The sequence below is a fragment of the Mercenaria mercenaria genome, unplaced genomic scaffold, assembly GCF_021730395.1.
Source record: "Mercenaria mercenaria strain notata unplaced genomic scaffold, MADL_Memer_1 contig_4262, whole genome shotgun sequence".
Taxonomy (NCBI): Eukaryota; Metazoa; Mollusca; class Bivalvia; order Venerida; family Veneridae; genus Mercenaria; species Mercenaria mercenaria.
The window spans coordinates 6,944-69,201 of NW_026462478.1; the positions used below are offsets into that span (position 1 = coordinate 6,944).

The following is a 62,258-nucleotide window of genomic DNA, read 5'->3' on the forward strand; positions in this document are numbered from 1 at the left end:
TTTGTGGAAGAAGATAGCGGAAAATGAATTACATATAAAATGTATAAAATTCTCATGTAATTAGTTAAAATCACTTTACGGTCATGTATACAAACACGTATTTTTAGCTCAGTCAGTAGAGTGCAGATCTAAGGGTCGCGGGGTCGTGAGTTCGATCCCCGGGGGAGGTGAATGCTCTCCATGACGATTTGATAATAGACATTGTCAGCAGTGATTTCGTCCTCCACTTTCTGAATCATTTGGAGATGTTGGCAGTTACTTGCAGGAAAAGGGCTACTACTTGTAGAGACTCCAGAAACACTGACTAAGTTAATTGACCGCCGTTACATGACTGAAATAATGTTGAAAGTAGCATTTATAATATTATATGGAATCCTTCTCCAGCCCCTAAAGAAATGATTTCAAATCTGGTGATGATTCATTATATGATATATATATATTTATGTAAATTTGTCCACGTGACGATTGGTCACAGCATAGGTTTACACAGTACATGTACGGTAATAAACTAATCAGAACAGATCTGTAGGATTTCAACTAGTTAATCAATACACTATTCCCTTGATTTACTGTAATATAGTGCCTTTTTACTATAAGTCAGGCATTTACCATCATATTTTAGGTATTTCCAATTAAGTAGCACATTTCAAGAACTAGATTTTCTATCACCGAAGCTCTTAATGCGATATTTGCATCATTTTATTCTAAAAATTCACCACGCTATTTCTGTTTCGATCTTTTTTATCTTCGGCTTTGCTTCTACACTCTCACTTCCTATTCAAAACAAAGTTGAAAAACAAATCAGATCGTAACAATTTACAGATCTGACACATGAGTTCAGACAGGATGTCTTTGATAACATTGTGAAAACAAAGCTTGTGTCTTGACACTGAAACATTAGTCATTCAGATGTTTTACAAATAAAAATGTAAAATTAAAGATATAAAAACATCAGAAGGTTGCTTTAGAATTTTTTATAATTATATTATAGTAGCATTCAGGCTCGTTCAGTGATACATTGAAGTTATACCTTCCGATATTTTCATGATTACTGACATGTGATGGTTCAGCTAATCAAAATGATGAAATATGGTGGTTCGATAGTTACCAAGAGATATTAAATGCGTAAAAATAACTTCCTGCAGGATGAGAAGAGCATGAAGAAGAGATCTGAAATTCAAAATGATGGATTTATAATAAACAAATAATGCCGATTGATAAATTATGTCAGGCTAACCCGTCTATAGCTTGTGAAGTGTTATGGAGTTTATTCATTTTGTTTATATAAGGGTAAGAAGTTATTTCTATATAAGGGTAGTTCATTCTAACATTCCGCACTGAATTTAATTGACAATATATTTATTTTTACACGTTTAAGGCTACAATAGCATTAGCTCACAATTGTTTATTTTATAACATCAGTTCCTTCGTGATACATTTGTAAGTTTGCTCCACACGGTTCTATCACTAACCAATCACTCGGAAATCTAAAGGTGTTGTAACAGGAAAACAAACATGTTTTGCCCCTATATTCACAGTCATAAAGATCATACTAATAACATTCGATATACTATCGAATTCACTGACAATTATTAAGCGTTTTTGAAGTTATAACATCTAAAGAACCAACATAAACAAATATTTACAAAATTGTAGGTATTAAAACACTTGAAGAGCGGTTACAAGTTCTGATAATAGCTTAATGTCAATGTGCAAAGAAATAATTTTTTAGCTGATTCAAAAATATGCAAAGTACCATTTTTCATGCTGATGGAATGAAAAAAAAAAAACACACACACACAAACATAACATTTGCGTTACTTATATAGGTAGTATTTCTAAACGCCCACACATTCATGAAATTGCTACAGCACATGCGTAAACCAATGGAATAGAGTTTTGATTGACAGCATGGACAGTTTTAGATAATGCTTGAGAGAATTTTCACACTTCATTTTATCTCACAAACAGACTTAATCAAACCGAGTTTGCTATTTTTACGTCCTAGAGTTCTATGCCTCCGAAGGAATCTTTAGATCTGTCAACAGTTAGTACAGTCAAACTATTTTCGCTAGAGTTTGACAGGACAAGCAACATGTGTTCGAGGTATCAGTAGTACAAGCCAACGTGAAGTATACATTATATAGACCTGACACCGAGTTCGAGCGAGCCAAAAGTAGTAATTGGATAATCCGAATTCGAGCAAACGAAGTTTGATTGTACTAGTCTTTATAAAATACGCGCCATAGATTTTTTCTACCTGTACTGTTCATACAGACAATCATACAAGTAACCAACCAGCTATTATGGAAATTGTTAGCCAGAAAACGGAAATTTTAGAAGCATGAGAAAGTTAACTTTCATAAATGAACAAAATATTAGAGCGTACGAAAATTTAAGCTCATTCTATAGAAATAACTTTAGTCGTTTTAAATTTTGCCAGTCTCAAATGCAATAAATCTGTTTGAAGTAATTTATTTTACTTCTGAGATTCATAATTATCACCGAAAAATTACAAGTTTGTATTAGAATGTAGCAAAAATTGCAAATATCTGAAGTTTATAACAAAAAATGCACTTACTGACATTTGACCTTGTGCTGTGACCTTACTATGACCCTTAGGAGGCGACAGCCCCCCCACCCCCCTGAAAAGTTTCCAATTTTTATAAAGTTAACAATGAACATGGCTGTCGGGCATTAACAAAAAATGCCATCAAAGCCAATTTCTAGGCCTCTTTTTTGGATATATAGGCAGACTACATGGAAACCTGGAGAAAGCGTCTTTTCACTTGCGCGTCTACGCGACTTTTACACCTACTTGTTCCGAATTTAACAGAAAAAAACATTTCGGCAGGCATTGAAATGATTTCGCAGAAAGTCAATACCACGCATAATGGTTTCCGATAATGCAGCGACGTTCCAATCTGCATCAAGATATTTACGCCAGATGTTTGAATGCCAGAGTATACGAAAGACTATTAGTCAGAAAGGTACACCATGGTATTTCATCATGGCTTCGCACCATCACCATCGTACTATCGTACTGTAATGTCATCATCGTGTCATCATATTCTCGTAGCATCGCGCGTATCTGAGGCGACAGCGATAGCACGATGGCGCTAACGGGACACCGTATATATCATATTCTCATTAATCCATAATATATTCATTGATCGTAACATGTGACACCAAATAACATTGTCTTTTCTTTTCAAACAACTAATTATTTGACGACGGGCCTCCGTTTCGTCCTACTTCTATCGGCACTTGAAATACAATTTCTACGGTTCTGCGGTTAGCGCCAAGAAGACTTGTTCTGTGTCTCTTGATAAATAATTTTATCAAGCTTTGTTTCGTGCCATTACAGGTATTATTGTTTGTTGTTCATTGTTAATGTGTTTGTTATTTACGTGCTACATGTGTCATTTTGACAATTTGCACTTGAAATACACATTATATGGATAGCGCCAAGAATGCTTGTTAGGTGTCTCTTGATAAATACTTTTATCAGGGTTTGTTTTCATTCGTGCCATTATAGGCAGAAACCTACAATCTCCGTTGGAAGAAAGAGAACCCGTTGACAACACATATACCAAATCTATATTATACTACATTTATGTAATTATGTTAATATACCAGATCTATTACAATCATTGCACTTATATAACCGTTAGTGCAAACAGAAGTTATAAATAAACTACTAAATTATGTCCAACCGCTCATACGTAAGTATGACACAGGGACATTGCCAACAATCACCAGAAGTGCACATTAAAATGAAAAGAGTATAAATGCCGTAAACATTTTAATATTTGCAAACTAAAGTGATAAAATTCGGACACAAATTGTGATAAGGTGTCCTGGATTAATGCACAAAAACAAATACAGATAACATATTGAAGATAAAATTCATACACGAGACTTGATTTTGGTCTGGCGGCGAAGCGTTCATTATATACACTAAGATAGTATTCAAAATGGAGGGCGAGAGGAAGAAAAGTGATACAGAAAAGTCATCTGATGCAGAAATGGAAGAGCTGTCAGATGAAGCAAAACAATGTAAGTTAATTTTGATCATATTTATTTCATAAATCGAAGGTGCAATGGAAAATTGCCGTAACTAACTTTTTTCAGAAAGTTGGTCTTTTTATCAATTGTGAGAACAAAAACTTGAGTTTGAATTCCTCTACGCTGTCCAGCGTCCCTAAAATTCCTTCGTTTTTCCTACTCGTTTTAATTTGGCTAAAATTCCTAGGAAAAATGAAAAAATCAAATGGATTTCCTAAATACCGTATAAGTATTTATTTCTGCGGGCTTAGTATTCTGCGATTTTTTCAAAAATGAGGTGGTATTAAATTTCTGCGTACTTTATTTCTGCGGTGTTTTCCTTCCCACGTTGATTGGATTTATTTCTGCGGTTCTGTATTCACCGGTTGTTTCTTTAATTTCAAATAGACTGGTACGTATTTTGTTGTTATTTTGACAGTTATGTTGGCTTCCGGATTGAAAATAAAAGTTGACGAATACTAATGTGACATCGTCATCATCACATAATGTTGAGTGTTAGTTAAAAACGCAAGAAAAACAGTCATTTTATAAATGCAGTTGTGCCATACAGACACGAAAAATGCTTGAAGCTATATTTTGCAAACATTCTCATCTGTGCATTGTAACGGTATGATAATTTTTGTTAATCACGCCTTTTTCAAGTCCCATACAAATAACGGTAAATATGACCATCACCAGACGGATCGGTTAACAATAGACACAGGATAGGATACAATGGATTGTGTTTGTCACATAATTTAAGAAAATTGAAACTGGCAGCTGACTGCTCAAACGTGAACGAAAATCAAAACAAATTTGATGTTTTTATTATGTTTATTCAACAGCAAAACAATAATAAAACAGTTCTATTATATTACCGTTACTACTAAATTTTATAAACTTGCTTCGTCGGCCTTCGGCTACATGTGGAACAAAAGCCGATAACGCTATAGGACATTGTCTTATACTTAACCGAAATATACTACTCAAAATTTGATAAGGGCCACTGTGATAGCGTCATCAATAAGACGTGCATGGACATAAAGTTAAGCCAAAATAAACTTTATATAGTTGGCCTTATTGCCATATAAGGGAATTATTGGTTTGTACGTTTGGCGACACATGAAGCACGGAAACTTCGTAAACCTCGAAAATCAATTGACGGCATGTATACTGAGTGTGTATGTCTGAATTTCTGTGTGCCTGTTAAAACTTTGCAATTCAGCGTTTGTGTGAGCATTCAATATAATGAATCAAAACAGCAGAAGGCGGCTTACGCCTGACGAGTTAAATAGGGGGTCGGTATGTTGCAGGCAGACGTGTCCCAAAGGCAGGTTGCCAGCACATTAAATGTGTCCCGCAGCGTTGTTCAACGCATGTGGAATCGTTTCCAAATCGAAGAAAATGTAGCGCGTTTAAATGGTGACAGCCGTTCGAGGTGTACAACATATGCACAAGACCAATATATATTGTTGTTCAGGCCCAGCGCAATCGTTTTCAGAACGCTACTTCCTTACAATACAAAACAGCTTGCAGAATGCAACAAATGTACGGGTATCTACCCAAACAATAAGGAATTTATTGCAAGATGCTAGTATGAATGCCAGACGTCCTGCCATTCGTGTTCATTTGACGAATAACCACGTCAGAGAACGCTTACGTTGGGCCAGTGGCCATGTGCAATGGAGACCCGCAATTGGACCCCAGTTTTGTTTACTGATGAGTCTAGATTTGTCTAGACTTTACAGATACACGTGCCAGAGTATGGAGAACACTAAATAAACGTTTTGCACCTGCTTGCATCTCTGAACACGACCGATATGGTGGAGGGCCTGTCATGGTATGGGGAGGAATAAGTGTCAATAGCAAAACTGACTTCCATATTGTTGATAACGGTACCTTAACAGCAGAAAGGTATTGTCGCGAGATTCTTGACGTACATGTTCGCCCATAATTATGCAGGTGCAGTGGGTCCAGATTTTATTCTAATATGCAGGATAATGCTTGTCCACACACTGTCCGCCTTACTAACCAATACATTGCACGTGAAACAATCGAGCTCTTGCCTCGGCCTGCCAGATCCCTGTACCTCAAATCCAGTTGAACATGTCTGGGACAAGCTTCAGGGTGGCATATTTTGTCGCCCTGTGCAGTCGGTTACCCTCGCATAACTTCGTGCTGCCTTACAAGAGGAATGGAAAAGAATTCCACAATTAAAGATCAACTGGCTAATTCACAGCATGCCCAGGCGCTGTCAGGCTGTAATTAATGCTCGTGGATACTTATGGACACCATACAAGATATTAAAACTTATTCCATGCAGCATTTGGAAAAAAAACAATTATACAAATTTCCGCCTACTTACGAATTTTCAAGTTTTCCCGCTTATGTTCTAGTTCAATAATTCAACTGAGATGATTAATTAATCGATTTTATCAAACAAACAATACAAACAAAACTTAATATATCATAAACAGTTCAGTGTGTTAACCCCAACAATACTAGTTACAGATTGCAAAAGTGGCCCTTATCAAAGTTTGAGTAGTATATAATGGCAGCTTGTATCATCGTATCGCGGCATGTCAGAACAAAATCTTCCCTATGTTTGCCCTAGTTTTTCCCCCTAAATTTCTGCTTTTTTTAAATTAAGAATGTGCGCTTTGGAAATACTTCATGCTAAATTTGTTTTAATGCAGTCTTGTAGGACTTTTAATTCAGTGAAAGCAGTTTTATCCAGTTTATGGACAACTAACCAGTGGTTGCATGGGTTCAGTGTGTTATTGGCTGTGACAAGATGAAGGAGCCGTGAATTCTGAAGATTCAAACTTTAGTAAAATTCTTAACTTTAGCCAAAAAATGTCTAAAATATAGTACCACATTCTTAATTTATGCCATAAGTTTTATTACACTCGCGCTAAAATCTGCCCTATTTTTTGTAAGAAGATATGGACAGCCTGCAGTTGCAAATTATTGTAAAAATAATGTATCGTACTGTTATTGTTTTGATGTAAAAAACTGTTGTGTCTCATGTTACATAGTTTTCCTGATAAAATGATACTCCATACTATCTTACTGTTATGATGTTATAAAAGTGATTCCATTATCAATAAAGTTATAATTGATCTATTGATTGTTGACTTTTTAATTAATATCATAATAAGTGCGAATGAATTTTGATGAAGAACTGTTTTGATCAACATGTAAAGCTGAATTAAAATTACCGTTGCTGACTTTCTTGACTCGTGAAACTTTCCATATCAACATGTTGTTTCTTTTCTTTCGTTTTTTATCTCTTCTGCTTTATCCGTTTCAGTATTTTTGTTATGTTTATTACTGACTCGTAATACGTTTATCAAATTTAAAGACAAAAGAGGTTTTTCCCATATTGCAACATCTCTTTTGTATTCTATAAGATAAAATGGCACAGTCGCACCTTTTAGGGGAACATTTGTTCTCTCTCAAAACAACAATGAAATTATGGAAGTTCAAAGTAAATACACAAAAATATTCCCAGTTAAAATCAATGTCATGATAGGAAATTAGGACTAACAGACACAAGGTTTTGAACTCTGGAAAAGAAAGGCATAATATGAGAAGGAAATATCAAATAAATAGAGGAAACTTTAGATATGTCTGAATAGCTTAGCCTAGATGTAGTGTTCGCTTTAAATAGAAATTTCACGAAAAATTCACTGAAACTCTAAACATAAATTGTTCCATAGGTTTTAGAAAGTTACTGGAGATATTAAATTAACACATTGCATTGTTTGAATCAAACTTGCTGCTGGTAACAGTTTGTTGTCGGGTACAAGTTCTACCTTTCATCTCAGCCCTACAACATTGTGCCAGTATAATACCAATCATTATTGATTAAGCATAATTAAATACTTTCAAAATACTGTACCAGTTATCATTATGTTTCAAGCGAAAATAGCAAAGGTGTTTTCAGTTTATTGATAGTAACGACGAAGAAATGAATGTATAAAAAAATATTTATTTCAAAACATGGAGCGTGCTGACAATCATTGTAGTATGCATTTTGCATTCATTTGATTGAAATAATTTGTATCATATTATTTCACTTCTTTTATTCTTTTTTGTTTTGTTACCTTGTTATCATACGCACGGGTAGTGGTGAGGGGGTTGTACTGGTTTAATGGTTTGATGCCGATTCAATAACGGGCTTTATGCATGTATCGACATGTCTCGGTTTTGTACTTTATGTAATGTCTGGAATAAAGTTCCTGTTTTTGTGGCTTTTCTTAGTACTTAAAATTATTTATTTTGGTTAACTTCATTTGATTTTATCCGTTCTTGGGCAGAATAACTTTTACCAAAATAAAGGCTGTAAAATTCTTATTTATTTGTTCAGAAACAGTTTTTTTTTGTAAAATTAAACTGCCAACGTTCAAATAACTGTACCAGAATTCAATCAAAGTAAAGTTGCGGTCCTTTATCAAGTACGACAGATAAAACTGTTATATTTATTCATATGTTATGTTGTAACTCCTTATTCAAAGAAAAATCAGTCATACAAAACTCTTAACTCAAGTTACAACAGTTTTCCATTCAACCGACGTACATCAAATTTTAGTAGAAAAACTGTCATAATTCATATTTATATTAATTTTTATTACTTATAACTTTAGTAACTACATTTAAACTTTATACCATTATATAGTGTGCCATTAATTTACATTGAAACAATTTCAAAATATGCAAAGATTCAGTAGATGTCTGGTATTTAATTAGGTAAAGCTCTTAAACATTTTACATTTCTTTATCAAGTAAGTTAGTAAGTAGGTCAAGGATTGTAAATATGTCTTGATTGGCCTTTGTCAGACGAGCGCCAGACCGCTGCGGTCTTTAATATATCAGGAAATAAACAAAAACTACCTGTCTCGATGATTTCAAAATACTGAGGTTAAACTTCAGTGCGCTAAACCAAAGAAATCGTGACCTTTTATGTGTAGTTAAATACAATTCGTGTCATAAAATCAGGTGTAACGAACCGTTATATGTCAATAATAGCAATAATAGAATCTGGGAGAAAATCCGCAGGAAGCATAGAACGCAACCAAGTTAAATGTAGCAGACTGTGTCTCTTCATGAGAGATAATCCAATGGACCATACCCATCACGACCACCCCTCCCCCCCCCCCCCCCCACACACACACAAAAAGAAAAGAAAACTAGCATCGGCTTTAGTGGAATTTTATTTTTATATAATTTTCAAAGTTCTGAACAAAATAACGTAAATTGAGTTTGGGTGAAAAGTTATTCATCTGCGTCATTCAAAAGACATTTTTATTAGTAATTGCAAATATAAACAACAATGTGATTAAATGAATTTGATCTTAATATGAACATAAATTATTTACTGCATCAATGATGCGATAGACAACAAGTGAAACATTATGTATGCTTTATAATTTATTCATAAAGTATCAATGGTAATATTAATTATCGAGGTTTTTTTTATATTTTATAGACGCTTCTTTATAATTTAAGATTTATTGCCTAGTTGTGGCATATAGTAACTGAAGAGTCCGTCTCTCTTAGGCCCGGCAGTCTGTCCGAGATAGTCGGCCGGTTAGCATTAGTCGGTTCCAATTTGCAACCATTCATACATACTAGTATACTGTAATCTTCAATATGTTTCTTACATAAGTGTCACATGCAGCCATAATTATTGACGTTATTGCTCGTTTTACTAAAACAGTGCAATAGTCTGTATAACCAAATGCTTGTTGTAAGTGATTGCAGTTTTAACTAAAATAAATAAGATAGCAGTTCTTAAGTTTAATGCATAACATTTCATTTTATTCGAATTGGCGCATTTATTTTGAAGTGTAATATTTTCAAATTGACTCCCTTTAATGTAAGCAAGTTAGATATATCAGTTGATGTACAGCAAAACCTGCTCGTAAAGTGAGTTTATTCACAATTTACTGTTTATTTGCTAAAAGTAATCTTTTAATTTGGAACTGGTTAATTATTTACTTTGCAATTAGAATCGTTATTGCTTTTGCACGAGTACGATTGACATCTAAAAACTACTTCTAAATGCACTTGAAGCATTTGTCCTTTCGGTACATACATGAACCTTTTTTGTTGACAAAGGAAATGTGGTGTGTGATAGGTCATGTATTATCTCGAAAAAATTATATATATGAACAATTTGTTCTCTTGAGTCATTTAAAGATGTGATGTCTTTGCACGAGTAAAACTGAGTGCAAAATACCAGCCCAACAAGTTTGAAACCTATATGATAATATTCTACAAGCAGATGAACCATTGAACAATAGCTGAGCAAAATGTATACATGCAATGACAACGATAACCATTAAAAGTGGTCAATCATATTTAAGCAACATGTTATGATATTTTGCAGTTTTCATGTTTTCTGTTAGAGATTTATTTAGGGAATGAAAAGACCTATTACATTGAGTTAGATCTCTATTGGAAATATATATTGTATAACAATATATGACATTTTTGTAATTAATAAAAAGCGAACTATTTCTTTTGATTTCAATATACTTTCCAGTTTTACATTTGCAATCGATAAATATTGTAATATATTAACTACCTGAAACAAAAGGCAAGTTTTTTTAAACAGTGTGTAGTTTCGGAGGTCATCTATTTTTAATCTATCTAGGTTGTGCAACCAAGATAGACAAAGAGAGGTAATATTGATGTAATAAACTTGGTTTTTCATGAATTTTGGCAAAATATGTACTTATCAATGCAAATTTTAGACAACTTTTATACAATATTGCTTATAACATGTTATGTCTTAGGCAAATTTTGATTATCTGTTTTTTACTTATGCTAAATGGACGCTATGATAATCTTTGTTGAGCAACCAGGATAAGAAAATCAAATTTCATTTCAAAAACAATTCCAGAGGAAGTCTTACGTGTATCAAAACCTCTGTGAATACAAATAAGTGTAAATGATCAGTTGACCAAAATCTAATTAATCACATTTAACAACTGCAATAACAGAAAGCAGCAACGTTCAATAAACTATCATACAAATAAATCCCGGTGCATATGCATAAAAATATGAATTGTAAATGAAATTAATTAATTAAACTAATCATTAAATATCGTTCATCGGTCAGTGAACTTTAAATTTCTCTGACTGCATATGTTTGTAAACAATATCAATTTATATTAATTCAAATGTAATACTTTTTATCTTGTCACTTTCAGTATTGGTGACAACAAGTCAAAACCTGACACAGGTTGAGGACGAAATTGTACAAGAAAACGAATCCATTGAACATGCTATAAATGAAGCATTTAAGAAGAGCGGCGGCTTGGTAGGCGTGGCTAATATGATACGAGCAAAACTGAATAACTGGGAAGAGGAAGAAATAAATATTGCCGTCACTGGTCGGACGGGCGTTGGAAAATCTTGCTTTATCAACGCTATCAGAGGTGACATAGATGAATCACAGCCAACGTATGCAGAAGTAGGTCATATCGAAGGCAGGCCCGAGAGGAAATCGTTTCCACATCCGGCAAACAAGCGTCTAATATTTTGGGACCTACCAGGGGTGGGAACAGAGACATTTCCTAGGAAGACGTATCTTAAGAGAAAAGATATAAACTTTCACTCCTATGATGTGTTTATAATAATGGCATGCGACAGGTTTACCGAGGACGAAAAATGGCTGGCCACAGAAGTGAAAAAAATGGGAAAGATATTCCTTTTCGTGCGATCAAAGATTGATAACCAGATCGAGAGCGACAAACTAATGAAGAAAAAGGCAAAAAAAGTATCAAATCCACTAGAGGTTATTGACAAAATTCGTAAGGATTGCAAAAAGAATTTGGGAGATGAGTTCAAGGACATTTATTTAATTAATAGTCTGAACTTAATGCAAGAAAATCTCGACTTCAGTAAATTAATAGATCGTTTGGTAGAAGGATTTGAAGGGCTAAAAGCAGAAGCATTGATATGTTCGTTAGGCTTTCTTACTCCTGCAATACTTCAAAAAAAGTTCAAATGGCTTAAAAGAAGAATATATGGAATGGGTGCACTGTCTAGTCTTTCTGGTGCAATTCCTGTTCCAGGAACAACCCTGCTTGCCGACGCTTTGCTGATAGTAAACGAAACGCGTTTATATCGTAAACAGCTCGGGCTGTCGGATAGCGACCTGGAAGCTCTTGCTGAACTCATGAACATGCCTGTTGATGAGTTAGCGGAGAAGTACTCACTGAAAACCTTAAGTTTACCACTGACCGTTAAAGGGACAATAGCATCGTCAGTCCTGCTTGCTTCTGATGTAGTCACTTCAGCTTTTGGTTTAGCAATTCCTTTTGTAGGAATGTCAGTTGGAGCAGTTTTATCTTTTGCAACTACTATAAAATTGCTCCGATCAATTCTTGATGTTATGGAAAAGGATGCTTACATAGTATTGAGCCTTATAATAGAACAAACCGGCGGTAGAGTCTTACAACTTACGGAAAAGTCTGAATAGTTGTAATATTTCATTACTCCGATACGCAAGTAATAACTGAGTCAGGACCCTGAGCTGCGGGACCATGGTCTACAAAACGTCGGTAATGTAAAAATATAAGGACACTTATAAATATCTAATACGGTACCCTAGACTTTAAGGAACTTTATATATACATTGTATATATATATATAGTTCCTTAAAGTCTAGGGTATATATTGATAGCACATAAAATCTGTGAAAAGATTCTTTGGAAACATAGAACGCAACAACATACTAATCTACTAGAGGCTGAATGCAAGTAAATGTTGTAATGCTTTGGTTTAAATAACAAAAATCACCAGACAACAATAGAGTATCAAACTCCTCTCACAGCTTCTGACCAATTCAATAAACTTGTTTAATATGAAGTGGATTTGTACTTTTGTCAGGAGATTAACGCCGATATTTTTGCCATGTCCTTTTTCATGTTGAAATACTCCTTTTTAAAGCATTTACTGTGGACTTGTGTCGCACGTTGACATTCACGTTTCGAGACAAAAAATAAAAAACTCTATGATCGTTTATTTGTCCAAAAAAGCGTCGAATACGGCTATTTATTTCTCCAGTAAGTTGGGACTGCTGGATTTAAGAGCATGATTTTCGAAATTGTTTCCACAAATGCATTGTCAAAGACTCAACAGTTTCAAAGAAAACAATATCGATGTGTATAAATGTAAAAATGTCTTATATAATTGTTAAACAAACGGTAAAATGCAATTTTAAAATGTTGGCATAATGGTTTCAATGATGTGTGATTGTTATAAACAGGTATCATAAAAAGCTTATACATGTATGTGATTTGTAACGTCTACCTAACAACAGGATTTGACTGAAATTAATTTGGAAACCCCTGACAGCTAAATTACCTATCTGCAACAACGTATTTGACTTCGCGTGCTTACGATCATGATGAATATGAGACATTTTTTCGATATGAATAAAATGTGTTAAAAAAAACTAGTTCCTGATTTTTTTTTCATTTTTGTAAAAGATATCATCAAACTGTAAATTAGTTGACTATTTTTCGGATACTTCTGTCCAAAATGGTAATTCAAGCATTATCGCACAAAAAGACACATATTAAGCAGTTCTTAAATTATTTGTGTTGATCAATAACTACATTTTAACCGACATCCAAAACAAAGTTTTGAATTCAGGTGTAGGATTTTTTTGAAGTCATGTATGTAAAAATGTGTTGTGTTTTCATTCTATGAATGTGTCAGCGTTCTGTATAATATTTATGCAAAGTTTGATGACATTCTGCAATTTTTGATAATTCATAATTCTTGAAAATTTACCTTTGTTTATATTTTTGTATTTAGTTTCATATACGGCTACCCCTGGGTAATGAAAGTGTAACTTTTTCAGAACCGCAATTTTACTGTCATGTCATAGAAGTTACATTTGAGTTATATATAATATTAATGATTTTCAAAAAACTCTGTTTTCTTGTAATCCTAAAAAATATCCTTTACATATAAAGATCTAAATTTGGAGATCATACTGATTATTTTTTTCGGAGAAATTTCGCCTTCTATGTGTGATTTATTTGACACTTGAATTAAGAATTTTAAAATACATTATTTGTAAATAAAATATACTGATAAGATAGCTTTTGCTCTGCTATATTGTCTTGTTATTGGTTTTTGTTGACTTATTCTATTTCTTTCATTTGAGAAGGTTTGCATATTTGGGACAGTGCCATTGACCAATCAGGTTGCAGCATTTTTTGTGGTAGTCTATAAATATGGTTTTATCAGTTATTTCTTTGCTAATCTAGTTATCACTTTTGATTCAACACATCTTTGTATTGAAAATTACAAGACAATTAAGAGCCTGTTTTAGAATTAGTTTTTTTTTAATTGAAGAATTAATTAAAACTTATTTATCTTAACTTTAATTTGCCTAAGATATATTGGAATATTTTAGGATCATAATGAAGATTGTGGAATTGTCCGACAATATTGACTAATTTAGGGAAATAGAAGAATGTGTGTATCTAATGGAAGATACATTTTCATACTGTATATATTTATTGACAGACATAATTGAATTTTATTGTTTATATGAATGTTTGTTCTGTGCGAATGAATAAATGTATAAAACTAAACCTATTCTTTCCTTTGTGTTCATTGAACATGCGTTCTCTTTTCGTGCTGTAATAATTTGATTTATTATTGCAGCATTAGCATTATAAAGACTTTTGTCTTCTTACAGATTTGCTTACTAATCAAAACCGTGGTTTTAAATGGAATCCTGACTTTTCCATGAAATAATGAAGTCAGTGGTGTCGGTCATCCTGATCATTTAATCACATTGGAAAGGAACAGAAATTACTAGTAAACTATTACAATGGAATTGCTTCATACGTCGGCAGTTCAACTGCTGCACTCATCAATTAAAAGAAACATAAATATGTCTTTTCATCCAATTAGATACATCAGTAAGTTTTGTGACTATATGTAAGTCACGAAAAAACGTAAAAAACCTTTCAGTCTATAAAATGAGCACGAAATTGAATTCGTTTTACTTTATTTGTAGTGAAAATAAGTTAAGGTGAAAAGAACAGTGGAGTATGTCAAACCTATCCTGGGGTAAGAACTTCGGGATGGGAAAATCTAGCATGCAAGACATTAAGGTGAAATGCCTTTGTCAGTATACTTTGAGAAATATCGTTAGTTTATAATATTCAGTAAGGTATTGCAGCACACCTGAGAACAAAGTGCTCGGGGTTAGTTATTTTGATCACATTTCGCCCGCGAGAGTGAGCGTTAAAAAAATAAAATAGCTTCAAACGACTTCTTTTCATGAATCGCTTCATTGGAATTCATTAAACTTAGTCTGTACCACAACTCTGAGGTCATTACCAGCTTTGTTTAAATCGGGGCGCTTGGTTCCTTGAAGGGGTCGTTAAAACTTATAAAATAAATAAATTTCAACTTTTTTCTCCTAAGCCATTAGTTGGATCTTCACTAAACTTTGTAACAGCAGTATAAGGTCATCCCAAAAGTTATTTAAATGGTAACATTTTAGGGGCCGCTAACGATAAAAATAGAAATATCATTAAAGGACTTCTTCGTCAGACTTGGTCTGTAGCATCATTGTCAGGTCTTCTCCCAAATGTCTTCAAATGGGGGCCCCTGGATAAATAGAGCTAAAATGTGTTACCTTTAAACAACTATTTAAACACCGTCCAATTGATCTACATTGAACTTTGGCTTTGACATCATTTCATTTATTTTGGAGTTCGTTGTCCGATATTGTATAATGAAAGATACCTTGGGAGCGGCAAGTCAATTGATCAAAACAAATTGTACCTGATTACCTGGAGAAAAACATATAAAACAAGATGCCCATAAATTTATGATTCCTTCAAACAACAAGAGTGGGTCATCAAAAATGAAACATGGACCGTGCTCTTTAACAAATGTCACACACGCACGATAAAATGCGTGTAAGAAACAAATACATTCGCATCGCTGACAGCACAAAAGTTGGGATGGAAGACAGTCAGTATGTAACTTATTCACTCGCACGTGACGCCGAGACACAAGCTGAGACACACGATGACAGAAGAACACCAACAAGTCTAGTTTGATCGGCTCTCAGGTTACAACTACAAGTTTTTTTTCAACAACCATTACAACAGTTTGGAGGAAAGAAAATGTCCCTTCGAAGCTACACAAACATTTCTGCAGACTAACGAGGACCCTTCACTATGCGGATAACTTAATTACCTAAAGTGATCATATCCCTACACCAGAAGCCAACACCCTGAACTACCCATTAAGAAATGAGATGCCCCAAAAAGTAGAAAACTCAGATATGGACTTTAAATATGATGTTTCAAATATAATCAGAATGTTTTACTGATAATTTCTTTGTTTATAAGGTCAAAAGGAAATCATTGTTAAAGATAGACTTAAAAATCATACAGATCTCTGAAAAAATGTTGGTGTTAATCTCTTTATTTTAGATAAATCATATGTGGATGTGTTCTGTACCTATAAAATTAATAAAGGCAAATATCTTATCCGTTTTAAAAAAAAGTTGTTTTGTTATAGCTGTACAAATTGCTAGATAGAGGCTTAATTAAAACTTTTACATATACCTGTTGTTGTCAATCTTCTGCCTTTGATTAGAAATGATTATTTTTACCGTTCGAAAACGAAAGAACACCTATTTGTACACACATTCAATCATCATGACGAGGTGAAGGAAAAAAGGAGAATGGTTGGTTCATATGTAAACACTAAATATGCAGCAACTCCGGCTGTCTTCTGGAGAGAAGTCAATGCCAGATATTGTTCACTCACTCTTGAATTATAAACCATTCCTTTTTCGTATCAAAGCGGGCTGTGCTTTCGTTCAAAGTATATTCTTTTGAAATACATTTAAACATTCAAATACGTACAGCATAATATTTAAAGAAATAAATGTATCTAACTGAATTAAAAGGAACCACATTAGTCAAGTTATATTATCTGTTGCGGTTATAAACTGCATCCGTGTAAGTCTAAGCCTATGTTTAAGCTCTTGCGCATTTTATTTGCACTCATAAACAATTTCAGTAAAATATACTCACTGTCAAGTTAGCTGCAGTTGAGATATAATCATTGCATAGCGAAGATATAAACCTTGTAAATAACCAGTTCACACGCATTAAAAAGACAATAGAATAAATAGAATGTTATGTTGATGCTTTGATTTAAATAAATTTAACAGCAGTTCATCCTAACAAGTCACTCGGATTGGGTTAATCGCTTTTAATCGATTTGATTCCTCATGTGATTTTGTCATAAATTTTATCTTGTATATGCCAGATTGTGTTGTAATATATAAATGATAATTTGATTTTATTTGAATGTTTAAGTTAAAATACGTACACAATGTATCATTAAATTGTCAATATTTTGTATGTCCGACACATAAAAGACGGACTGTCTTTCGATATCAAATATATATAGTGTGTTTTGTTATTATTTCTGTAACGCATTCGGAGGTGATTCCCCTTTAGGGAAAGTGTAAGATCATATTTCTTTTTCAACTGACAATTGTTCACACTTGTTAGGCAATCCTTAACAGACAGACAGACAGACCAGCTAAAACGCACCTATAACGGTCATAATGTCGGATTCACAATGTCCCAACTTTGCAGTTTGTGGATATAGATTTGCTTTGTCAGTCTAACCGCCATCCGTCCTTCAGAGAAAACTTGCCTAAAAGACTGTTATGGTCCTTAAAGCGACTAACCCACACATTGTAACTTGTGATTTTAGAAATGATTTATCACCGAAAGGCAAAATGCCGCCATTGTTTCATAAATACATGAAACTTAATGGTTGATCAGTTTCAAGTTTCCAGAATTACGGGAACATACGAGTTTTCGCAGTTTTTCTCATGCACTTTTATAAACTTTTGCAACAGTTTACTTTTGTAAACACTGACAAATATAGAACGAGACGCGACAGTATCATCAAGTGGACAGCAAACCAAAACAGCGCATGCGCATATTTTGTTCCCGTCACTAATAATCAATAAAGAGCACATAGGTATCGCACAGTAGTATGTCGTTTTGAAATGTAAAATAAACCCAACCTGTTAAGCTAGAACTAGATTAACTAACTCGTTTTGTCTCCGTTGAAGGGTATTGAAGAAAAAGAAATTAAATAGAGTTTTAAAAACAATTTTTAGTGGCTTGGAATCAAACTACCGTCTAAAAGTATAATACGAAAACCGTGATCGCTCGGCCAACGAGGAATCACAGACTGCATCGTAAACGTAGTGTACAGACTTCGTTTTATGTTATTGTTATGTTTGTCAACACTTCAAAACGCCTAAATACTGTGCGATTCCTATACCTATGCGCTCAATTGATTATCATCTTTCGTGATATTTTCTCTTACTGTCACGTGATGTTTGTAAGGTGCTAAGTAAACGGAATTCCGTTTTTTATAAACCGGGAAACCCTGATCAGAAATCGTAAATGAACGCTTTTATTAAAAACTTATCAATTTATCAAGAAAAAAGAAAAACAGAATCCGATGACAAACTCATTGTTAGGACATCAAATATGCGACACAAAGGTGAATTTAGGAAAAGTTTGATTTTTTAAAAATCTCACACCAGAATGTGTACGTTAGTCGCTTTGATTAACAATTTCACTCAGTCTGATTACTCTCAGGAGGTCACAATTAGCCCTGATAGTTATGAAACTTAGTTTGAGTGTTTGTGTTACAAAAACTCGAAAGAATCAGACAACTAGGTCACCTGGTCAAATCATAGAAGAAAACTTCTTGACTCTCTATCAGTCATTTGACATCTAATGTGTTGACAAAGATTTTCGTCATGTTATGACATAGAAAACTAGCGGTTCGAAAGTATATTAGGAAATGTAAAATAAACCCAACCTGTTAAGCTAGAACTAGAATAATTAACTCGTTTTGTCTCCGCTGAATTGTATTGAAGAAAAAGAAATTAAATAGAGTTTAAAAACAATTTTTAGTGACTTGGAATCAAACTCCCGTCTAAAAGTATAATACGAAAACCGTGATCGCTCGGCCAACGAGGAATCACAGACTGCATCGTAAACGTAGTGTACTGACTTCGTTTTATGTTATTGTTATGTTTGTCAACACTTCAAAACGCCTAAATACTGTGCGATTCCTATACCTATGCGCTCAATTGATTATCATCTTTCGTGATATTTTCTCTTACTGTCACGTGATGTTTGTAAGGTGCTAAGTAAACGGAATTCCGTTTTTTATAAACCGGGAAACCCTGATCAGAAATCGTAAATGAACGCTTTTATTAAAAACTTATCAATTTATCAAGAAAAAAAAAAACAGAATCCGATGACAAACTCATTGTTAGGACATCAAATATGCGACACAAAGGTGAATTTAGGAAAAGTTTGATTTTTTAAAAATCTCACACCAGAATGTGTACGTTAGTCGCTTTGATTAACAATTTCACTTAGTCTGATTACTCTCAGGAGGTCACAATTAGCCCTGATAGTTATGAAACTTAGTTGGAGTGTTTGTGTAATAAAAACTCGAAAGAATCAGACAACTAGGTCACCTGGTCAAATCATAGAAGAAAACTTCTTGACTCTCTACCAGTCATTTGACATCTAATGTGTTGACAAAGATTTTCTTCATGTCATGACATAGAAAACTAGCGGTTCGAAAGTATATTAGGACAAGCATTTTCACCATGTCATGCGACTGACACAGGATGACCACAAACGCTAAGTTGAGCTAAACCCAAAATGTCAGGTAGTGCACAACTTCTCTATCTCAACAATATTCATTAAAAGTTTCCAGATAGGTAGCATACTTTTACAGTTAGAAAAAGGTATCATGACATTTACACAAAAGTACTAATTTTAAAACAGGAACGCATTTATACCTGAAGGAAGTACAAATGAAATAAAGGAAATCAGACGAACTTGCAAGCCAATATTCAGTTGTCATAGCATATTATACATGAAATAATTTAACATCGGCATGCAAACACGAATTACTTGCAAATTCCCCTACAGAAAAAAAAACAGTCCAAAACTTAGTTATGTCGTGTGTAATTTATCCAGATCAAACGATGGATAAACATAATGCCTACATCAATACCAAATAAGTGCGAGTCTATGTACCTCTACGGAACATTTTAATTGTTAACAATGACTGTCTACCGATTTATATGATGTAAACGACAAACAGACATTTTTGCAGGTGCCCGACTGGGTGCACGAGCCAGTGCTCTAGTCAGAAATCAGAAACAACATCATCTGCACCAACGTCTACGTCAGTCCAAGTCAGCAACTTCTACTGAAAGAGGAACTCGAGTTCGAAATGGGAACTTTAAATACGCATAATAATAATTTCAAGTACCGTTACGTTCTAAATTTCTATCCAAATATCTATATATGGCCAATTATAAATATGGTCTAGATTTTTAAAATTCACTGCATTTTCACAAATTATTATTTTGTCACTCTATACCGTTAATTTTCCAAATACAATTTGTTTAGCAAGTAGTTTGCAACTATACTAGCAGTGTCCAATTTTAGAAAATACGGAAATAAAGGGTAGCCAACAAGATAAAATCGTTACAAAACTTGTTAGTGATAGGACTTGGGATATACAAATCTAGCTCGAGCTTCCCTACCGCCTGACAACATTTTCCGTATCCGGTAACCAACAAGTCATTTAACTTATGGAACATGTCTATCATTTAAACATTCTAGGTTTACGTTTCGGGGAGACTATCATAAATGGCTATTACTGTTTCGTCATTGTCCTTATATATTTAGACGTTATCCCGCAAAATGTCTTAAGAACAATTAAATCCCGTATCTGATTGCACTGATAAGCATTTGTACCTGATGACACACCAACTACTTACATCGCAGCCGTTGTTTATTACATGTATGTAAATGTAGTGTTGGAACTTTCCCGATAGTTAGACGAAATGATGCTTTTTAAGAAGTATTTGTTGTTACATTTGTATTTCTGTCTTTACTGACAACAAGGTACTTCAAGTTAATGCATGATTAAACTATCAAGGGCAATTATTGTGGGTGCGGCTTTCGCAAAGCAAAAATTTGGTACTTTATCTAGCTTACGTATATTTTGATAAGCGCTATGAGGGATAAAGCATTGAATAAAATATATTGGTACAGACAAGAACGAGTCATAACAAAACGTACAAGTTCAACCCAAAATTGTTCTGTCTATTGATAACTTAAATGTGTCATATGAAATTTAAGATAGTCATGTGTATCATAAATCATACTGATAAGATGGTTTACATGTTTTATAAACGGACGTTTTGTGAAACGAACACGTCTGTTCATTTGATTACGAAGGGGTCCACTGATTAATATATTATGACAGGAATACACGTTTAATTATTCACATTCTATGGAGTAAGGAAAAGACTTATTGTAGTTTATGGGCAACTTTAACATGGAGCTGACTAAAGGAATTTGGGTTTGGAATAAATGACCATTGAAATAAATACAATCTGGCAGTAAATAATAAGTCTTGAACCATTGTTCAAAGTATTACATTATAGTTTTATACATTAAATCTGTTGTATTGGCTAACTGACAATTGATAAACGTCTTGGTTGGAATATCTTTTGATCTAGGAGCACGAGAGATAGAAAATGATGTACGTATAACATGATTAACATAATATGGCGTGTCTGCTATTTTAATTCATTTACTCTGTGTTAAACATTTTTTTCTTGTAAAAAACACTACATTTGTGAACATTCTTCATGGCATTGTAATTCCTAGTCAAGTCTGGCACGAAGCTGAAAGAAGAAAATACGTAAAGGTTTAAGAAATCAGTTGCAGATTTGTAATTTTCACTTAATTTTGAAGCACGTACCACGTATTTGGACTGTAATGTACATGATTTTACCATTCTTAAGGATAAGAAAATATATTTAACAAATTAAATTAATTTTGGTGTTTGTCCAAAATATCTCACTCATCCGCTTTAACTATGGAAAACGATGCACGCAAAATAGAAACTGCTTTTCGTCATGGGGGTTTAATAGGCGTTTCCTACATTTTCAAAGAGATAGCTGCAGGATGGAAACAGAAGAAAATTAATATAGGTGTTATCGGCCGCTCCGGGGTCGGAAAATCATCTTTCGTCAATGCCATACGGGGTGATTTGAATGAAAATCATCGTTACTATGCACCAATTGGTCATACAGAATGCACTAAGAGGAGGCGATCATATCCACACCCCGAAAACAACAATTTAATATTTTGGGATCTACCTGGACTCGGAACAAGCACATTTCCACAAAAAGAATACTTGTATCATCATGAAATTAAATTTCGTTCATACGATATCTTTGTAATGATAGGATGTCACAGGTTTACCGAAGATGAGTTATGGCTAGCAGAGGAAATAAAAAAACTCGGAAAAATGTTCATTTTTGTCCGATCAAAGGTTGATACTCAAATTCAAAGTGACAAAATACTGAAACAAAAAGCATGCAAAGTCTCTGATAAACATGCAGTTATTGAAGAAATCCGTGAGGACTGCAAAGCTCATTTGGGACGAAACTTTAGAGATATCTATCTTGTTAATAACATGGACATAAGCAATATAAATCTTGACTTTAGCAAACTATTGTGTCGCTTTACGACTGGGTTTCAAAAGCTACGATTTGAGATATCCGTTCAGTCTTTGAGATCGCTTACAATTCCAACATTAGAACAAACTCTCAGCTCTCTGAGGAGACGCATGGCCAGAACTGTATTTGTAGCTTGCTTCATTCCGGACTCGGTGGTTGAAGCAATGTTACGCGACAGTATAAAAAACTATTGCGAACTTTTTGGAATAATAGACAACGATTTAGAGGTCCTTTCTACAATTGCGAATAACACAGTTGCAGAAATAGTTATGAAATACGAAATAACAGCAACTACATTGAATAGTTCTGTCATTAAACGTCATGATTCAAAATGGCAATGGGTCACGCACAACATTATTGATACTTTTAGTGAGGACACTTCCATTATTTTAAACTTTATTGCAGAACGCGCTTGCAGACACATTGACAGATGATTTAGAGTTCTTATATTATTTGTATTAAAGAAACCACGGAATAAGGACATCTAACACACACGTTGTATTCAGATTTCGACAGGGATTCAGCGCTTTGATACCAAACTGCATATGTAAATAGTTTAACGTTTGCAAGAAAACCATTGAAGCTTGTGTCTATATGTGACTGCATTCATTGAATGTGGCTTTTCCTGTTGGATTTTTGTTTTGTTTTCTTCTATTTCTGAGTGTTCTGTTTAAACACTACCGGATGAAAACTTTGTTCAAGTGTTTAATCTCTTAAAGGCGAGACACGCAGCTCTCTTCACTCTCATAAGATGCGGTGTTTCATCCTATTCATTTGTAGAATATTAGATGTTAAACAAACCACGTCGCATTTAAAGGATAGACTATTAAAACCTACGCAAACATGAACGAAAGAACGTTCCATCTTTTTCTTGACTAGTATATTTGTAGCATTGTACCGTATTTGAATAAAACATGGGTTCCTCCCTTTCAAAATAGTTATGAATAAAAATAACGTAGATAAAACAAATTTATTTTGATCTTTTCTGATAACTACTTGTCAGAGATTTTGTTTAGGCAGCATGAAAATTACACCTTTACGTAAGGTTCTTCATAACAGGCCCTTGATCGACAAGTATTGAATTATATTGGAAGGTACATCAAGTTCTTGTATAACTGCTAATGTATCTTAATTGTTGACTTTATCTTCTTCTTCTTCTTGTCGTTCGCAAATTCTCTTCTGTTGACTTTATGTTTACTGCTATAAAAATCTTTAAAAAGTAAATTGAAACTTTGGTAAACACCTGTTGTGGCCAGTAAAATGTTCTGGCGAAATGATTTCAAACTTCTAATAACATAATCTGTACACATGACGTTTCTTCTTATATTGATTCTTATCACTTTTTTCAATGGCAAACTATCTGCTTAAATAACAAAATTCTTTACTTCTAATTCTACGGTAATACTCACAAACACAATTTCTGATAAAGGTTGGGAGGAATAGGACAACATTAAAGAGGCTATGTTACAATACATTGTTGAGATGTTAAAAGTAAAAACATGCTTAGGCTAGGTTAGCAGTGAAGCCTCGTAGGCCTCACTGGTCTTGATGGTTTATAGCAGGTCGTTCCAGAGTCGGAGTGTACGTGTAAGAAGAGTTCATATAGTATTGAGTATCGAATAATGTATATTTCTAGATGGACATGTATGAAATGTCTGTGATCTACAATTACATGTACTAGTTGTTTGCGATTTTATACATTTTATACAGCATGACTACAGTCAGATGATTGGTTTCTGTGCTCTTCTATCGTAGGTTAGTTGAGTTGTTTAAGCGTTGGTGGTTCACAGCTGTAATGGAAGTAGTCACTAAGTTCATATCTTGCTGCAACCCTGCAACTCTTCACACTATTTCTAGTTCATTTGATGATTTCTTCTTTGCCATGGGTACCAGACCGTGTTACAGTGTTTAAGTTGTGGTTAAGAATAAGTTTGATAGCCTTTTTCTTTGATGTTTATATTGTTACCGTTTGGATATTTCTTTTAATAAATCTGACTGTGTTCCCGAGAGTTTTGCATTTTTTTGTGGATTTAAGTTACATTTCATGTAAATTATTTATTAAAAGGACAGTATGTTTCTTTTTGAAATTCTTTTAGATTTTCTACTAGGAAGATTATTTCTTCGCATGTAATTTAAAAGGAAAATGTTTGTACTAGATTATATTCTTTGTACTAAATGTAAGAAATTAGGGGAAACAGTTTGCTGACTTCCATGAGAACTAACTGTACCCCATACCGAATACAAATCAGAATCGTCTGCCTGTTGAAATATTATTTTGAATTATTATATCATCCATTGAATGTTTGAAACATCTTATACAATACATGTATATATTTGTCAATAAATCAGATTTGCTAAAACATTCACTTCTAAGAGCACATTTGAACTGCCACGGTCGCACTGGTCTGTTTTGTGAACCGTTAATGTTGTTTCTCTTGTTTAAAGACATTATACGCATTCTATGGTCAAACAGTATTTTCAGCAATGTATCACAATATCTAACGTTTTATGTGTATGATATAAATTACAGATAAACTTGTTTTAAATTTTCAAAAGCCTTAGCAACGCTGTGAATCCTACCGATTTTCGTGGCGAAGCGACGAAAATCGGAATCGATCCCTCTACGGTAACTTGCGATATACACCGAATGATATATACTATCGAACTAAAAAAGTGTCCTGTCAGTACGTGACTTCTAGGTTACATTCTACTAATTAAGTTATTCTCTTTTTTATATATACAATGAAATATTCAGACCTCATTTTCAGTACTATAGAGAATTTCAATGATATCAAAACCATTGATGGTCATTTAGTATGACATGTCTTATCAAAAATAGAAAAACTATTGACATGTTATGTTACATATAAGAAAAATAATCTGTTCTGTTCTGAGAAACATCAACCTCTAAAAATGCTCCCATGAAATTAGCCGTTTAGCAGTTAAGCGTATGTAGACATTTTCTCAAAGAATAAAACTTATACATGTACCTGGAAATTCACAATGAAAATGATCTAGATCTTTTCTCAATACAATAAGCAATAAAACTAAGCCAACATATAACTGTCACATCCTCATATGATTCATTATACCAGCATGGAACAACACTTTGGACTACTTCACATGTAACACTGAGTAGTCACTTCCTGTTTGATGAAATCAGTCCTAGAGCGTCAGACTTCGGATTTTTTGGAAGAAAGTGTCTAATACTTGTCCGAACCGCAGCGTTTTGCACATCAGTACAAATATGTTGTTTTTTCTTACATTGATACAAACGCATATTTCTGGGCAAGCTGATGGACTGTAACGATTCTCCGATAGAGGCAGTGCCTTATTTCATATTAGTTTGTTTACTTAAAGAGGCACCACAAAATAACTGTATTCTTTTGTGTTTCCATGATGGTAATTATACATGCTTTGCATGAAGAAAATGAGAAATAACAAGTATCTAGTTACATATATTAGGCCACGACAATGTGTGTAATGTCTGAACATTTTATTGAATGACTGTAGCAATATTATATAGAAATCAGTGTATTTAGTGAAATTTGAATCATATTTTGTTTCTACAGTGTAAGATAGTTATTCATCTATGGTTTTGAAACTATGCTGAAAAGAGAGTGACTGAATAAGTTTGCAGATGAAGTTGTCAAAACACATTTATTCAGGAATGGCCTAAATTGTCCACCTGAACACTTGTAGTATAACTGTATATTACCTGTATTTCAAGAATGATTTTCATGAAGTTTTTGCGAGTGAAAAAAGTAGGTCACTAGGTCGTGGTGGGTCTTTAAAGGTCCACTACTAACACCCGAAAAAGACGTTAAACCAGAACACACACACACACTAACACCCGAACGAGTATTATATGAAAACCTGAGTTTGTAGCTGAGACTTCCTATTTACTGAAAATAAACATCGGATCTGACCAAGTAGTCATGAATATGTTCAAGAATAACCAACAAATAAACAAAAAAAAAAATTGCTAATTTCAAACCAAAAGTATGTTTTCGACTGCTTACGAACCCGTCCCGCATCTTCGGATTTTTTCGGAAGAATCCTCCGAAACGAGACTATAATTTGTAAATAGATGCAACATATATTATATACCCAAACGATAACGTGATTTTTACAATCTTAGCATAGGAAATTCAACATTTTTGTAACTCATAAAACTTCATGAAAATCATTCTTATGATACAGGTAATATACAGGTATACTACAAGTTTTCGGGATGACAATGTAGGCCCTTCCCGAATAAAAGTATTTTCACAACTTCGTCTGCAAACTTTTTCAGTTAATCTATTTTCAGCATAGTTTTAAGAATATAAATGAATAACTATCTTACACTGTAGAAACGAAATGTATTGAAATTTACCCTTAATACACTGATTTATGTACATATGGCTACATTAATTCAATAAAATTTTAGACATCAAACACATTGTCTTGGCCTAATGTATGTCACTGTCAATTTGAAACTAAAACATTGTACATCTAATATTTTTCATGCAAATCGTGTATAACTTTCATCACGGAAATACAGTTATTTTGTCGCGCGTCTTTAAACGGATATTCGTTTGAATTAATTTTAAAATCACGTGATCCCGAAGAATTTCCGATCGATTACGGAAAAGCGATAAACACGAAAGTAGGACAAAATGACCACCCATGTCAGTCTAAGAAAATACAGAAACAATCATTTGTTTTCCTGTACATGTGTTGATTTCAAGGGAATATTGCACGACTATGGTAATGTTTAGTAGTATATTTCAAAATGTGTAGTCTTGTTTTAAGATTTATGTCTATTTGTCATTTTATTTTGCACCTATCAAACAAGTACGGGATGTTCCTGTTGAAAGCATGTATAACTGGAGAGGCACAACATCCATGTAAAAAATGCCGAAATAAGATACACAAGGCTTTTTTCCCATAGGCTTTCATGCATTCCTTGTTTTTATAAAAATGATATATCCAGGAAATGAACCTCGATAACATTCTGGCAGAGTGCGGGAGGTCGTGACCTTGACCAAAGCAAAGCACTGTATAACTCAATTCATGGTCGCAATACCCTATTCATTACTGAAATTACTGAACAGCAACACTTTTCTATTTTTAGTAACAGCGACCTTGACCTTGATATCAATAACTTGAATGCGTACCGTACATTAGTCTCCAAGAAAGCTACATATGTACCAAGCTTAATCAAAATATTCCATAGGAAAATAAATGGACCTAAGAATGCCATTTAATATACAAAGATATACCCTATATAGTAAACATTAAGTATTTAGTGCCATAACTCAAGTATTTTACTGATTTTGTCGTTTCAGATATCAGTAACTTAAATGAATGCAACGCTGGATCAATTAAGATAATGCGAAAGAAACAGAAATACAAGACTTTTAATTATCATTTTAAAATTTGATAAAAATAGCTTTACATGATCGAGGAGCACATTTAGGGTTCTTGTATGACAGAGTTCCGCTTATGTCGGTGTTAAGGGCACGAGGGGTGCTAAATATTTCATTATCTTTCGTGGTCGAACTAAATCAAACCGGGTCTGATATTATTTTACTTGGTCTCATTCTTTGCTTACAAATGATCAAAAATTTCAATTTTGGTATGAAATACATACTGCAAAATCATTAATTTTCGTGAAGGACTAATTTTCGTTGATTTCGTGGTTGACTCGGTGCACGAACTTTAATCCCGAAGAATTTATTTCCCAAAGAAATAGTCCTTTTGACTAAAACAAACAAAATCATTTCACAGTAAAAGTGTTCAAAGTACTCACGAAGGTCATCTGTCTGCATACTCAATCCCATGTAATTATTTTCTAAATGGAAACTTCCAAGCCCACACTGGCCATAGCTTTATCAGATCAAGTGGTTCCAACGTTGTTTGAGCGGTGAATTTTACGCCGATCAGATGGAGAAATATGGCCGATACTACAAATTTTCGGTATTGTAGGTATGATTTAAAGAAATTTCTACCCGTTAGATAAGCAATCAAATGAAAACGATGGTTGCACCTGGAGCGCAAATGTGTCTATGTTTTAGCACATGTGTCTATTTAGCTGAGATTTGTGCCGTTTATTCCAACACTTCTGTACAGTCCGGCGGGGGAAGGAGATTTTTGGCAGTTTTTGAAAATATCGCCTCAAATATAGTGTTTATTGGGAGCAAGTAACTGTTAAAACACTTTTTATGTAAAGGGCTATCTCTTAAAGCAAAGCGTGTGTATTTTCATAGAATTATTCAGGGTTGTTTCTGAACAATCGGCCGAAAACCTAATGCAACGCCGTTTCGAGTGGGTCGCTATGCAAAGCAATCAAGTGGATACCGTTCTGTGTCTTACTTGCGAAGTCTTACCCGTCTTAAAAACAGTCATTATTTTCAAAGCCTAACAATGAATAAATTAATTTGGAGAGTTTTATATCACCATAATGATCCCGCCATTTCTAATAAATTGTACTTTTACATTTTCATGCTCGCTTAAATTAACATTTAACAGATTTTTGCGGACATTGTCAAAAAACATCAACACAAAAACATAAAGCAAGGATGAACATCGAACAATATCATTAAGTAAATAATAGTATTAGTTCGTTAAAATAAGAACCAGTTCACGGATATTTATCTCCCCCACGAATGGTACTGAACAGCATGCCAAAAGCGGGTTGACTCTTTAAATCAGTATAGTTATAGTTGGTTACTTTTAGTCCCTTAAAACCAATACATTGCGATTTCATTACAGATTTGTTGTGCATTTAAGCTGTTCATACAAAATAAATAAAATTTGGTCCATGATAAAAGTATTGATCAGTTGTTTGTATATATTTTCATTCATATTCCTTGTGAAACGTTCATTTATTTTCAGAGAGATAAATCGCAGAGACCGTTAAAATTGGCCAGGGAAAAGCATGATTTTATTTGTCCTCCATAAAACAGAAACGATGTAATAAAACTCTATGGTCGCCGTTTAAAAATGAAAATACAAATGAAGTACAGACATCAATGAAAAAAAACGTTTTGTTGGAGACAGTTAAATAGTACAACTGTAACACGTCTCTCTAAGTTTAAACTATATTTATTTCCACAAATTGTATATACAAACATGAGTACTATATTTGAATTAACAAAATTTGATAAAAATGCATACATCAATCAAGATAGTAAAAACAAACAAAGGAATTTTTAATCGAATGGATTGGAAAACAAGCTACTTAAAACTTATATTGAATTCCGCTCCATGAAGCCACGTCTCTCTTAGTATTGCTAGTCCATTTATCTCCTTTCATTGGTGTCTGTATTTCATTTGTATTTTTGTTTTTGAAAGGCGACCATAGAGGTTTATTACGTTGTTTCTGTTTTATGGAGGACAAATAAAATCTTGTCTTTTTCCTGGCCAGTTTTAACGTTCTCTGTGATTTATCTCTCTGAAAATAAATGAACGCTACACCAGGAATATGAATGAAAATATGTACAAACAACTGATCAATACTTTTATCATGAACCAAACTTTATTTATTTTGTATGAACAGCTTAAATGCACAACAAATCGCAATGTATTGGTTTTAAGGGACTAAAAAGTAACCCGCTATAACTATACTGATTTAAAGAGTCAACCCGCTTTTGGCATGCTGTTCAGTACCATTCGTGGAGGAGATAAATATCCTTGAACTGGTTCTTGTTTTTACGAACTATTACTATTATTTACTTTATGTTATTGTTCGATGTTCATCCTTGCTTTATGTTTTTGTGTTGATGTTTTTTTGACAATGTCTGCAAAAATATGTTAAATTTTAAGCGAGCATAAAATGTATTATTTATATTTAGTACAAGATATTAGAAATGGCGGGATCATTACAATGATATAAACTCTCTAAGTTTATTCATTGTTAGGCTTTAATGACTGTTTTTAAGACGGATGAGACTTATCAAGTAAGACACAGAACGGTATCCACTTGATTGCGTTGCATGGCGACCCACTCGGAACGGCGTTGCATTAGGTTTTCGGCCGTTTGTTCAGAAACAACCCTGAATAATTCTATGAAAATACACACGCTTTGTTTTAAGAGATAGCCCTTTACATAAAAAGTGTTTAACAGTTACTTGCTCCCAATAAACACTATATTTGAGGCGATATTTTCAAAAACTGTCAAAAATCTCCTTCCCCCGCCGGACTGTACAGAAGTGTTTGAATAAACGGCACAAATCTCAGCTAAATAGACACATGTGCTAAAACATAGACACATTTGCGCTCCAGGTGCACCCATCGTTTTCATTTGATTGCTTATTTAACGGGTAGAAATTCCTTTAAATCATACTTACAATACCGAAATTTTGTAGTATCGGCCATATTTCTCCATCTGATCGGCGTAAAATTCACCGCTCAAACAACGTTGGAACCACTTGATCTGATAAAGCTATGGCCAGTGTGAAGCCGCGATTAACAACTTGAAATGAATTACTTTCATGTTACTTTTGTAACCGTTTTTATCGCATGTTTGACGTCGCGGGAGTGAAATAAAGCCATAACATAAATCTGATTATACACTACATTAGTGTAATAAAGCTTTTACGTTGACGTCGTTTATAGGACACGCCGGGCGTATTTACTTGGTCTACTTTGGGTAAAGAAAGAAGAAACTTTGATGTTTCAACAAGAAAAGCTTACATGTGATAATAAAAAGAATATTACATTTGTGTCTTTCCAAATTGACTTGATTAAACTTGTTGAATAAAATTGATAAAATGCTCGGCAAAGCCTCTCATTTTATTATTTTATTCAACTCGTTTCATAAATTCAATATGAAAAGACACTCTTGTAGTATCCTCTATGTATTGCATAATTTCAGCATAATTCAGTGTATACATGTACCATTTCAGACTACTCTAATGGTAACTGCCAAAAACAAATTATACTATTGGAGAAAATAAGTGCGTACCAACTGGTATTTAAAGAACTTGATGCTTCCCTTTAAATTTAATAGGCACAACCAAACATATCTTACGTCCTGGTTTTTTTTTTAATCTATTTTATTACACATTCTTTTTCAGAACTTTAAGACTGCCGTATTTCTATATATTTACTATTTTTTGATATCCTTAATTAATTCATAATGGAATATGGAGATCACAAATTCGTTCTATGATATCAATAGTTAATGGAGTCTAGGCGATCCATTTTGTATCGAGTTCCGCCTAAACAGGTGCTAAGGGGCTTTTGGGTGCTGCACTTTTCATTACCTAAGATGAACAGACTCAGTCAAACCATGTCTGCTATCACGTTGTTTGTTTTTTTGTTTTTTTCCCTAGTATGTTTCCGTAGGATTATCATTTATTCTTCTCAGCTATCACATAACAACGGCGCATTCATTCATTCATCGTTTTTGATTACATTAATAACGAAAGCAAATACTAATGAGATGCAAAATATATGCCGACTTGGAAATAGAATAAAATTTGTTTAAAATTTTAAAACATTCCTTTGGAGTTGTTTATTACATTTGGAAAAGATTTAATAATTTAGCCATTGTACGATTCAAGCTTTTTATTGGCCCTCTACATTAATGTATAATCATTGACACTGTGATTCCTCAAGTTGAATTGTTCTAAACCATTTGACACTGTATAGGAATCTGGAAAATTTCTGATAATTTTACTGTAAATAAACTGAAAACATTTCATTCCTTTTGTTTAACACAAAAATAAAATAAAGACACCAGACAGTAAACTTCTTTTACTTCATGCTTTATGTGGATGATACCCTCAACATGATGATTATTCTATTATATTTTGATATTAACTAAAGTACTATTACTATATTGTTAACTAATAACATAATTCGCTGCTTTTATATATGCTGCATAGTCAACCCATTCTTACCCTTCAAAACCGTAGTTTAACAAAAGTGCAGTCAAACGGGAGTAGGTACATGAAATAGCTATCGTTTCTATGGTCCATGGTAATAAAATATTCATTTACAAATGCTAAAATAATGCAACAAAACAATAAGAACAAAAAAAAAACAACAACAACAAACAAACATACAAACAAAAACATTATGCCATTGCTTAATGCAAGGGTCATGAGTTTCAGAAATGCACTTTTCTTATATTTATGACTATTAAAATTACAGGGAAGTAAATAAAACAATTTAAAGTTGATAGATAAGATAAAAATATCAAACATTAAGGGGAACAATTTGGATGGACTTGAATACACCACATAATATATTATGTTAGAGATATATTAACAAAATAAATCCAACGAATGCGACAAGGCGAATGCACAAAGTTCTATGAAAACACAAACCCGATAACGATGGTATGAATGATATATATGAAGAGGCCGATACAATCCACAACCATTACCGAATGCTGTTGATTTTCCTGTAACAAAAGATGATCGCGAAATCACGACAAATACTGACAGGCATCATTCATTTGCAAAAAGAAAATCTTTCGCAGCGGTAAGTTATCTTTAATTTGAAATGAACAACAGTTTTCATTCAGGTTTTTTCAACACCCACCATCGTTTAATTCTTCTCCAGCTAAATTGTGCAATTGTATTAAACACCATACCAGAAGCCACTGTTCCGACAGTACCAAGTTCTATCCCTGCCATCCCAGCCGCAACAGATGCCCCGCCTGTACAAGCCACTGTTCCTAGCAAAGCGCCACCAGCAACAAGTCGCGCTGTCCAGGTCTCTTTGCATAATATTGATCCAAGTCTTCCAACCACGTCTGCTACCTCTTTGTGAATATCTCGCTTGTCATCACTGTAGTATTTCAAATGTTCTTCCAGTGTATTTTTATGAATTTCTAAGTATTGGTATGTGTACACAGGAAGGCATTGAATCGCATTGAGAATATCCCACCATGCTTCATCTCGCCTTCCATTTTCGTTCTCTACCCTTAAAATGCGACTGTTACATTTTACTACAAGATTCTTAAACTCCTCATGTTCTTCCCAATAGGTTTTAAACTCTGCGTCAGATGTAAACTCGCTTCCGCGAGTACAAACGATTATAGTATTGTTAAATACCCTCTCGCCAAACATCACACGCATGAGATCAATAGTAAATTTTTCTTCTTCGGTCATTCGATTTGCTCCACTAAAGACCAGCAAAAAAGCATGAGGACCAGGACATATTTTCACTGCTCTCTGAACTTCTAGTGCTCTTTCAGCTAAACGCTTCCCAGTGTCAAAAAGTCCTGGTGTGTCTACAACGTTGAGTTTATGTGTCATGAAACTTCCTGTTTTCAAGTCGCATATTTCTGTCACAGCATTCAGACTTCTTTTAGCATAAAACGCCTCATACCCTAGCAAGGTATTACCTGTTGAACTCTTTCCATTTCCAGACTTGCCAATCAAAATAATTTTTGTCTCACTTCTCTGTTTGTAAAAGGAAAATTTGACAAATAAGAGTATCATTTAGAAATTACAATTTTTGGGTGCAACTACTGCATATGCAACATTATTCGACTTAGCATGATCTAATTCCATTAAATGATTCTGGTAATTTTGTACCCGGTTTCAAATGGGTAAGAACAAGAGATCATTTGAGTACTTAGAACATAATCAAACGGAATACAAGTAGACCCGTTTTAAAATAGTCAGATCAGGAGAGGTAATGAAATGTGCAACACCTCTCAAGCCATCTAGCACCGACTTAGACCAGTAAGGACTGTTGGCAACTTCTATGTGATTATGTATTTTCGTAAGCTGTTCGGTCATAAAGTGGGCTATATTTGATCAGAGGAGGAATGAGTAAACAGTTACAAAAAATGTGTGTGTGTGTGTTTTTTGTGGGGGTGGGAGAGAAGGCAAAATGGCATCGGGTAGCGGTCGGGGTAGGTAAGATGTTTCGTTCTGCGGCGGCGACAGGATACTATAGCACAATAAACTAAACGTGATTCTGCGGGGTAAGGGGCGGTTCATGTCGCAGCTATGGGGACAGAGTGTGAATTTTTACACACTGCACATTGATCCATCGCCACCTACCTATATGCCAAGTTTGAAGGAAAGACATTGAACAGTTACAAATGTTCGCTCCTGAGATATATAATCGACGTTAACTACCCTCCCCCCCCCTCCCACACACACACAAAACTACAAACGAAGCAGATGTGACCGTGCTTTGGCATTGGCCTTTGACGGACATACGCACGCGCTATCTTATAATACGCTCCGTCTCCAAAAACTATAAAAAAAAAACTGTTCATAACAAATGGACATTGTAAGAATTGCATACAGGGAATACGCAATCGAACGAAAATTGCCGATTATTGTTATTGGTCCACTACAGTAGGAACTGTAGCTTTTATCGGAGACTAAAGTCAACCTTTGTCAAATCACTACAATAGCTCCTGCTAATCACTAAACAGTGTTATTAAAGTGCATAGTGCTTGGGCTTTTAAAGACGAACCATTCATATAGGAGAATGAAAGAAGTGGTAAACGAGCTCGATTATAACATTTCCCTCAGGGAATAAGCCAATAGTCGTAAAGGTTAGAAATACGTATACCGATGAACAGAATATTGATTACTGTAACAGCTTTGAACATATACGAAATAAAGGTAGAAATGATATTTACTAAAATTCTAAAGAGGTTTTCGTTGAGACCAAGATACAAATTGGTATTTTTATGCTTGTTTTTTTTAAGTCAGATATTACTAGTAACTAACAACTATTAACCAGTATATTTCAGAAAGATTTAACTCTTCAAAGATACTTACTTTCAGGGCATTCACGTTCTCAATTTTTGCATCAATTTCCCGTTTCACTTTAATAACTTGCGCTTGAATACTGCTGTCACCATTGTAGTTTTCTAAGTGATCTTGCAAAACGCTTCTGTGTATTTCTATCCGCGGGAAGTTGGACACGGCCATGCCGTTCATTGACATTCCATTGACCATCTTCATGATTTCATCGTCTTGGTCCACGCATTCCTCGACATTTTCCACTCTTACGACACGATGCTCACACTGAGATACTAGTTGTGCCAATTCCGTCTGCTCTGTCCAAAATCGGCGAAAATCTTTGTCACAGACGAAGCTTTTTCCATGTGTAAAAACAATGATTGCGCTCTCGAATACATTCTCTCCAAACATAAGGCGCATCATGTCGATAGTGTCTGTGAATTTACCACGTACAGTCATGTCTTTTTCGGCGCTAATTACGATCAGAAATGCATGTGGACCGGAGCAGATGTCGACGGATCTTTGAATTTCAAGTGCTCTTTCAGCAAATGGAATGTCTATATCAAAGAGTCCTGGGGTATCTACTATGCGTAAGGAGAGGTTGCGCGTTTTATTCATTCCAGTCATCATTTTACAACGCTTCAGTCTTCCGTTAAAAAACACGTACCTTCCTAACAATGCGTTACCTGTGGTACTTTTACCACTTCCATTATTTCCAACCAATATTAGTCTTCTTTCAGGTTTTGTTTCACCCCGGTTCATCTGAAATAATAAAAGAAACTGTATGAAATATATACATATTCTCTCCAAATGACCTTTTTGGATGTTCTTAAATAACAAACCTGAAAGGAGCTAAATTGAAAGTATCTAAATGGAATAATTCTTTCCAAAAAGAACTGTTGTTTACCAAACGGCAAATGTGACATTTTAAATAATGGAACCATAAATGCTGAGAAATAAGATGGACCTATAGTCAAAATATTTTGATTGTCATTGATTGTACTCTCTATTTAACTATTCTAATATGTTCTCAGTATAGTAACAATGCTAATTTTCTTAACATTCTGCGACATGTCATCAACAAAATAAACATTATAATTCAAAACTAAGAAAGTAGGAATTGAAGATGAAACGTTTAGTAGCAAACCATATTATCAGTTTAAAATGTTTCAAACTGTGTAGGTCATTTAAGATTGAAGTGAACCTTTGTCCTTTTACTTTGGTTTAACATGTCATTGCCATTACTATCAGGTTCAAAAGAAGGCTCTTGAAATAGTCTTCCATCAGGATTAGCATGTGTCATATCAATATAAATATTTGAAAAGGTAAAGATAGTCGCCTCGAGATTTACACTTAAGTTGTTTTCTAACGACATGTTTGAATTTGTTCTAACATTATGTGTCAAAATTTTTAGATAACCACAACTGACTGCGGATTCATTATATGCTGCTAAATGAGTTATGCATTAAGACACATAGGCGCACAAAATTATGTCAAGAAGCTATATATTAGGGTCATACTGATTTCTATACAAGTACAAATTTCTTTCCGCATAACACTTATATTAAATTCTAAACTTCTTTAAGTTTTTCTTTTTGCAATAGGCTACAGACGATGATGAGTCTTGTATCATTAAACAATAATTGAAAACTAATCAAAGATGAAAAGGTCTATAGGAAACTTATATATTTATTTTATGCTAATGTAGTAAAGTCAAGTTTCACTTTATTTAAACTGATAAATGGATTCACAGTAATTTATTTATAGTCAGGTCGTATATCGATGATCAGTACTCCGTATTCTGTTGTATCATGTTTGTACTCTGTGTTTCGTTGTATCATATTGTATCGTACTCCGTGTTTGTATTATCATGTTCAGTCGTGCATTTGAACTTGTTTTGTAGATAGAAGACGTTTTCATTGGTCAGTTATCTTCATGCACAAATAACAACTTTTGGCGCGAACTAACAATTGCACGGCCCTCTATTCTTCATTCTTGAGAATCATTGTCCGAGTGAACGCAAGTTACTCTAGAACTATTGTTATACTGTAGTAATTTAATGTCCTTACCTTTGGACAATTTACTATGTCATAAGTGTACCTTTGCTAGTCGATTCTGGTAAGATATTTTTTTTAGTATTTGTTCTTTTTAAATGCAATGATAACTTATTTACCGCGAGAGATCTATTTTGTGAAATCTGTATTTTTCACATTCTGCTATTGTTGTATTGTAATTCGTATTTTCTATGTTCATGATTTTACTGTTTTATGTTGTAGGTTTTTCTCTACACGTACTATACTGGTACTGTCCAATAAATTGAAGAAACCTCAAAATAGTTGTGTTATACAAACTACCTATACTACAAAATGGCTCCCCGACGAGGCGGACAGTAAGAAAACCAGAACGGCGATCAGAGCTGAATGTACACCACGTATTCCATGGTAAGGAGGTTGTTCTAAAACCCCGACGCCCGCACGAGAGGAAGAGGAGTTCAAGACAACGCCGGCAACCTTATCTATGGTATACCACCTCTTTCCCCACCCCCATCCCCCTTTTTTTTAAAGTGTACACTCTCGCGAGTAGACTGTCAATTTTGACAGCTATTATCAGCTGTATTTACATCACGTGACTGTGACTTTTAATCTTACGGAACACGGAGCAACGAGGCGGAGGAATATGACTGTGATATTAGTGTTATTTTAAAATGTGTTTTTAATTATAGTGTCTTTGTGGATTAAATTGGATTTTGGGAAACCGTAAGTACATTTTCTTGATATATGTGGTAATTTTTGGATTTTTGATAAGTAACGCTGCGCACTATTTTCTGTGTAAATCTAATGTAGCGCAGAGTTAAAAGCTAGGACGATTTTCGTAGAGATAACCAAACGATAGAGCTTTTGTGCATTTTTTAACTTCGGTTAAATTTTTGAGCAGTAAGAAATTCTTTCTTGGTAGTTTTCATTTGGTTTGGCTTTGTTTTCGACGGTCGCAGTATAAATTCTAAATTGCAACGTACATTTAGATTGCTATATAATATTTTCATACATTTTCGCGACATCGTAATTTTTGTCAAGTTTGAGTAGATATAATCCCAAGAATTTTATTGAGGTTGAATTACGGTTCCGTGTGATACAGTTTGTATTTTAGTGTAACATATATTCTTTGAATGTGTTTTGATTGCTGCAAAAGGTACTCTTATTATTGATTTTCATTGAAATTTTGCAAGCGTTGACAGATATTGTAGTGTTTACTTAGAAAGTTGGATTCGCACTGGTATACTGTCTACCTATAAGAAACACATAGTGTGGATCATTAGTCTAGTTAGCTTAGTTAAGTAAAATATCAAGGTTAGAAAAATTTAGGGTGTTCAAGTCTTTGCATTCACTGAGTTTGACCTGATTCTTTACTTTCCCAACTAACTGCACTGTTTTTTTGCCTTGGGTATAATTTACACTGCACAATTTTCCCTGTGGTGAGTCCTGAAAGGTTGGGGTGTGAAATATTCGTAAACACACATTTACATTATCTGTTTTGCATTCTGTGTGTACCCTCATTTATGTGTATTTATTCATGTTTATTTGTTTGATTTTACTGGTACATGACCATATTTGTGTTTCTACAGAGAAATTAGCACAGATTCATAGTTTTCAGATTAGATATTTTGTTTTCAGCATACTCAATATATTTTCCCATTTGAATTTAAATTAATTACACAATATTTATTTACAGGGTCCTGAAATTACTGCAAATTTCTACTTTCACTTTCAGTTTGGCAGTTCAAGTTTCATTTTGAATAAATATATATACATGTAAACTAACAATATATATTTCATTTTCAGCATTTTATGTACAAATGCTGATTATTACCAGAACAACAGAGATCCTAGTAATTTATAGTCAGAATTCTAGATCTATTTATTTGCAGCTTGATTTGTCTAGAAATACGGTCATAGTATTATTAGTATTTGAACTTGCAAATCATATTACAGGTACTTGTGTTTTAAGTGACTTTAGTGTATTTACTAGTAGTGATCCTGTGTTCATTTATTTGTGTAGTGTTGATCAGTATAGGATTTAACTGTTCAATACACAATACATGTGTTGTGTTTACATCACAGTTCACTGACATTTGACAGCATATTAGAATATTGAATTTTTACACACAGGCTAGTTTGTTTACAAATACTATAGATCATTTGACCTACATTTACTCCATACATCCTTTTGTTATTGGGATTTAGTGACAGCAGTATATTGAATATTTCTATACTGAGTTGACCTTGAAGTTTTGTTGTGATATTTAGAAATTGACAGTACAGTATTTTTGAGTAGAAGTTGAATTTTAATATTCAGCACTTGATTTTTTTTCAGTAGTCGCTGCACTTAGCTGAATTAATTTTACAGCATTTAGTTCATTTCATCAGCTTGATTTTGAACTTAGAAATATTTGATTTAAATAGTTAAACTGATACTTCAAACTTAGAAGATTTGAATTCAGGTTTCAGTATAAACCCGGTTGATATACAATTTACACATACTTATTTACAACTTGAATTTAAGCCAGTCTAAAAAAAAAAAACAAAAAAAAAAAAAAACTTTGTATATATTTATAGCAATTTGATATTTTTTATTTTTTGGTAATTTGAGAATTACCTGGTACATTGATAGTTTTTTTTTTGTGTGTGTGGTCTTTTCAGTTCTTACCGAAGAAAAACTTGAAAATACTTTGCTATTTTCATCTTGGTACAAATATCTTTCAAATATGTCTGAGACTGAACCTGAACCTGTACTGGGTGCCGTAGGCGGCAGTGAAAAGGAAGTTGTAATGCCTTCAGAGGAAGAAATGTTGAAAGCCCTCTCTGCTAAGTACAACATTACACCCAAAGGTATCCCACATACTGATATACCTACTACAGATACTAAACTTAAGAATCCTCTCATGTTCCCACCCACAGGTCTGCCTTCCTCACCTATGCGTTTTATGTATCCTAGTGTTTCCTCTCCCTCTTCAGTTCCTCTTGGAAAAATTCCAAAGATTCCTTCATTCTCAGGAGATGAACCAGTACCAAAAAATGAAGTTGGGTATTATGAGTGGAGACATGAGATACGTTGTTTGCGGAAGACACTACCCTTTCAAATATGCAGATTTTACAGGCCTGCGTAACTCTTTGAGAGGAACAGCACGACGCCTTGTAGTTTTCTTTAGGTGATTCTGCTTCTATAAATCAGATCTTTACTAAACTTGATGTAAACTTCTCTGAACCTTCTCGGAAAGGGATTACCATGAAAGAGTTCTTCAATGCAACCCAGAAACCGAGGAATCTGTTACTTCTTTTGGAAGTCGCCTTGAATACATTCTAGAAAATGCTTCGAAGGTGGACACCTCCCTAGAACATCCAAAAATGAATTGATGTGCGAAAGGTTGTGGTCCGGCTTGCTCTCCGAGTCTTAACAGAGCAATACCCGACATTTCATAGATTCTGTTTCTGATTATGATGTTTATTGAGACACATAAGACGGGTTTGAGAAGAGTTAAGGATGAATCACCAAAACCCAAGCCACATCAGAATCAACAGACCTATGATGATGATGTAAGCATAAAATGGCTGATCTAGAGCAACGTGTCAATCATAAGACTAAGTAGTCTGCAGTCTAGTATCGACAAGAAGTTTTCTGCAATCACCCAAAAGTTGGATGCACTGACTCCATTCAACAACCAGAGACCCACTCAGCAGACCCCCACACCTGTTTCCCAGATACCTCAGCACTTTCCACACCCACCCCCTCAATTGCCTTTTCAGCAACCTACACAGCAGCACCCCAGACATGGTCAGGGACGTTCATCACAAGGACGAGGGAACAAAGGTTACACCCCAGCCTATGACCCAAAAGCCTAACCGCCTCTGCCAGCGGCCGCACAGAGGTGGGTAATTTCAAGGCCACTATGATCATATTGATGCTAAATCAACTTTTTCAGTTGCTACAGATTCCAATAGTATCACAGACAGATTAATTGGTGACTCCAATGTTACTAATGTTGTTGTAAATAATGTTACAGCTACCGGTCTAGTAGACAGTGGTTCTATGGTTACAACTGTCGCAAATTCTTTTTATCAGTCATTGCCCAACAAACCACCATTACTTGATCTAGCTGACTTCGGTGTTGATCTGAATGTTCAGTAGCCAACGGTAATCATTTTAAACAATTGGGCTATATTGAAGCTTCAATAGCAGTACCATTTTTAGATTTTAACTTATCAGTCTGTTCTAGTTGTTCCAGACACTGATAGTAAAGGTCTTGTCCAGTTATTTTAGGTACAATGTGATTAGACGTTTTTAAGTCGGCTGCTGCCGCAGTCGCAATCACTTTCCCAAAGACGCATGGCAAATGGCTTTTGATTCTCTAGTTTGCCAGCCGGTCATGGTTAAGTCTACAAATGAGCATACAGTCGAGATCAGACCTTATGAGTCCATATCTATGAATGGCATCGCCAGAGGTCTCAGTCACTCAGTTCAGAAAGTGGTTACTGAGAATATCTCTTGTGATAGCTATTACTTAGTAAGACCCCATGTTGTTCAAGTGCCTCAACACGGTAATTATGCCAAGATACCAGTTCGATTGTGTAACATGTCGGCTAAATCTGTCTTCATTAAGCCGAAGTCTAATCTTTGTTTTATAAATGAAGTTAAGATAGTGGATAATCTTGCCTCTGACTTGACACCTCCCTCTACTACTAATTTTGTTGAGGATCTTGGTTTGAAGATTGACACAGAGAACCTGTCACCTGAACAGTTACTTCGTGTGCACCAGGTTCTAGGAAACTGGAAACACATCTTTTCTACTGGCCCCAAGACCTTGGGTTTTAGCAATCAAGTGAAGCATAAAATTGTTCTTGATGATGACACCCCTTTCAAACAACCCTACCGAAAGATTCCTCCAGGGATGTACGAAGAAGTACGCCAACATCTACGAGAAATGCTTGATAGCGGCGCTATCAGAAAAAGTGACAGCCCCTATTCCTCCAATGTCGTGTTGGTTCGTAAGAAAGATATGTCTCTTCGTTTTTGCCTTGATTTCAGATTACTTAATTCTAAAACTCGACGGGATGCTTATATGCTGCCAAGATTCGATGACACAGTGGATCTCCTCATAGGTTCCAAATTCTTTTCCAAACTAGACCTGCGCTCAGGTTACTGGCAGGTCGAGATGGAAGAAGAGTCCAAGTCAAAAACTGCCTTTTCTGTAGGAAATCTTGGATTTTATGAGGCAAACCGAATGCCTTTTGGTTTAGTCAATAGTGGTGCAACATTCCAACGACTAATGGAAAACTGTATTGGTGATTTGCTATTGCGGGAATGTCTAGTGTTTCTTGATGATATTTTGATCTTTTCAGTGACATTCGAAGAACACATATGTCGTCTCGAGTCAGTGTTTCAACGTCTAGAAGAAAATGGTTTGAAACTTAAAGGTTCTAAGTGTGAACTCTTTAAATCTTCTGTCGTTTTCTTGGTCATGTAATTCCAAAGACGGTATTTCTACCGACCCGAGAAGACTTCCGCTATATCAAATTGGCCAGTCCCTACCAATATTTCCCAATTGCGTTGCTTTCTTGGAACCGCTGGATTTTATCGTCGTTTTATCAAAGACTATTCCAAAATAGCCCAGCCCCTTAACCATCTTCTAGAAGGCCATGGCACAAACAAAATCCAAGAAGTCTAAGTCTAAGAAGAAAGCTAAGTCACCCGTAGACTGGAACTGGGGTGAAAAACAACAAGCTGCCTTTGATCTTCTTAAGGAGAAACTCACATCTCCTCCTGTTCTTGCCTTTGCAGACTTTTCTAAGCCCTTTATTGTCCATTCTGATGCTAGTGGGTCTGGATTAGGGGCCGTTCTACTACAAGAGCAAGAAGATGGCAGCCAGAGAGTGATAGCTTATGCTAGCCGAGGACTCCGGCCTAGTGAACGGAATTATCCAGCACACAAACTAGAGTTCCTTGCGCTGAAATGGGCAATATCTGAAAAATTTCATGATTACCTTTACGCCAACTCTTTCACTGTTTTTACTGACAACAACCCCTTGACCTATGTTTTATCAACTGCAAAGCTTGATGCTACCAGTCATAGGTGGGTTGCTGCTTTATCAGCTTATGATTTCAGTATAGTCTACAAGTCTGGAAAGCTTAATACTGATTGTGATGGCCTTAGCCGCAAACCAGAGTATTTTTCTGAAGCTGTCAAAGCTATATGTCTTGGCGTCACTGCTTCTGTCTCACCCGTTGAATATTTGTCTGGTGACTCCACTCCTCAATTGGCCAATGAAGAGATGATGCCACCAACGGATATAGTCAACCCTATCAATTGGACAAAAGAGCAAGCCAATGACCCTAACATAGCAAAGGTTATCTCCTTCCTGAGATACGGTTTCCCCGACCAGGGGGGAGAAGGACCTTCCTACAGAGGTAAAGTCCCTACTTCGTGACTTTAACAAACTTTATTTCAGAAAAGGTGTTCTTTACAGAACCGCATCTCTGGATGGAGAAGAGGTTCATCAGTTGGTCGTTCCCGAGACACATAGAAGTATTGCTTCCAAGGATCCACGATGATATTGGTCATCCGGGCAGAGAGAAGTCATTATGGCTTGCTCGTCAAGAGATTTTATTGGCCGGGAATTGAACGAGATATTAACTCTAGGGTCTCTTTGTGTAAACCTTGTATTTGCAGGAAAAGCCCTCAAGTCCCAGCTGCCGAGTTTAGCCCATCCAAACTTCCAGACCTATTCAATTAGTCTGCATGGATTTTCTTAAGCTTGAGAAATCCAAAGGTGGTTACGAGGATGTTTTGGTTATAACTGATCATTTCACCCGTTATGCCAAAGCTATTCCTTGCAGAAATCAGAAGGCTACCACTACGGCTAAAACACTTTATGACCAGTTCATTGTTCACTACTCCTTCCCAGAACAGCTCCACTCAGACCAAGGTCGCAACTTTGAGAGCAAAGTTATCAAAGAGCTCTGCAAGTTGGCTAATGTCACAAGACCCGTACAACCCCTTACCATCCCATGGGCAATCCTTCCGCAGAAAGATTTAATCGAACACTTCTACGGATGTTGGGGACATTGGCGGACGACAAGAAAGCAAAATGGGCAGAGTATTGTTCCAAGCCTTGTTCATGCATATAATGCCACCAAATCCAGTTCAACAGGTTTCTCCCCAAAATTTTTTAATGTTGGGTGGCATCCCCGTCTTTCGGTTGATGCGTTTCTAGGCAAAAACTCCCAGAGATGACAATGCACCTGGACATGTTACATATGTCAACAAGCTACAAGAGCGCCTTAGTTACGCCTATCGTGTTGCTGGTAATGCCGCCCAAGAAAAGGGCCGAACAGAATAAATCTGCATACGACCAAAAGGTTTGTGAGAACAAGTTGACAGTAGGTGACATTGTTTTGGTCAGGCGCCTTCATCTCCAAGGCAGGAACAAATTGGCTGACAAATGGGAGAAGGACCCCTATATTATAGTTGACATCCCATATGAAAATCAGCCAGTCTATAAAGTTCAGTTAGAGACCCGCAAGGGACCTATTAGAACTTTGCACAGGAACCTGTTACTCCCTTTCATTTCTGTTCCCGACATCCAGGATTCAACTATACCTAAACCAGTCCGCAAGGTCAGATCTAGGTCTACTACTCCACAAGATGTCGAGTACAATGGAGATTCTAGTTCCAGTTCCAGCACAGACATTTACGTCATTCCTATGCGTAGAAATCTACCTATTGGTCATCAAACCTAGTCCACCGACTAGTGTTCACAGACTTCACCTTTATTTCAGACCCCCTCTGTGGCACATTTTGTTTCCAGATTCTCCAGCTTCGGTGTACCCAACCAGTCATTGCGAACACCAGTTCCAGTCGTAACACCAGTCGAAACCCCACAAATATTTTCTCCAAGACCGAGACGCAACCAGCGTAAACCAGATCGCTACGGAGAATGGGTTTATCAGCAGGTCAGTGGACAAAACAGAGTATTTTGTCTGATTATTTACATGGTACGGTGTGCACAGATTAGGTTTTTTATAACCTACAAATTTGGTGTCTTGTAACCTAGAAGCAAGCGTGTTATTTTTTTAGTATTTTGTAACGGTTCTATGTTACAGTTATTTTTATTGATTGTATGGAATTGAACTGTAACCAAGGAATTACAGTTTTCATTTTTCAGCATAACATGTACATTATATATAAAATTTTCAAGTTGTTTATTGCATGATTACGACACTTTCTTTTGGTTTAGATAGAATCATTGCAAAGGATTTGTTATCTTGCCTATCATTGCGAAATAAATTCTAATGCTGAAATTATTTGCAGAAGTTTCAGCAGTATTTGATAATTTAGATTTAATGCTTTCTCTAGCGTTAAAATAATATATCTTGTCATGGTATGGAATGATATCTTATATATTGTTGTTATAATTTTATGCCTTTATTTCTATCTTGTAGAAATGAGAAGATGAGATTATTTCATCACCCAACATTAATTTACTAATTATACTGTGATTTTATCAAAATTTAGATGCTGATTTACCAAATTCAAGAGAGGTAACTCCCCCTCACAATACTACATACTTCAAGAGATACTGGTAGATTTATTTCACACTGCAGTCTAATATTTTAAATTTACTTAATTTGATTTCAGACTAAATGTACTTTGATATTCCTTATTGTATTCTTAGTTTCCAGAATGTCGGAGACATTCCAACAAAGTGAGGAGTTTGTAGTAAAGTCAAGTTTCACTTTATTTAAACGATAAATGGATTCACAGTAATTATTATAGTCAGGTCGTATATCGATGACAGTACTCCGTATTCGTTGTATCATGTTTGTACTCTGTGTTTCGTTGTATCATATTGTATCGTACTCCGTGTTTGTATTATCATGTTCAGTCGTGCATTTGAACTTGTTTTGTAGATAGAAGACGTTTTCATTGGTCAGTTATCTTCATGCACAAATAACAACTTTTGGCGCGAACTAACAATTGCACGGCCCTCTATTCTTCATTCTTGAGAATCATTGTCCCAAATGAACGCAAGTTACTCTAGAACTATTGTTATACTGTAGTAATTTAATGTCCTTACCTTTGGACAATTTACTATGTCATAAGTGTACCTTTGCTAGTCGATTCTGGTAAGATATTTTCTTTAGTATTTGTTATTTTTAAATGCAGTGATAACTTATTTACCGCGAGAGATCTATTTTGTGAAATCTGTATTTTTCACATTCTGCTATTGTTGTATTGTAATTCGTATTTTCTATGTTCATGATTTTACTGTTTTATGTTGTAGGTTTTTCTCTACACGTACTATACTGGTACTGTCCAATAAATTGAAGAAACCTCAAAATAGTTGTGTTATACAAACTACCTATACTACACTAACTAATGAAATACTGTATTCTATCAGTTAAATATTTTATATCTCATCACTCACACTGTGAAAGTATGAAATTTATATTTTCACACTGAGAGATATAGCTCCGCCCCCTCATACATTGTGTATGAATTTTAAATTATTTGCTTAAAACAGGATGAAAATTGTAGTCGCACTTTGTTCTTTACAGTATATTTCTCGATTCAAATTATTTTACTTAATAAGAATTTCATAACGTTATGCAGCAAAAAATAAAATAATATGGAACTTTATGTTGTGTGCGTCTTTCTAACGTCACAACACGTCTGACGTCATGTCTGTTTACACGTGTATGTCAAGTTCCTGCGTGAGATTAAAAATTGTTGCAAAATGCACATCTCAACATAACTGAGCATAAAATAAAAAGAAAATGTGTTTGTTTTTCGTGAATATGGTATATATCTTACCTCGAAGTGAAAATATTTGAAAATTTCTCACTTCGCGGTGAGATATATTCCATATTCACTCAAAACAAACAAATATCCTCTCTCTCTCTCTCTCTCTCTCTCTCTCTCTCTCTCTCTATATATATATATATATATATATATATATTATGCTTCTCATAATACTACAAGCTTGATACAAGCTGCAAAATGCAACAAGAACAACAACAACAACAAAATATAAAAAATCTGGTGTTCGTCAGTTTCAGGAGGAATTTTAATTTCTGTTTTGGTATCTGACAAACAACTATCTAAAAGCGTTGAAATGGGCAAATTTCAAGTCAAAATAGTCTTAGATCTGACGAAGTATATAGTTAAATGAAAAGTATTTGACATTTGGTACTAGGCTAGAAATCCTCTTTTAAACTTCATACGCTCGGATAGGTCTGGCAGCAGTTGTAAATGAACCAGTATTAATTGTGTTCATATTCTTTAAAACCGCTCATTAATTATATTGATAAATTAGTGCAACTCCTGTCCAATTTTATGTATAATCACCAACATTAGAAACAAGTATCATAGCTATATAGCAATCTAATCCTCTACAAGATAGTTTCAGAATTTTAACTCTGTCATCGGATATTTCGATGACTCTGCTTCAAACACTATTCTAGAACTTGTAAGAAATAAAATAGCACAATTTTCTGTTATAGTACCGAACCCTTTTGAAATATTTCATGGTAGTTAGGAACCAAGGTCTGACTTTCCATTGTAGCAAAAATTCCAGCAAATGACTTTTTTGTTTGTACCAGCTCTTATTTTAGAAAAGTCCGCATACATTCAATCAAAGTCTGTGCACATACCTTGCTGTATGGACGGCTGCGTTCTTTAAATGTGGCTTTTCCTGTTGCATTTTTGTCCTCAAAATCATATTTAATAACTACATTGATCTAATAATACTAAGTATAAACTGTACGGAGTAGACAAATGATTATACTCAAGGACACGTGAATTCATAAAGTGTATCATTTATTTTTCACTTGATAACTATTACTATTAGATCTTGTCGGTTATAGTTCAAAATTGTTACATATATAGCAACCAATCGCTGTAAAAGAGGCTTATTTCGAAAGTATAAGGTAATAAACATATCGTCTGTTTAATTTATACTTTTCAGCTGTGCTGCTTATCAATATAACATCAGAAGTGTTTTATATTTAAATACAATACATTGACGTGGCAATACTCTTCGGAATAGAACAACTTGGCGAAGTTTATTAATATTTTAACATATTTTATTCATTGTTTACATGTTTGTACAGGATCTGAATGAAAAATTGATACACGCTACTCGAGAGAAAGAAAAAAAACTTGAAAGAAACATTTAATATGTTGACCATGGCATTGAAGACATTACATTAAAATGTAAAGGAACATTAAGTACTACTGCAACTGCATGAACACATGTCTTCACTTTTGGAATTCTTTGTTTTAATTACCTTAATATGCAAAACAAGAGGGCCATGATGGCCCTATATATCGCTCACCAGAGTTGATCTGGCCTACTGACCTAGTTTTTGATCCTACATGACCCAGTTTCGACTTTGGCCTTGAGATCATCAAGACTAACATTTTGACCAAGTTTCATAAAGATTGGGTCACAAATATGACCTCTAGAGTGTTCACAAACTTTTCCTTTGATCTGGCCTACTGACCTAGTATTTGACCCCACATGACCCAGTTTCGAACTTGACCTAGAGATCATCAAGACAAACTTCTGACAAAGTTTCATAAAGATTGGGTCACAAATGTGGCGTGTTCACAAACATTTCTTTTGATCTGACCTACTGACCTAGTTTTTGACCCAACATGACCCAGTTTTGAACATAACCTATAGATTATCAAGACAAACATTCTGATTAAGTTTCATAAGGATTGGGTCACAAATGTGGCCCCTGGAGTGTTCACAAGCTTTTCCTTTGATCTGGCCTACTGACCTAATTTTTAACCCAACATGCCCCAGTTTTAAACCTGACCTAGAAATTATCAAGACAAATTTCATAAAGATTGTGTCACAAATGTGGCCTCTAGAGTGTTCACAAGCTTTCAAAAGTACTGTGGCAGGACTTACTTTGTTTCCAGGGACCTGGCATGAACAGGCAACGGTAAGGAATTACTGGCAAATGTTTCAGACAGAGAGATCAATGACTGCACCAAGGCGATACCATAATGTGTTTCATTGTTTAGGTTAGCTATATATTTTTGTGTAGATTTCTTCAACCATGTACATTCCATGCATACAATGCCGAAGAGCGGATTTATGTGTTCATGTGTTAGTGTCTTGTTCCTTTAGAAAATAGAGATAGAGAGAGAGGTTTTGAGCCTCGTTTACAAGACTGAATTTAAAATCCACAGTGGGGCTCCAAGGCGGGTGCACTACTGTGTTCCTTTATTTGTCAGTGTTGTCTGTATGTTTTAATATGTCTATGTATTTTCATGATGCACACATCTATACATAAACTGCTTTATTAGTTCCGTATTAGAAGTCTGTGACTTCATAAAATTGCGGCTGCTAAGTGCAGTCATGCACAATCATTCAAGCTGGAGAGATGTCAATGAAAGCATGCGCGTAGCGTGGCATACTCGGTTACTCGGCTGAGTAACATTTAAAATCCAAAAACTCAATAGAAGCAATAAAAAACCTGACCAGGAGTGGGTATGGAGGTAGGGGCAATGTCATAGCATATGTGTATGCTGTTGTCCTGGTCCTTGACTTTGTTATATTTTTGTGACGGCACAATGCTGTTGCTCTTTTATTAAAATTTCTATCACAATTTCCAAATTTTATTTTTTCTTGCTCCACTTGCACCTGTTATTGTAAATACTTGTTCAAATCTAAATACACTTAAAATTCTAAACACATATATGATTTCAGATGCAAATATACTATAGCTGCTATTGACCATAAGAACAATCTTCTTAATGGTAATTGCCCATCACTAGTAAAATTTAGAAGGATAAACAACTGTGTCTGTAACAACTATGAATTCCCATGCATTATTTCCTAATTCGCTACGCTCAAAAAAAAAATAAATTATCTATCCCATAATCAAAGAGAATCAACAGGAGCAAAATGACCAGATAATTAACATTTAGGCTTATCCGCATTAACATAGTATAACACTCTGCTCGATAAAAAAACGAATAACTTTGGTATGTTGTTTCACAGTATGTGTACGTGTAGTAGACACATAAATATTTAGGGGTCACCGACTTTTATTTTTCAATATTTGACGATATTTCACCCCTACCCCATTAAAAATGACACGCTTAATCGTGTTTTATTTAACAAAATAATCTAAATAGTGTATTAAGGGTAAATCGGAAATGAATTGATGTAATGAATCGACATTAAAGTATTGAGAGACATAAGAGGGATTTGCTAAGAAAGTGTTAAAGAAATAGGTCAGATATTTTAAAACATGTAATAAACTAAAACATTCAGGTGATTACGGACGTTCCGAAAAGAAGAATTGTAGATGTGAAATATCTTGGTGAGATATTCTATACAGGGCGTATAATCATGTAATCGACATCCTTATATTATCGGAAAAAAACACTTATGGACTTTGTTCATTTGTTAATTTTAAGTGTTCAGAATATGAACATGAAACTACATTTTCTACATCCTGGGCATCCGGAGAAACAGAAATGACTTTTACTAAATCTCCATACTCCGTAAATCTGAAAGCTGCAACTGGTGAGCGTTTTATAACATCTTTCCTAGTATTTATTACTTTATTAAACTGCACTTGAGTAAAAGATTCCAGTCAAGAAATAAATTCTTTGAATTGGACCAGCAGCTGTGCTTAATTGCAATAAAAAGGCACTGTCTCAAGAATAAATTCTCTGCGTCGGACCAGCTGCAATACTTTATCTAGGCATTTACCTACAGCATTTTATTTTTAAGGGAAATAATTGTGGTCCGACAGTATTATTTTGAAAATCACAGTTGAGATTTTTTTATGTGTGCACCGGTACAGTTTTGCGGGGAAGCGAAAGTTGCCATGGAATTTTGTCTTCTTCTAAAAACAAGGTAAGTTGACAGTTTTTGTTGAAATATATATCTGATAGCTGACACATAGGAGAATGTTTTGGTTTATATCCATCTTACAGATTTTTTTGAAAATGAAGAGAAACAGGGGGAATTCTGTAAATTTCTTCTTATATGCAAATGAGCTGAAAATGTATTGAAATGACTAGATCAGAAGTTTATGCCTTTCCAGTAAGTTTTTCCCTACCTTTGACGACAGTTATTAAAAAGTATAGATATCAACCTCTTTGCTGATATTAGTACCTAAAATTTTCAGCCTGTGAATAGCTGTGGAAATTTGGGACTTCCTTTTTTGAAGATATAAATAGATCTAAGCTATATTTAGACTAAAGTTTTTTTCAGTATAACAGCATATAGAGAACCCTAACATACAGTCAAATATTCTTGATATTGCAAGGAAATATAATGCATTTTTCAAGTGTTTGCTGTTTCTTATGTTGTGCATACTTGATATAGGTCATTGTCAATGTCAACTATCATTATACTGACATTTGAAGTTGTTGTTTTTTTCTAAATTACCTCCCTTATATATGCATTTTTCTTCATTCATTTTATTGATAATTACTTCCCTTTATGTTTAGCAAAAATTCTCAGATTGCATTTAATTAACTCCCTTTATTTAACATGAAAAAGTCTCTTGTGTAATGATTATTTGTATATTTTACTTACAGTGTCTGATACATGTAGTTGCAGTCTGTCTTTGGAAGCTGTAGAAATAACAAGAAAGAGGCTGACATAGTGGTATAGTTTGTTATATATGAAGTTTATTGATGACATTCATGTCATGATGATATCATTAAAGTACAACATACATTGATTTTCTGACAGTCATGTGTTATTACATTTGAACTGAGACTGTTTTATAATCAGGTTCATGATACTTTTTTTTAACATACATTGTATACAATAGTTGCATTTTTTTTCAATATTAATTGCAGCTTTATAAATTAGAACACTTCAGGTTCATGTTTGATATAGTTTATTAATGATTATAATTTTAATCATACAATGAGTTATGAGATATTTTATTAATTGTAATATATTTAGATTAATAAATGTAAAAAGTCTGTATTAAATGCATAGGTCATCTTTTGTACAAAAATAAAGGGAAAAAAAATGTTGTATAATTTTCATTTTCAGTTTTGGTAGGGAAAAGTTTGAGTATGTACATGTACAGTTGTTTGACCTGTCTTACCCTGTGGCAGTCCAAGAAGATGTTACCATTATGAAAAATGCAGGAGGTATTATGCTTTTGTATGTTAAACAAAGGTCTCAAAGCATTTATATGCTGTATGGCTACATTCTTGCTCCTGAAATAACTGTACAAGACAGCTATAAGACTGACATTCCTGACAAGATGTGAACCTTCTGGACTTTATGTCAGCCTGGCATAAACATTTCTTTCCTGTAGCTTTGTGTATCCCTCAATTTACTAAGTACATATTTCCATTAAAAAAATGATAATAGATATGGTTTAGTAATAAATGTGTGATAGCTTTGTAATGTCAACATTTCAAAAATAGAATGAACATGTACTTTGATAATAAATATTGAAATACAAATTTCAGTATATTGTATCAGTCAGCAAAAACATGAAGTACATTTGTATCTTTGTATTAAGATAATTAAAACTATTATATTCAAATGCTTTGACACTGATTTTATGTTGATTTCCTAGAATGTGTGTGAATTAATGTTTTACAATATTTCAGAACTTGAAGACAATGGTTAGTGCAGAAGGGACATAAAAGTTATGACAAAAGTAACAGATATAAATAAGGTAAACTACTGTGATAAAAAGACATGGCCAGTGCTGCACATCACAAAGGCAATATTTGAATTTAATTTTTTGTCACTTAAGAGTTCTGTAAAGCTGATTTTGCAATATATATAAAATGATTAGGATTAATTTTTTTTACTGTGATCTTTTTCTCACATGATTTTATCAAGACTGACAATTTGTTCATTGGAATAAGATAGTTAAAGGCGGCATTGTGTCACATAAAAATATGTCTGCATAGTTGCCTAACATTAAATGTCAAATTGTAAACAAGGAAATTCTAAATTTGGAAAATCCTTTGTTGTTTTTCTTCATTTAGCTCAGTTGAAGGAGATGAAGTTTGAAGCAATTTTCACAGTACAACCTCTCCAGAGTAGCTCACTCTGAAGCAAAAACCTCTCTATAACAACATCATGAGAATTTCCCTAAGCTGAAATATAACTATCAAATTTACTTCTCCAGAAAAACAACCTCAAAATAACTAAAATATTTGTATATCCCACAGGGTATTGCTCTACAGAGTGCATTGTACTTATAATATCTATGATTTCAAATGCTTTAAGAAAAACAACACTTTCAACAAGGGGAAAAGTGAACATATATTACTCATAAGGTGACGTTTTGGCAGTTCTCAAGTTCATTGTTTTTGCATGCTATATAAAAACACTTTAGGTAGTTTATCATTATTACATCATATACTAATCAGAGGTTGTAGGTTGTTGTTGGAGCTTTTAGGTGAGATCATAGGTGAACATCATCAGATTTATCTGTTTATTTTTTTCCCCATTTTATTGAATATGTACATTGAATGTTATAAAATATGCAATCTTTTCAGACAGTCCTATTAAATAACTTGTCATTTAGTGGATCTAAGTATATGTAAAATTTAAATAAAGCAGCAAGCCAAGTAGCAACACAATCTTGCTGCTTAAAACAGGTAATTCCTTAGACAAGTTGAAATTAGACAAAATGTCAATTTGTAGAGTTACCTGACTTGCTGCTTGATAATATATTTTTAAGATTAGAATATCTGCAAATGTCTAAAATGATGTTATAATTGTTTTAAAAACTATCATGTTTTATTCTCTTTATGTAATAAAGTTTTACATTTGTATTTCCAGAAGTGCTACAAGTGTGTTGTCATGTGAAACGGAATTTACCCCAACTGTGCTGCAAGATGTATATTCAAGTGCAAGACAGCCATGCACCAGCTGTAAACTGAGATGGACCCATATAATAAATATGTTGACTTTTCTATGTATTATCATCTGTACAGAATGCGTTCATGACAAGACTGTATACATATATTGTTAAATCATTTTTTATTTCCATTATTGCATGCATGTAAGAAGCAAGCATTTAACAATTGCATTCATAGAAGTGTTAAAATGTGATCAATCTAATTTAAAGAAACACATTTAACTGGACTTTTTAAGTTTCATAGTATTTGTGGTGGAGACTGACCCAGCCATTCAGCAACTTATACTGTCTGTGTGTCATTTCTTGTATGTTATAGTTTTCTTAATAATACATTAAATGTCAAAGTTATGGTAAGATGAACTCATTCATCACTTGTAGATTAATGTTAAAGCAGTTCAACATTTTACCATAAGTTAACTAATATTCTATTTAACCAGAGTTGTCACATATTTTCATATAAATATTTGTATAATACAGTCTAATCTAATCTAGATATGATGTTCCACAATTTTTTAGTTATATTTTATGTTAATATTTTATGTTGTGTTCATGTCTCAACATATAATTACTAACATCAAAGAAACTTAAGTATTTTACAATTTGGTTGGTATAAATGGTTGTTTTGTTTATATATATTTATTTTTTTCATCTAGGAGAATAAAGAAATATACATTTCAAAATATCTCATAATTCCAGATAAGTACACTACATAATCAAGATAAAAGAAATAAGAACAAAATATGTTGGTGGAATTTTATTTTCAAAAATTTGATATACAGTCTTTGTAGTATTTACTTCTTTAGATATGTTGGACTGAAATGGGAATAACAACATACTTTAAATTTTTGTAGTCATAAGTTAATATGGGAATTATTAACTTAACTTAAAAAGATTTTATCTCACTGTTATGCCATCTGAGCTTTAATATTTTTCAACATTGTCATTGGCAACAAGGCTCAAAATTATTTGTTGTGTATACCTTGCATTCATGTGTGATAAATGCTTTTATGGTATTCTTTAATATAATTTATGCTTTTCATCTTACCATGGATTAAAAAAATATAAATTTATTTGTCTGAAAATTAAGGTAAAAATACTGACTGATTAAATTGCAATATAAGAAAGCTTACTTGAGATAAAGAGAGGTAATTCCATAAAAAAATATGTAGTATGTAGATGATAAATGTAATGAAGGGAGGTAATAAAATATTGTGAAGTTATTAGTCTTCATTTCTTTGATGAGCTAATTAATTGTTTTACATTTTGGTTTATTAACTACAAGTATGACCTAACATGTGTACCTGTCCTGAAGGAAAATAAAATAGGTTGTTTGATGTCCTTGTACTGTTAAGTTGTTCCTGTATTTGTTTACATTCCATGCCTGAATGAAATGAAGAAACAGACTTTAATGAGGGTATCCCGGGAAAATACCTAAGTTTATTTTTATATCAGCAAATTTGATGAGATAGTCATTCAGGAGTTGTCTATCCTATTTCCAAAAATGCTATGGGGACTAAATTTTTTGGAGTAAATATCTCTTTTAAAAAATAACACACAGCATTTTAATATTGTATATATATTATCTGATGCACTTAGCAATATACATTTGGAGTCAAAATGTTAAAAATTCCGGTTTTAATTTTTTAGTTATAATGTCTACTTTATCGTCGTCTGAAGATCTGGACTAGCTATTCTGCCTAACTGTGACCTCACTGTCTTTGGCACTCTGTCTCTGTCTCTCTCGTGCAGAACTCTTCTCGCATGAATGAGATGTGGAGATTGATGTCTAAACTGGTAGATTTTTTTTCACGATTCACCATAAATCAGTTAGTGTAAAAAGTAGTAATCTCGTATCAGTTATAGGATCCGATATATACCTTTTTCGTGCTGATTATTTATTTGACCTGTCAAAGCATGTTCCCGGCTTTCATTATATTCTGTTCACGCCTATATAAGATTAATATGAAAGCCAGAAACATGTTTTTGACAGTTCAAATAAATACAAAAATAACAGAAAAGACAACTATTCTTCAAGCTTTGAATTTGCATTTTGAAAACATCAGTAAGAAATAAACAATGGATAGTAAATATTATTCGTAAGTATTGTCCTGGCCGTCATGAATATTTGATTTAATTTTCGGTGTCCGAACCTAAATAGCGATATAACCATAGCGTAAATATTTCTTGATGACTTACAAAATACATCATGTATCGCTTGTGCAAGTAGCTGCGGGGACAAAACGATTAGCCATCAACCTCGGGGTTGTGGGTCCGAGACCTCATTATTATCATCTTTTTTTTTCAAATTTCATCTCCAAATTGTACAGGTAGGAAAATTGATACACTTATCAAATTTTATGGTTCATTTATTGAAAGAAATACACTTGTATTCAAAATATTTTGTAGAACGTGACGAATAAAAATCTTTAAAGGTAGATAAATTACTCCCGAAAAAAAATATACTTCAAGAGAAAATAATTAAAATTCGTGAAAATTGTTGCAAAAAAGATATTGGAAGAATAAAAGCAAATACGATAACACTACATTACATTAAATTTAAAAGATGGTCTGAGGTAATTTCGAACACGTAGTAACGTGCGTGGAAGTCAGACGGTTAACGAAAACGCCCGAACATATTAGCGAAGATTAATGAGTGCCAGGTAAATACTTATGGACAAAAGTATAAAATACACGTTTTGTCAAAGGTGTTTTCCTTACACCAGTACATGGCATTTGCAGTTCAGATCGAATATATTTTGAAAATCTCTTATAATAAATACATCTAGTTGTTAACAAGAACGTGCGTTGTGTAAGTTGAAAACACATTCTTTTTAACGTCATATTGTCTGGGGTGTGCGTAAAGTTATGTTATATTGCGAAAAATAGAAGTCGGTGACCCCTAAGTATTTATGTGTCTGCCAGACGTACACATACTGTGAAACAACATACCAAAGTTATACATTTTTTTATCGAGCCGATTTTTTATAAACTGTATTTTAAGGCAAAATTTATAGCAAAACTTGATGTGAGTTTTTCCGTTCTGACGTCACATATCGTCTCTGACGTCTTAAGCCTCAATCCTATTTCGCTGAATTTTGTACCAGTGAGTAGTATTTTCTGAATACAAAGTGATAATTATTTTGTATTTTTCATTAATATGACATTCAGAGCGCAGGAAAGGAAAAATGCCGAGAGCACCCGGAACTGGGCGTTGCACAAAAAGTGACGTCAGGGGCCATGTTTCTGACACAATAACAAAACACTCAAACAATATGGCGACAAAGTAAAATCGGAACTCAATCACATATATCCTGAATTTTGTGCAGTTAAAATTTCAAGACGAAATTCGGCAAAAAAAATTTGGGGCGCATTCCACCTTAATTCATTTCTACATGGAAAACATACAGTTATGAATATACTTTCCGGGTCATTATGCTGCGAGGAACCGACTTAAACCTACTTCACTCCGTCGTGGGAGGGGGTAGTTTAAAGACCAGTTACCTTCTTCTTATGCCCTGACACCCACCCATACATCAATCAAAATTATTTAACGCACGAAATAATCATACATCCTACACCTCAATACCTTTGAAATACGGTAATACCTCGATTTCTTTAAACATAGGATACACATATGTAATAAATGCTCATAACAGTCTCGTGAATTTATATTTTATATTTCAGCCTAAACATCTGCAACAAGACTTTTGTCTTATTGTTTACTTGATTTCCAAGAATGTAGAGATACATTTCACGGAAATTGTATGTTTTTTGAAAATCAATGTTCATGGCAAGGACAATTGCAATATTTTTTAATGCAACATGCAACAGATGGCAAACAATAACGTAATTATCTTGGTCTAGAAATCAATATAATGCATACAACATTTTCCTATAACTGCAATACTTAAAAGAGAATGTATCGTAAATGTACTCGAAGAATGAAATAAGAATCTGTTGAAATAGCTTCGTCATTTTGTCTGTTTTGAAATTGTACATAAGTCAAAGTTCGCCTCAGCAGTCTGATCAGTTCCTAGGCGGTTTAGAATATTTACTGCTAAGTGTTTTGCATATATTCCGTTGTAACAACTATGCACACATGTGTACTTTATTTAAGAAGTAATGTTATTTTCTGTGCGTTTATACGGGTATAAACCACATTGGTACTACTTGTAAATTCATGAATCGCGCTAGCGATTCTTGGATGATTAGCAAGAAGCCTTCCAGAGTGATTCATACCCTTATAAACGCACAAAAATAGCATTTAATTTTTATATCTACATTTTACGACAGCTTGCTACAAAAATAGCTAATTTGCTTACCAGGAGTATCAGAAGACCAGAATAAATGTCAAAATATCGATCTTTTTGGCTTGGAGCTACGGCTCCAAGCCTATGTATTGTTTTTTTGTTTTGTTTTTTTTGGTACCCAAGTGTGTGTTAGTATGATACGAAAAGCCGGGAAGCTGTCGCAAACCGAGTGTTTATATTTCTGTGTTCGGGGCCTAGTAAAGGAAATTGGTTTCCTCCCAATAACTAGAACGCTTTGCGCTATAGTCTTAAAATTTTATATGGAGGTTGGACACCAATAGTTCAAAACCCAAAACGCCAAGAATTGTTCAATACCTTTGCCTCTAAAGTTAAGACTGGCGTTCTATGGGAACAGAAGTAGAAATCGCAATCATGTTTTGCATAGAATCTTATGTAATGACCCCTACCCCCACTTGTCCAGTTATGTAGACTATGCCAAAACCAGCCAAGCCTTTCCTTTTTAAAAGGAAACTTTATTGTCATCTTAAAACAGAACAGTCGAACGTTCAACTATAATTTGCCTTCTGATAAAAATACAGTTCTTGGTTTTTATTTAAATATTTTTAACTCCAGTGAAAATTTATACAGTCGTGTCTCTTTGACGTCAGAAAAATTAATAAAAGCTATAATTAAATGTTCTTTTGGAAAGTTTTGGCATCCAAATTGGAAAGAATTTTTGGAACGGAGCCATTTTGTTCATATTTTTGGTGAAGGATTACGCGTGCAATCTCGCGGAAAGGGCCGTCATTGATATTGTTACCGCAATGTTGTTAATACGAAAATTAACGCTTTTGTCTTTCCATATTTAATGTATAGTGAATGCAAATTTTGTATACAACAAATAAGTTTGGAAAAAGAACTCATGTTGCTTGATTTATGAATAACAAATTGCGTTCTAAATAAATAGACAGCCTAGTCCAAGTCTTTCCAAACTGGCAGCCTCCACCCGACTCCCCGACCCCGATTTGTAACGTTCATCAACTTTATATAGACCTTTCTTTACATTCCTAGCCGTTTGTGAGTAGTTTGTTCAAAACTGAAGAAACATATTTCGGTTAGAAAAGTCAACAGAAGCCTAAAATTTCTACGGGGGGGGGGGGGGGGGGGGGGGGAAGCTCCCCTGACCCTGGCGGAGGAGGGGATTCTTCTCACAGAAACTCTCGCCTTAGGTAACATTTAAATTGATCATGCTACACCCCTGGAAAGTGTGCTTCTGATCGGTTTTTGTCAAGATCCATCGACTGGTCCATGAGAGGAAGTTGGTTACGAAACGGACGATGGACCCAACATAACAGCTCACCCCAATTATTATTGAAAAATAGAGCTTAAAATAAATGCGAACTGCTTTTTTGTATGTCTGATCAAATATCGAAATATGTTTTAAAATTTTAAATTATTTAGGAAATATAGACTTACCTCTGCCATTTTCCTAAAAATCCTATATTGATGTGCACAGGACCTGCGTTACAATAATCGATTAGAAGGTAAATATTTGATAAAATATTGTAGTTAAACATGTTAGATAAGAAGAATGCTACGTGTACGGTGGTCTGTTACAGTCACCGTTATATAGCCTGGAATGCGAGCGCAATATTTATCGTAGTGTCGTTATATAGCGCAATATTGGTTTCTCGTACTGAAGTTATATCGCCTCGAATGCGAGCGCAATATTGGTTCATGGTTTAGTAATCGAACGATAATTAAATGCAGTCAACTGTATTATTTAGGACGTTAGGTAAATCACCCATAGACGATATGGATTAGTATCTCAAACTTAGACTCGATGAAAGAAGTACTGTATTAGCGCAATGCGTTAGGCCTCTAGGTATGACACCCGAGGTCCGGAGTTCGATACTGGGTTGAAGTAAACGTTTTTACTTTTTCTTTCAGCATAGATACAATAACGTTTTTTTCCCACTGTCTTTGAAAATAATACGGTAATAAAGCATACACGTAAACATCCATTTATACCGATGGAATGTAAGTACAGTACCCCCATATTATACACTAACATACCATTCTATAGTTCGAAAGGGCGAACATTGAAAACGCTTCTGATGAGCGATTTCATTATTCGAGGATTCTAGGAAGATCATTCGACAAGTTCTAAAGGTTTAAACGGACACAGCTGACTCCGATTGAATCTGCAACAGATACAGCGGACAAGCCGGAAATGAACTGTAAATTGTTTTGATTAAAATTTCATTGATATAGATCTAAAAAATTAAAAAGAAAATAGAAAAAAAAAGTAATACATGTAATAAGAAAAAATAAGAAAGAAGACAAACTGAGAATCAAACTGAAATAAAACAAAAATAAAGCAGGGCTACATAGAACATTTCCTTAGAAAATAAACCTCTTGCGAGTTTCGAACTCGTGCTATTCTTCGCACTGCATTTTAAAACCGAAAGCTTAGCCACCTGAGCTATTTCGCCATTCAAATAAATGTTAATTCTTATTTGGCAAGAATGCCTAACTAGTGTGACGACCCGCTGTGGCAAGAGGTTACGCGGGAGTTAAATATTAGTAAGAATAGCTAACCACCTAAATCTAACGCGGTTCTGTTTGAGGAAAAACAGAACGACGGACTTCTAGGACTCGACTGACCATTTTATTGTAGTTTGATAACACAACACAAGTATAGTTTACAATCACAATATGTATTATTTCATTTCATTTATTTTCATTCAGCATACATTTCAACATTCATTTCAGAACATGTAAACATTCATAAATACAGTTCTAATATTTGATAAATATAGGGAGTATTCTTACTGGCCGGGCCGCGGGAGCCGGTCTGTCACTGTATGCACCTAGGGACGCGTTACTTCCCTAACATTAGTTGATGTTCAAGTACTTGTATAACACTGATAAACTACGAGCCTCACAATATCCAAAAGGAACCTCGAAAGGGGACAGGGCCGAGATGGACAATGACCGCTGACTAAGTTTGTACCTTTTATGTATAAAATACCTTTATCGCCTCGCAGGCCTTTATCGTATTACTATACCTTTAATGTACAAACTAATTACTCCTTTATAAGCACTCTGGCTCCTTTTATGAGTAACCCTTAGGTTAAACGGGAATTCAAGTTAAGTAAACGCACTTAAGGAGAGCTTTTATTATAACGGAAACGGTAATATTAATATATACAGTGACAGACCGTAAATAATACAAGGAAATTCTACCTGACGAAAAGAGCGGCTGCTATGATCAAGGGGATGTCCAAAAGTGACTTACTGAGCTAATTTAAATATTTAGGACCAAATGAGCCAAAGTTCGGTGCCTACGAGCTAATTTGATTGGTCAAATTATGCTTAGAACGTTTTGGCTCACTATTGCTCGTTTGATTGGCTGAGGGTTGCCGGGTTACGCCAATATGGCAGCCTCCATGACCGGATACAAAATGGTGGACAAGGAGCGAACATTCTAGGAAATTCGGCACTTATTTGTAAATAATATGAAATAAGGCAAAGCCTCAAAGCGAGCTCAAAGAATCGATTTAGCTAAAATTATATGCATCATTTATTTGTCACACAGAAACTATTCCTTATCAAAGAATTCAGGAAACCCATTAT

General features: G+C 34.4%; 2 protein-coding genes and 1 long non-coding RNA gene across 3 annotated transcripts; 2 read left to right on the forward strand and 1 right to left on the reverse strand.

Moving 5' to 3' along the window:
- Positions 1 to 3,892: 3,892 nt before the first annotated feature.
- On the forward strand, positions 3,893 to 13,556 carry LOC128553739 (T-cell-specific guanine nucleotide triphosphate-binding protein 2-like). Its single transcript, XM_053534915.1, has 2 exons — positions 3,893 to 4,059; positions 11,268 to 13,556. The coding sequence occupies exons 1-2, from the start codon at positions 3,978 to 3,980 to the stop codon at positions 12,539 to 12,541; spliced, it is 1,356 nt and encodes a 451-aa protein (XP_053390890.1). The 5' UTR covers positions 3,893 to 3,977; the 3' UTR covers positions 12,542 to 13,556.
- Positions 13,557 to 32,452: 18,896 nt separating this feature from the next.
- On the reverse strand, positions 32,453 to 60,240 carry LOC128553737 (GTPase IMAP family member 8-like). The gene is made up of 3 exons (XM_053534914.1): positions 60,096 to 60,240; positions 35,470 to 36,195; positions 32,453 to 34,125 (listed from the first exon to the last, which is right to left on the reverse strand). Exons 1-3 carry the CDS (start codon positions 60,102 to 60,104, stop codon positions 33,235 to 33,237), a joined length of 1,626 nt encoding a protein of 541 aa, XP_053390889.1. The 5' UTR covers positions 60,105 to 60,240; the 3' UTR covers positions 32,453 to 33,234.
- LOC128553738 (uncharacterized) lies at positions 51,218 to 55,703 on the forward strand. The gene is made up of 5 exons (XR_008369424.1): positions 51,218 to 51,371; positions 52,061 to 52,130; positions 52,530 to 52,630; positions 53,102 to 53,169; positions 54,291 to 55,703. It is a non-coding gene; the product is annotated as an uncharacterized LOC128553738 (long non-coding RNA).
- Positions 60,241 to 62,258: the final 2,018 nt, after the last annotated feature.

Coding starts and splice junctions, on each gene's coding strand:
- LOC128553739 (XM_053534915.1), top strand. CDS start 3,978: ATGGAGGGCGAGAGGAAGAAAAGTGATACAGAAAAGTCATCTGATGCA. Junction 4,060..11,267: donor GTCAGATGAAGCAAAACAAT/GTAAGTTAATTT, acceptor TGTCACTTTCAG/TATTGGTGACAACAAGTCAA.
- LOC128553737 (XM_053534914.1), bottom strand. Junction 34,126..35,469: donor AGAACGTGAATGCCCTGAAA/GTAAGTATCTTT, acceptor TTTTACAAACAG/AGAAGTGAGACAAAAATTAT.